At 42.2% G+C, this 71,456-nt stretch overlaps 3 protein-coding genes across 8 annotated transcripts; 2 read left to right on the forward strand and 1 right to left on the reverse strand.

Annotated features, from left to right (window-relative positions):
• Nucleotides 1–9,725: 9,725 nt before the first annotated feature.
• On the forward strand, nucleotides 9,726–10,917 carry LOC148869234 (strigolactone esterase D14-like). Its single transcript, XM_088972934.1, has 2 exons — nucleotides 9,726–10,105; nucleotides 10,196–10,917. Exons 1-2 carry the CDS (start codon nucleotides 9,738–9,740, stop codon nucleotides 10,683–10,685), a joined length of 858 nt encoding a protein of 285 aa, XP_088829060.1. The 5' UTR covers nucleotides 9,726–9,737; the 3' UTR covers nucleotides 10,686–10,917.
• An 8,275-nt stretch (nucleotides 10,918–19,192) lies between these two features.
• LOC148869235 (uncharacterized) lies at nucleotides 19,193–41,163 on the forward strand. 4 transcript variants are annotated; one of them, XM_088970646.1, is made up of 7 exons: nucleotides 19,193–19,298; nucleotides 19,365–19,485; nucleotides 19,574–19,651; nucleotides 20,028–21,183; nucleotides 24,035–24,933; nucleotides 38,980–39,036; nucleotides 40,467–41,163. In XM_088970646.1, the coding sequence occupies exons 4-7, from the start codon at nucleotides 20,172–20,174 to the stop codon at nucleotides 40,710–40,712; spliced, it is 2,214 nt and encodes a 737-aa protein (XP_088826772.1). In that variant the 5' UTR covers nucleotides 19,193–19,298; nucleotides 19,365–19,485; nucleotides 19,574–19,651; nucleotides 20,028–20,171; the 3' UTR covers nucleotides 40,713–41,163. The 4 variants fall into 4 exon arrangements, with proteins under 4 accessions (XP_088826772.1, XP_088826774.1, XP_088826773.1 ...); XM_088970648.1 differs by lacking the exon at nucleotides 19,193–19,298 and having other exon boundaries at nucleotides 19,359–19,485; nucleotides 24,059–24,933; XM_088970647.1 differs by lacking the exons at nucleotides 19,193–19,298; nucleotides 19,574–19,651 and having other exon boundaries at nucleotides 19,359–19,485.
• A 188-nt stretch (nucleotides 41,164–41,351) lies between these two features.
• LOC148869236 (uncharacterized) lies at nucleotides 41,352–56,816 on the reverse strand. Of its 3 annotated transcripts, none has more exons than XM_088970645.1 (5): nucleotides 56,621–56,816; nucleotides 53,908–56,464; nucleotides 51,756–53,573; nucleotides 42,479–42,728; nucleotides 41,352–42,381 (listed from the first exon to the last, which is right to left on the reverse strand). In XM_088970645.1, exons 2-5 carry the CDS (start codon nucleotides 56,368–56,370, stop codon nucleotides 41,810–41,812), a joined length of 5,103 nt encoding a protein of 1,700 aa, XP_088826771.1. In that variant the 5' UTR covers nucleotides 56,371–56,464; nucleotides 56,621–56,816; the 3' UTR covers nucleotides 41,352–41,809. The 3 variants fall into 3 exon arrangements, with proteins under 3 accessions (XP_088826771.1, XP_088826768.1, XP_088826769.1); XM_088970642.1 differs by having other exon boundaries at nucleotides 41,352–42,384; XM_088970643.1 differs by having other exon boundaries at nucleotides 41,352–42,384; nucleotides 53,908–56,516; nucleotides 56,621–56,809.
• Between the last annotated feature and the right edge of the window lie 14,640 nt (nucleotides 56,817–71,456).

Here is a 71,456-nt window from a genome sequence, read left to right on the forward strand (position 1 = left end):
TTCTTTTCGTTTTTTCTGATGTCGAACTCGTTTCTGCAGGTGTGATGGATGCGGAGAGAACTCGTGGGGGCGTTTGTTCCAAGGTATGAAGAGGAGGAAGTGGGTCGCCAAGCGAACTCGTACCGAGCTACCCCTGGATGAGGAGCCCCAAGTTCCAGACCATACGCCGGAGGATCTGCCCAGGGAGCCCGAAGTGACTCCACCGATGCACGAAACTGCCGGGGTGCCTTACGTCGAGACCACTCATACGAGCGCTCCTGCATACTCAAGTGCTCCTGCTCACTCCGGGTCCGCTCATACGCAGGCTGGGCCCTCGGGCTCGGGAGCTCAAGGGGAGTTTAGGAGCGTGTTGACGCCGAACTACGCTCTTCAGAAGAGTAGGGACGCTACTTTCCCTGAGGAGGTCGCGGCGTGGACCGATCTTCCCTTGAATCAGGTCGCTTGCCGCGCCGTAACACATGCCATGGTGGTAAATTAGATTCCGTCTTCCTTTTTTATTCTGTTGCTTCTGCTGTTATTGCTCACTTGATTCTTTTAGTAGGTGAATTCTTCAATTCATGCCTTAGCGGCCCAAGTGGAGAGGAGCTCGCGACAGGCGCGAGCTGCTGAGGCTGCCGCTCATGCTGCTGAAGAAGCTTTCCGTGCTGCAGAGGCAAATACCCGGGCTGCTGAGGCGGCTGCTTACGTTGCTGAAGAGGCTGCTCGCGTCGCGATGGCCAGGCAGGCAAGGTCTTAGCGTGACACTGAGGCCATGGGGGTAGTTGTTAAGCATATGGCGGACTTGAAGTTGGATTTGCAGCATCATGTCGAATATCTTCAGGAGGACATCCAGGAGAGAACATAGATTTTTTCCCAAGGCATTGAAGACGCCAAGAAGAAGGCAGTTGAGGACTACATTGCCTCTCCGCGTTTTGACGATCTGATGGTGGATTCTTACAGGAGGGGGTTCAAGTTGAGCTGGTGGATGATCCGGAATACGTACCCCGACCTCGATGTAAGTGCCATATCCACTTCGCGTATAACTCAGGAGATGGCCAATGCTGCCGATGGCGTACCGGACTCTGAAGGAGAGGCAGGGCCTTCAGGTGTTGTTGAAGTGCCTTCTGATGGCGAAGAGGTGGCTCCGGGCATGTAATTTTTTTTTTTGTAAGTCCTTTTTGATGGCCAATGTACTCCTGTTTCTTGCAATGGAATGGGCGGTCTTTTTGCCCGTGTTCTTTTCCCCCAAACTGATTCTTTGTCGGCCACTTTGTCCGGGTTATTATACTTCCGCGACCTGTTCTGCCGCGAATTGGTTTTTTGCCGAGCTGATAATATGCTCTTCCTTGCGTGTTTACGCCGAGGTTTCTCTTGGCTTGCATCGTGGCACATAGGACCTGATTTCGTCCACTTCGCTTGGTGGTTTATAAGTAGTATCGCCTTAAGTTCACGATGTTCCACGCTCGAAGTACTTGTTTGCCTTCCAAGGTTTCGAGTTCGTATGCCCCCCCCCCCCGAGCGCTCTTTTTACTTTATAGGGCCCTTCCCAGTTAGGTCCGAGCTTGCCCACGCCGGGTTCGGGCGCCATAATCTTACGAAGGACAAGGTCGCCGACTCGGAAGCTTCGTTGCTTTACTCTGCTATTGTAGTAGCGAGCTACCTGCTGCTGGTATGCTGCTGTTCAGATGTGCACGAGGTCCCTTACCTCGTCCAATAGGTCGAGGTTGGTACGTAACTCGTCTCCGTTCGTCTGATCGTCGTATGTTTCTTATTGCAATGTTGGTACTTCGATTTCCGCCGGGATCATTGCTTCAGTGCCGTAGGTGAGGTTGAAGGGGGTTTCTCCCGTGGCGGTTTTTTCGGTAGTTCGGTGAGCCCACAAGACACTTGGTAGCTCTTCGGCCCACAATCCCTTAGCTCGATCCAGACGTGCTTTCAGTCCGCACAGGATGGCTCTGTTCATTACTTTCGTCTGACCGTTTACCTGCGGGTGCGCGACTGACGTGAAGTTTTGCCGAATCCCCATGTTCTGGCACCACTCTTGGAACTTGATATCCTCGAACTGCTTTCCGTTGTCGGAGATTTGTACCCGAGGTAACCCGAATCGACATACTATGTTCTTCCAAAAGAAGTTCTATATGTTTCGAGCCGTAACAATTGCCAGAGGTTCAGCTTCTATCCACTTCGTAAAGTAATCTACTACAACAACTAGGAATTTTCTTCCACCTGTTGCTGGTGGGAATGGCCCTAGGAGGTCGATGCCCCATTGTGCAAAGGGCCATGGGCTAGCGAGGTATTTGAGGTCGGAGGCAGGTTGATGGTGGATGTTGGCGTGCTTCTGACACTTGTCGCATTTTTTGACGAGCTCGACAGCTTCTACCTTCATCGATGGCCAGTAGTATCCTTGTCGAAGTGCTTTTTGGGCGAGTGCTCTGCCCCCCAAGTGTCCGCCGCACAGGCCTTCATGAGTGTCGCGGAGTACGAACTCGGCTTCGATAGGTCGCAGGCAACGCAAGTAGGGGAGCGTGTAGGACCGTCGGTATAACCGTTCGTCTATTATGACGTATTTGGCTGCTTGGCGCTGCACCCTCTTGGCCGCATTGCGTTATGCAGGGAGGGTTCCGTCTATCAAGAAGCTCGCGAGTGGGTCGATCCAGCTTGGCTCTGCCTCCAAGACGGGAGCGACCTCCTCTGTCCCCCCGAGAATACTAGGCCGAGGTAAGTCCTCTATGTAAACAGTTCTCATGTTGTTGTGACTTGTACTGGCTAACCGGGACAGGGCGTCGGCCTCAGTGTTCTCTGACCTCGGGATTTGCCTGATGAAGTGTGACTGGAAGTTGAGCAGGGCTTCTTTTACTTTGGCTAAATATGCGATCATGGAGAGCTCGCGTGCTTCGTACTCGCCTGTAACTTGGTTGATCACGAGCTGAGAATCGCTGTAGATGACCAAGTGTTTTGGCTTTACCTTTCGCGTTAGGTCCAGCCCGGCGATCAGTGCTTCGTACTCTGCCTCGTTGTTGGATGCCGCGAACTCAAAGCGTAGTGCGTATTCTAATTTTGTGCCGCCCGGGCCGCACAAGACTATTCCAGCTCCGCTGCCTTGCCGGTTCGAGGAACCATCCACGTGAAGGATCCAGGGCTCCTCATCCCAGTTCACGCTTCGCCTGACCAGGAGAGATGCCACATTGGCTGCTACTTCACGGGGTTTGGACCTATGGGCTCGGGATCACCGGGTTCGCCCGAACTGGGGACCTCGGGCTCGACCTGTGGAGCTTCGTGGCTGAAAGTGCACTCGGCGATAAAATCTTCCAAAGCTTGGGCCTTAATAGCGGTTCTTGGTTTGTATTGGAGGTCGTACTCACTGAGTTCGATGGCCCATTTCGTCAGTCGACCGAAAACCTCGGGTTTGAGTAAAACTTGTCCCAGAGCTTTGTCAGTCAGGACGATGACGGTGTGAGCCTGGAAGTATGGGCGGAGTTTTCGAGCTGCTGTCACTAGTGCGTATGCTAGTTTTTCTATCTGCGGGTACCTTGCCTCTGCTCCCTACAAAATTTTACTAACATAATAGATGGGTCGCTAGACCCGGTCTGTTTCTTTTATTAGTACTGAACTGACCACCTCGTCGCTTGCCGAGAGGTACAGTTCTAAGACCTCGCCCACCTCGGGCCGGGCTAAGGTTGGCACACTAGCGATGTAACCTTTTAGCTCGTCGAACGCGAGCTGGCAGTCCTGGGTCCAATCGAACCCTTTGCCTTTGATTGCTTTGAAGAAAGGTAGGCAGCGGTCTACTGATTTGGACATGAAGCGACTTAGAGCGGCTATGCGGCCGTTTAGCCTCTGAACTTCTTTTACTTTCCGAGGTGGTCTCATATCTAGAATGGCTTTTATTTTGTCCGAGTTGGCCTCAATACCGCACCGATTGACAATGTATCCTAGGAAGTTGCCCGAGGTGATGCCGAAGACACATTTATTGGGGTTCAATTTCATGCTAAACTAACGCAGGATTTGGAAGACAGAGTCTAAGTCTTGTATTAATTCTTGTGAAAACTGAGTCTTGACGACCATGTTGTCTACATAGAACTCTATCTTCGTGCCAATTAGGGGCCAAAATAACCTATTTGCAAGTCTTTGGAAAGTCGCCCCGACATTTTTTAGTCCGAAGGGCATGACCTTGTAGCAATACAGGCCGAACTCGGTTATGAATCTGGTTTTTTTCTCATCTGATGGGTCCATCTTGACTTGGTTGTAGCCCGAGTAGGCATCCAGGAAGCTTAGCAACTTGTTTCCCGAGGTCACGTCCACTAGGCGGTCAATTCTAGGGAGGGGGAAGCAATCTTTCGGGCAAGCTCGGTTCAGGTCGGTGTAGTCGACGCACATGCGCCACTTGGCGTTTGCCTTTTTTACCAACACCGGGTTGGCCACCCAGCTCGGGTAATGGCCTTCCCTTATGAAGTTTGCTACGAGGAGCTTCTCGACCTCCTCGTCGACCGCCCTCCAGCGTTCCGGGGCTAAGTTGCGTTTCTTCTGTCTAACGGGTCTGACTACAAGGTCAGTATTAAGTTTGTGAGTTATCAGTCCAGGGCTAATGCCGGGCATGTCGGCCGCGGACCAGGCAAAAATATCTAAATTTTGAAGTAAAAAACTCACCAGTTCGGTTCGTAGGGGATCCTCGATGGAAGCTCCGATCTGAAGTGTGCGAGCTGGGTCTGTAGCCGAAGTTGGGATTGCGACCGTTTCCTCCGTGGGCGAAGCTCATTCCTCACCTTGCTCCGCAGGCCGCTCCAGTTCGAGGTCGTCGACCGCCTTGGTGTTTCCCTTCAGGGCGGAAACATAACACTTGCGGGACTTGAGCTGGTCGCCCCGCGCTACCCCTACACCGAAATCCGTAGGGAACTTCATGGCCAAATAGTAGGTGGAGACCGCCGCCTGTAGGATATGCGTGATCGGCCGCCCTATTATGGCATTGTATGGGGAGGGGGTCGCGACTACCAGGAAATCATGGTTGAGTCTGATTGCACAAGGCCATGTGCCGACTTCCACAGGGACGATTATTTTTCCGAGGGGCCTGACTTCCTCTCCGCTGAAACCCACCAGGGGAGTGTTCACGGGCTTCAGCTCGCTCCTCTGTAACTGCAGCTAGTCAAATGGTGATTTGAAGAGGATGTCCGCTGAGCTACCCGAATCTACGAGTACGCGCCTGACCTCGAAGTCGTTGATCCTTAGTTTAATGACAAGCGCGTCATCATGGGGGTAGTGGACCCCTCGCGCGTCGTCCTCCGTGAAGAAGATTGGTTCTTCGGTCTTTGGTCTCTTTGGGGGGTTCCGTTCTTCGAGGGCCGCTTCACGGACTAAAGTCCGGGCTGCTGCCGAGGTACACCCCGCTACCACCGAACCTCCCACTATTACATGGATGGTTCCCCGAATTGGCCTCTCTTCCGAAGGCTGCTTCTGCAACGGTTCGGCAGGTCTGTTGCTAGACTCGGGGGCATCCTTTTCGTGCTCCCCTTGCCGACCTGCCTTATTGTTATTATTGTTGTGTTGTACAAAGTTTCTCAAGTATCCGCGATGGATGAGACCCTCTATCTCGTCCCGGAGGTTATTACACTGCTCGGTACTATGACCATGGTCTCTATGGAAACTACAATACAAATTCTTTTTTCTCTCGTTCGGATTTCCCTTTAGGCGAGGTGGCCACTTAACGTATGGGGCATCTTTGATCGTCATTAAGATCTCCGTCCGCCTCGTGTTTAATGGCGTGTAGTCCGTCCAAACTGCTATGGGGGCCCAGAACGACTGGTTCGGCTTCGGCTCCCGGGTCGGGTTTTTTCTGTCCACCGGGTTGGAGAGCTCGCCTTCTCTCTTTCTTTTCTCGTTCCCGCCTTCGGTTCGTTGGTTGATTTCTTCCTCTGTCCTCATGAACTTATCCGTGAGCTTGAGGAATTCGGCCACGGTTGCGGGCTGGTTGGCCACCATGTGCCATTTGAATTCTTTGTGCGTCACCACTCTTTTGGCCGTCGCGAGCTACACTGCGGGGTCCAACCGCGGTATCTGCAAGCATGCTTCGTTGAATCGCTTGATGTAGCCCCGGATGGATTCTCCTTCTCTTTGGACTACTCCTAAGATGCTTTCCTTTGTTCTGGGGCACCGTTGGCTGGTGACGAAGTGTACAGTGAAGACCTGCACGAACTGGGCCCAGCACTTTATCGACCCGGGGGCCAGGTTCCTGTACCAAGTGCGGGCTACCCGCCTGAGGGTGGTGGTAAAGGCCACGCACATGCACGATTTGCTGGCCCTGGCGAGGTGCATTTGGGACTGAAAGGCGTCAACGTGGTCGTTGGGGTCGAAGGACCCGTTGTACTTGTCCAGAGGTGGGAGCTTGAAGTCTCTGGGTAAGGGGACCGCCAGGAGTTCTGATGCGAGGGGGGAAGGAACCGAGAGAATCGGGGCAGCCCCTACCTCGTCCGAGCTCGTGTCTTTGCCTCTGAATTCCGACAAGGCACGGGTGGCGGTTCGGCGACTTCGCCGACGCCTTCGCTGCTGAGCGGGAGCTCGGGCTTGGAGCGTCGGGGCGTCGGCCTCGCGGGCGAGGTTTCCGACCCGCCTGCGGGTTGCGAGGCGGGGATGACATTTTTCTCTCTTCGGCCTGGGTACGAGGCCTAACTGTTAGGGGGGTTCTGGGGCCGGGAGGCCTTCGCCTGGTGGGGGTGTCCATCCTGCGGGGAGGCCTTGACCGGCCTCGGAGCGGGGTGGCGAGGTGGAAGTAGTGGTTGGTTCAATGGCAGTTGGGGGAACTGCTATTGATAGTGATACTGGGAGATGTTGTGCAGTACTTGGTGCTGGTGAAGCTGGTGCTGCTGGAACTGTTGCATTTGGGATTGCATTGCCCGCATGCACTGCATCAGGTCGTCCAACCGGTTTTGGCTGGCTGCCAGGGGGACGACAGTCGGTTCAGTGAAGGTCGTCTCAAAGGGGAGAGGAAAGGGGATGCTTGTGGTAGGAGGGTTTACGGGTGCCACTGCTTGTGGCGCGTTCAATCTGGGGATCCCATCCACCGAAAGGGGGATGGTGAACTGTCCAACGCACACCACGGGGACTTGAAGTTGTTTCCCGGTGGCGTTTGTCTCCGTGCCACGTCCGGTGTTGCTGGAGGAGGCCATGAGTGTTGGGTTTTTTGAAGAAAAGGGGTTATCGAAGTTTGGAGGGAGGCTTTTTGAAACGTTTTCCCACAAACGACGCCAATTGATGGAGCGCGATCCGGCCGGTCTTAGCTGTCCGCGGCCTTGCTTCTGAACGGGGTAGCAGGGAACCTGAAACGGAGGAGATGAGGAAGCTCCGGGGGGAACCCAGTGTAGAGGCTCCGAAGCTCAAGTTAGAATCCTTCAAAAGCAAGGTAATACCAGATAGCACAAAGTTTGCATACCTCCTTTGTCGGGGGGCAGGGGGCTCTTATAATTACTTTGTGCACTCGCCCCGAGGCCCTTGTCAGGTCGGGCATGATTACCCTTGTGCTTGTCAATTCGGCCGTCGTCCTTTCTGCTGAGACAGAACCGTCACTACCTAACCGTCTTTCTAACTGGAGATGGCAGTGTCAGTGGCGGTGGCAGGTGGCCGTTTAGAATGCTGCCGCCAAACGTCAGATCCCAAGTCAGTCAGGCGCGGCGCCCTCGGGCACGAACTTCCTTAGTGTTAGGCATGGTACGACTTGTTTGGTTTTGGTGTCCAGAAGGTGATGCGAAGTGCTGAGCGAGGCGAAGTGCTGAGCGAGGCGAAGTGCTGAGCGAGGCGAAGTCTTGAGCTCGGAGGTATCTATAGGGCAGGTCAATTCGGCGAGGTGTATCCCGAACTGTTACAAAGCGGATCGGTTCGGCGAAGTGTATCCCGAGCTGTTACAAAGTGGGTCAGTTCGGCAAAGTGTATCCCGAGCTGTTACAAAGTTGCCAGTTCGGCGAGGTGTATCCCGAGCTGTTATAAAGTTGCCAGTTCGACGAGGTGTATCCCGAGCTATTACAAAGGGTGAATTCGGGCCACCCGTAAAGAGTTCAGCCCGCTGGTGTCCCCTTGTTCCCGCCTAGGCTTGGCCCCTTTTGCCGAGCTGTTGTTTCTGCCACATATCACGTAATAAAGAGGTCGGGCCAAATCTTCCTTCATCAGATGGGTTCAATGTTTATTTATTTATTGGCTTCATACGGAGTAATTCATCTCCCATCCCTTTAACCCCCAACCCTATGGCAACGGGAGTTGATCCCAGGCCTTTGCTATAAAGATCGGGAGATCCTATCAACTAAGGCCTGCAGATTTTAGAGCAAATGAACAGGTCTTAAGTCATCATTAGTAAATTGATTGGTCAGATTAATCGGATTTTTCAGTTCAATTTCCCCTCGATTTTTCGGTTTAGTTTTCTTTTGATTTTTCAGTTTCTGATGAAGGTGGTGATAAAGTTTATTTTCACTCATTTCCAGCAAGCATTCTCCGTTAAATTCACTTTTCCATTAGAGAGTAAATATAACTTTAGTACCCAAACTTCAATATGTGCTACGGCAGTATTTAAACTCCCAAAATACTGTAAATTTAGTATTAACAGTTAGCAATGCATTAGTTATTTGTATCATATACATGATGATATGTATATCTTAAATCTTTTAAAAATATCAAAATTATTCTTTTAAATATTTTTGAGATCATTTTACTTTGATTGCCTTCCCAGCAACAACAAAAATTACTTGTCTTCTTCAGAAACAAACGGTCTAAACCCTCCTTTGTTATGGACTGAATAACTGAAAAAAGGATTACATCGGCAATGATTTAAACCCCTCTTCTCTAATAATGACGCTGTCTTCTCTGGCGAGGTTTTTCCGTGTAGTTTCTAGGAGTTTTTCGATAAAAAATTAAGCGCATAAAGTGATGAGTAGTATGGTTTTCAAAACCGGACCAGACCGGAAGATGGACTGAAAAAACCGGAAACCATCAGGTGACTGGTTCTGTTTTTCCCTAAAATTTGAATTTTGTCAAAAAATGTTGATTTGATCAATAAACTGTTGATTCGAACATTCGAACCATTTAACGATTTTGACCATTTTTTATTTTTGTCATTACGGGCCATCCATTCAGTTCAAAAGATTAGACCGTTCAACTCAGGAACCGGACCCATGACCGATCATAGCGTAAAGAGATTTAAACAATTTTGGCCATAATGGTATTTGTATCCTTTTACATGCCATCAATTAAATGTTTTAAAATTCAGATATTAAATTGAGACTAACCTCAAATTATAGGTACTAATCTGTAATTTACCCAAATTTGTTTCGCTTGTCGAGTTGAATTTTCGGACCATCCAACCTCGTCAAAAGAGTCATGGTTAAATAAGAGGGATGAAAATCAGCGAGGACTCGGTCCAACTCGAATTGATCGAGTTTAGTAAGTTTGATGAGTCATGGTATTCTTCATTTGTTAATTATACGAGTTCAGAGATATTGGGAACTTGAATTTTTTTAACCATTTTGGAAAAGATCAACCGTTGATGCTACTTTTGTACAGGACCCATGCCTTTGATCAAAAATAAAATTCCAACCCTGGGCTTGAATTATTGATATATCAATGTTCCAGTAATGTTCTTTCCCAACACAAAATTGTCTTAAAAAAACATGTTTATTAATTTTACTGTCTACTGAACAGCACTTCTTTTCCCTATATATGGAGACCAAACGATCAGAGAAGTCGTCTCAGTCTTTTTATCTCTTCTTCTTCTTCTTCTTGAGAAGATGACCGTCTCTGCCGCCATGAACGCAAGAATTATGGGTTCTGGCAAAGAAACTGTCATTCTTGCACATGGGTATGGAGGAGATCAGTCTGTATGGGACAAAATCCTTCCATACCTGGCTCAATGTTGCCGTGTCTTAGTCTTCGAATGGTGCTTTTCAGGCTCTGTGGCCCATCTCAACCTCTTCGACCCTGATAAATATTCTTCATTTGATGCTTTTGCCGACGATCTCATTGCTCTGATACAGGAGCTGAACTTGAGCCCCTCTGTATTTATTGGGCACTCTGTGTCAGGTATGATAGGATGCGTTGCGTCCACTAAAAGACCCGATCTATTCAAGAGGTTAATACTGCTTGGAGCTTCTCCCAGGTACAGATCCTCTCTCTCTCTCTCTCTCTCTCTCTCTCTCTCTCTCTCTCTCTCTCAGACGTAAGTTTCTTCTATTTGTGTTGATCTTAGATACTTGAATGCACAAGACTATGAAGGAGGATTCGAGAGATCAGCTGTTGAGCAAATGTTCATGAACATAGAGTCCAACTTCAGCTCATGGGTTCCAAAATTCGCCCGTCTTCTCATAGGTGAAGAACACTCTCTGGCCTTGGAGATGTATAAGAAATGCTTGGGAAGAATGAGACCAGAAATTGCGCTTTCATTGGCTAAAACCATCTTCTTGAGCGATGTACGAGATGTGCTGGAGAGGGTTCAGGTCCCATGCACCATCGTTCAGACTTCCCACGACGCTGTAATTCCGATATCCGTCGCTCGCTACATGCAGAGCAAGATCAAGGGCGAATCGACACTGGAAATCATTGAAAACGATAACCACTACCCGCAGCTGACGGCCCCTCAGTTGCTGCTTGGTGTTGTTGGTAGAGTCATCGGCGTTGGTTTTGATGACAGTACTGAGCTACCATTTCCGGCAGCCGACGGCCCCTCAGTTGCTGATTGATGTTATTGGTAGAGTCATCGGCGTTGGTTTTGGTGACAAGACTGAGCTACCATTTCCGGCAGCTGATGGCACACCGATTAGCATGATTGTGTACTCAGAGGGGATTAAAATACATAAAACTCTACTTAATTAATTTTAGTGTTTGTTTTGGTTAATTGGTTGCTATGGCTTGTTTTTTGCAGATAGTGTGAATGAATTGTTTGTCTAAATGAAGTTCATCTTTGATCCAAAACAGTTTGTATATTGTGAGTGCTCACAAAACAATCCTTACACCAATCTCACAATACATCTCAGTCGCACATCAAGAACATTTTATTATTCATGGAAGATATTTCTAATTCCGGATGTGCTATAAGATTGGTGTGGTGTGCTTTATTTTGACACGTGGAAATAATACAAAGGATCTCTTGTTTGGTCAATGATGAATAGGATGATCTTGTAATGACACGTGGCCATGCAAAGGATGAAGAGGATATAAGTTCTCTTTCCATTCACACAATGTTCCAAATACCATACAAAACCAAAGGGTTGAGACAACATGAAGTGCAACTGCGTGTAATGATGATCTCTGATGTTAAGCTTTAACAAAACCAACATTTGGCTTCCTCATTGACTATGGGCATGAATCATGGGATCGTGGGCTCTGTACACTAATATTTAAGCCCTAATTAACCACCCATTATTGCAACTGAAACGAGCCCAACAGTGATGGTATTTTAGTCTTACGACTTGATTTCTAAACGTCAAATTTTGAATCCAAAAATAAGAAAAAAGAAAAAGAAAAACGGTGTCACATGGGTACGAAATCTTTGCTTGGTAAACCGCTCAATAATAATCCGATGCCCCCTTCTCCCATCTCTAATTGAAAAAGCTCTTAATTTCCTAATCTTGGTTGAGCAAAGATCAGGTTTCTGTGAATAATCATGAAAAAGAATAGTTGCTTATTAGTTGGAAAATCCTGAGAGGATTGTTAAGATTAATTTTAAATGGACTCTACGCTGTGGCATGCATACCATTTTGATAGGGTCCTAAATAAAAAAGTATATTCTATTAGCGTAATATCTATTAACCTTGCCGAAGAATGGGCTGATTAGGAAATCCACAATGTCGTTCTCATCTTTCATGATCTACGAGGGTGATTTCAAGCTCGTCATCGGCTGTTTACTTTATAAGGTGAACCCCCATGAAGATTAAGGAACATCGTTGAGAAGTATCATCATCTGGGTGTGCGAATCACTAAGCTAATCAAGCGCGGATTAATCAACTCATCAAGTAGTTAGTGATCGATATTTATCTATTAATGAGCTTTCGAGAGACTTAGTATTCATTTATTTTTGTGATGCTTGAAAACAAGTGTGAATGCAAATACGTAGAGTGTAAATAGTTCATATAAATTATAAAGTTGAATTGGTTTTGCACTGACAAATTTATTTTCTTATCAAACAGACTTTTGACTGTAATGGATACAGATACAAATTCCAATAAAACATATGCATTTTTTTTTTATCAAAAGTCCACTTGAATGCAAATTTATTTCTTTTTTATTGATGTACATTTACATCTTATTGTCAATATAAATATGCATTAAAATATGTATTTTCTGTCATTTGTCAATGCATAAATATAATGATACCAAATATAGGCAAAAATGAACCAGAGTGCAAATGTAATATTGTCAATGCATAAATGTACTGTTGCCAAACACACTCCATTTGCATTGTTTCCAAACGCATCATCCTAAGTAAAACTCGTGTCTAATAACTCAGTAAAGCTGAATTTATCGACATCCTAAGACAGTTATAAAAAATATATATTAAATTGCCATAGCTTACCGGGTTTTACTTATTCCATATTTCCATTTTAGACAAAATCTTGCATGGTCTAGCCACATCGATACTCTGTAGGCTTTCAGAAAGACAGTAGATCAGGCCCAGTTCTTTTAGCCCAACTAATTTGTTGAAAAAACATGCTGGGCCGAACTCCGATGGGTTTTGATTGATTTGGTTTTCTTCTTATAGGCTATTCCCATCCATCTTATAATGGTTAAAACCATTTATTTCGACCAGTGCCTCCTAGTCCCCTAGTTTTGTTTTTTTTTTTTTTTTGTTTTGTTTTGTTTTGTTTTGTTTTTTTCTGTCCACGTTCAACAGTGTGCTGCCCACAGGCTCTCTAGTCTCTACACATATCACGCTAGTCCATACAACCAGGTATCCAGCACTGTTATTGCTGTTATTGTTGTAAAGAGTTCATTTAGACTTATTCATGCGAGGAGCCCTGTCGATAGCTCAGGCTGTTGAACGCAGATGGCCAATTTTTTTTTTTCTAAACTTTATAGATTTTAAACATTTCAATGTTTTTAGAGGTGAAGGTCAGGCGGACTGGGCCGGATTTAAGATCAACCAGGCCCAAGCCTAAGAATTGGGCCTGAGGCCGTAGCCAGGGCTCAGCGAGGTCAAACCAAAACTATCCAATCTAGGTCTAACTTGCACAAAAATTTGATACACTTACGTTGGTCAATCAACTTGATATAAGCTAAGTAATAGTGGTTCAGTTAGTGAGATATCTATCTCATAGTAGTAGAGACCTGGGATTAAGTCCCACTGTCACTAGGGTTGGGAGGTTAAGGGGATGATGGCTTGGTCCTAACTCCTAAGGGCTAGGACCAAGTCTAATCTAAAAGTAAGAAGCCCAAAATTTTTGACTTAGGCCCAGCCCAAGCACAGAAAATCAAAGCCCAACTATATAAAATTATGGGTTGAATCGGTCCAGGCTTCAGTTGGGGCCGCCCAAATTGCACCCATAATATATACGTCTAGTTGTTCTCAAGCAAGGAAGAGTTTTCATTAAGACCAATATGACATCATATATAAGCTGTCGACATGGTTATTAACTTATACTCACACTAACCGTGTATGATAAGAGAACACACTCTCTTGTGTGGGTTGATTGAAATCACTAATTTTAACTCCGACAATGGTGGGCCCTAATTTTCTCAACCACAAGTCCAGATATGCTTCTCACAGCATGTTCTGACCGCACAATGAGAATATTTTATGTATTTGTATTTATTATTAATGAAGAATTGTTTACATTCCAATTTCTCAACCACCAACCAAATTCCACCCAAATGTGCCTCCAAACTTAGTTGTTTAACCCTAAGTAATGTTACTTTACATAAAGCCTCAATCAATAACACAAGTTTATCAAAAAAAGCAATATTATTAGCCAATCTCTAGCAATCTTGTCTCATTATTGCTTGTGGGGCTAAGGCTCTTACAATAATTGATTTTGATGAATAAAATACTGAGGTATTCCTTCTTTATTAGGTTATATAGCCCATTATAAACATCTTGTTTCTAGTATATCCTGTCCCTTTTCATCTAAGACAAGTTTGGATCTCCTACGCATAAATTCTTTTTACATTCATACCCATACAATACTACAGACGTGCATCGGAAATATCTCCCTTATCATTCATGGGAAGATGTTTCCAATATACACGGTAGTGGTATCTTGTAGGTAGGGATGTGGGAAGAGTGTGTGGGTAGGAGATTGGAGTGATCTAAGACCATATCCGTATCCGTGCCTAGGTGCCTGTTTGGGAGGGTTGAAATGCAACGACTTCTGGCCACACATAAAACCTAAAAACTATGTTTGATGAAAATTCTGGAGAGCTCAAATTGGTTCAGTCATTAATCTGAAGGACCGTCCACTTGAAAATAATAGGTTATCCGAGTGTTTCAAAGCAGCTGAAACCAGTTTAACCATATATCTTCAGCTCAGCCCTCTCAAACACCAAGAAATTAGTTGTTCAAAATGTCAGTATCCTTGCATTGTTTTTGGCTATATGATTTATAGAACAACCTCATTTTTGGATTAAACTATTATTCACCATCCACTCTATCTTATTTAATTGTTAGTAGTCATTCAATCAAATTTCATTATAGAAGTAGTGTTGCTTAATTACTAAGTCATAGTTTTACCGATTAACAAGCTACTTAAATCATTTAAATCGTGAAAATCTTCAATATAGATGATGTTGTTTGATATGAGGTGTTTCAAACCGAGATTGTAATCAGATAATCCTGTCAATTGGACGATACTGAGATGGAAGGACGAAGCCAAGTTTCAAAGTATTGGAAACACCAAGTGTATCATAAAGGCAATTTTAAGATACGTATCGGGATATGCCTTGGATACACATGCATATCAGAGAAAAACTAAGATACACATAGATACTCTTGGAAACATTATAAATACTTTAACAAATCATAAAAATACATCAACAACACTAAATATAAGACATCAATGAGGTGTATATACATTAAATTAAATTAATATATTTTAATGGTTTTATGAAGAAATATATTATATCTAATTATAATTTCATTAAAAAATCCTATGCTTAACTATAATTTATAAATTATAATTCTTAAGTTTTAATGTTTTATGGGATGAAAAAAATCCAACTCTCCTATCCAACCATAAACATGCATTGGCACAAATTCTATGTGAAAATATAATCAATAATTATTATTTATTATTCATTTCCAAAAACTATAAAAAATAAATAAAAATTAATAATATATCCAAAAAAATAGTTATTAAAGAAGAAATTACAATTGTGGATATGATAGATCATTCATAGAATTATAATATATTCATATAATTAATTAATTATTAATTTTTTAATTCTAAAAATTAAAAAAATAATAATTATTAAAGAAGAAATTTCAATTGCTCTATGGATATGATAGATCATCCATAGAATTATAATATGTTCAATTGTTATGATCAGATGATAAAATATAATTATTTATTTTTTATTTTTTTAATTCTAAAAATAATATATATATTAAAGAAGAAATTTTAATTGCTCTATGGATATGATAGATAAATATGTAGATCTAAAACATATTTAGTCTTTATAGGTAGAGAAAAAACTTACATTTTCAAATTTTTTGTTAATTTATATTTTCCCCAAATATCTTCATGAAATTTCCATAAATCTACTAATAACAGAAAAAAAAAATTGTGATTTTGAATGTAAGAAATGTAGATTAACATAAATTTAAACATTCAAGAAAAAAAAAAGAAATCACAAGATATTATAAAAAATTGAAAAAAAATTACCTATTTTTTCAATATATCTTCAAATTTTGAAAAATCTTTAAAAAAAATTAACGATTCACACTTGTTTCTTGCAAAATTTTGCAAATCTAGCACTCTAGGAATGAAGTTTGGAGTTTTAGAGTCATTTGGGGTGAAAGAAGGCTTATTTCAGGGAATAGAAGATTGCTTTCCCCCTTTAATTTTTTTTTTTTAGTTTTTGGCCATATCATTTTCGTTGATATGCTACCAATACACCTCAATACGCCCCAATACACCTTCGGTACGCATGAAAAAAGATGAAACATCTGATTTCCATGTGTATCCTATATCGGCTTTTAGAAGATACAATACGATACGCCCCATATCGAGCATATCGCATTGGAATTTTAAACCTTGGACGAAGCCGTACTCCAAGATCTGAAACCAAGAAAGTAGTCAGAGGCCTGAGGAGCTATTCCCTAGGTAAGTACTCCAATGCTCAAATTTTGAAAAATCTTTAAAAAAATTAACGATTCACACTTGTTTCTTGCAAAATTTTGTAAATTTAGCACTCTAGGAATGAAGTTTGGAGTTTTAGAGTCATTTGGGGTGAAAGAAGGCTTATTTCAGGGAAAAAAAGATTGCTTTCCCCCTTTAATTTTTTTTTTTTTTAGTTTTTGGCCATATTATTTTTGTTGATATGCTACCAATTCGCCTCAATACGCCCCAATACACCCCCGGTACGCATGAAAAAAGACGAAACATTTGATTTTCATGTGTATCCTATATCGGTTTTTAGAAGATACAATACGATACGCCCCATATCGAGCATATCGTATTGGAATTTTAAACCTTGGATGAAGCCGTACTCCAAGATCTGAAACCAAGAAAGTAGTCAGAGGCCCGAGGAGTTATTCACTAGGTACGTACTCCAACGCTCAAATTAGTCCAAAATGGTGGGTGGTCGGACGAGCAGTTGAGAGCAATGCTGGTTCGAGTAGTTGAGAGCAGTGCTGGTTCGAGCAGAATAGCAATATGGATGCTAGAGAGTCCAAAGTCCCTTACCTTGGGCAGAGGTTACCTATTTATAACCGAAGATGAGATCACATCTCTGCCCCACAACACATATCGGGAGATGTCCCCAATACACGGCGGGGATGTGTTGTGGGGCATTGTGGGGCGAAGGTGTGAACTCGTCGAAGATCTGTGTCCAATTCAGATGAGGCTTCTGGGATTGTCGGGATGAGGTCATTCGTCAAGGTCTTCAGGATAAGGCCTAATCCCTGGTGGAGCTGTCTTCCTAATCCATACAATGCTCTCCTATCTTAGTAGTGCTTATCCATTTGACGTGATGCTGATGTAGCAAAAGTGATAAGACAACTATAGAGATGACACGGGACACTCGAGGCCAGCTAAACCATAACCCAAACAATCAAAAGCCATAGATCAATATATTGTAATATTTTCTTAGCATACATTTGTCATATATTTATATTTTATTCATACTTACTTGTGTAGTTGGTAGATTCGTAGATACGGTAGGGAATCTTCTGTGGGTTTTTTCGTCAATGCACATGCGCGGTAAGGACAACATAATATAACACTATAACAGAGATATTTTGGTCATTTTCTTTTTTTTTTTGGTAATCAAAGAGAGCTTCTATTCAAACCATTAAATAGTAAAACAGGGGAGGAAGAGTCTAAACTCAGCTCCCACAAAGCACACTTGGCTAGAGTGTCCGCCAAGGAATTACAAAATCTTGGAATATGATGAAAACTAACAGATTCAAAAGATGTTGCAAAGATTTTAATGTCACTCCAGATTGCATTTAGTGGAGAGAAACAGGTTGAAGCAGCTGAGTTAATAAACAATCGGATGTCATTTATCACCTCCAGCGAATCTGCTTCAAAAATCACCTTTATTGGTCCAAACACTGGCCTCCATGCAGCCCAAACGTAAGGCCATGGCTTCTACCATTATACAAGCAATACCAGAGCGACAGCTGCTGGCTGAGAAGCTTACATCTGCATTAACCTTTATCCACCCCCCGGGGGGGGGGGGGGGGGACCATCCTCTTTGCTGTTCAATATTTGGAACTAGGTCTGAAGGAACTGGTCGACTAACAGAGGTCGATCTAAGCTCTGAAATGAAACTCCAACTCTTGATAGCTACCTGACTCGGGTTGGTGATTGTACCATTGAATATCAGCCCATTACGAGCCTTCCAAATCTCCCAGTAGAAAGCTGAAAAGGCCTGTAACCAATCTTGGTTATTTGGCATTTCATGCTGCTAGGCCAGCAATTCAGCAAACCAGTCTGAGAAAGAGTCGTGATCTATCCCCTCTGTACGCATTGCAAGGTTGCTAGCAAACCAAACAGCCTTCGCAAAATGATATTTAAGTAGTACATGGGCAACCGATTCTTTCTCCTCTCCACAACGGGGGCATAGAGTAGAAATCCTCATCCCTTTCTTGGCCAATAGCTGGTGAACTGCAAGAGCATTGGAGATAGCTCGCCACAAAAAAAATAATTTTTTGGGGGGGGATTTAGAATTCCAAACCTTCTTCCAGGCTACAGGCGGCATCTGAGGATAACCACTTTTGACAAAATATTCCCCATCCTTAGAAAATTTCCATATCAATCTGTCCTCCGATTCATGCAAGTCAATAGGAATCTTCTTTATAGCAACAACTTCCTCCGGAGAGAAGAGACAGTGAAGGATTGTGATATTCCACCTTTGCGGGTTTAGGAGAATCAAGTCAGATGCTCTATTAACAGTGCAATCAGCAGCTCAGACGCTCTACCTTCCAAAAAATTTGGGATCCATGCATCATTCCAAATATCAATATTTTTTCCATTGCGAATCCGCCGGATTAACCCTTAGTCAATATATCTCTGCCATCTAACAAACTCCTCCAAGCCTAGGATGGCTTGGAACCTAGAGAAGCCTCAATAAACCTGGTCAATTAAAGGCATAGTGTTTTGTCTCTTTATTTTTTGAGTTTCTCCCTTGGGCCTTGGCCTTTCAATCTATCTTACACTTTAACTCAAGTTTCGAGAGTTCAGGCCTGCGCCCCACGAGGGGTGCCCCACAACGTCTACAGCGCATCCTTGCCTTGAATTGGGAACACCTACGATGATGACATCATCGGGCCTGATAGTATCGTGTGAGACATCATGGGACGCAGATGTGAACTCAGTTTTAGCTTTTTCAGCAGTCACCAGGGCTCCAAACGATTTCGCATCAGCGCCCCCACAACCCATCCTAATACGAAAATACTCCCAAATCCCAATACATGCTGAGATATGGATGTGGGACGCCAGTGGGGCGCCAATCTGACCTTGCAGCAAACCATTTGTCATTTAATCGAAACTCCTAACCGAAGGCTAAAGCCTCCGGATCTCCTGCCCACGGGAATTCTGCCTACGCCTACCCACAATACACTACCCCGTGGGCAGCAGATCCGGAAGCCTAAAAAGCTAAAACCTTATAATACGTGGTAGTTGCACGTGCGAGAAAATGTAGTTATTATGGTTTTTTTTTTTTCATTAATTCAGACAAGAAAATTTATTGTCTTTCTCTTCCAGCCTTCAGGCTAGTGCTCCATGGAGTTGTTTGTATCAATCACTCTGCATCTCCAAGTGCGCACGTTAAGGACCTCTTTCTCCTGCCCTTCACACACAGCTTTATCTCTCTGCCTATAAAGTTGTAAGTACCAGAATAACTACTGAAAACTTTCTGCTCTCTCAGCTGTCAGCCAACTTTATCGTTTTTCTTTTTTCTTCTTTCTACTCAGATTTCGGGACTTTGCTCCGCAACTCCCTTCAGATCTCGATTTCTCATCTTTTAAGTTACAATTTCGTTGAAGATCGAGGTAGATTTTTTCGGTTTAAGCTTCGTGGATCAGATGCTCTTGTTCTTCTTTTCTTTTTCTGTTTGTTTTCTGGAGTAGATTTAAGCTTCAAGTTTGATAACTGGGAACTGTTTCTGAGATCGATCCTTTAAGAAAATTGGTAATTCTCTTGGGGGATCTTCATATTCAGCTGTTTTGCAGTCGAGAATATGAAACATTGTTCGGTTTCTGTTTAATGCAGCTTCCTCTTCAAAAATCTGCTAATGAGCCAGTCAGAAGTAGTACTTCGGATTGATCCTTGTATTTTTTGGTGAACTTTGTTTTTTTATTTGTTTTTTTTCTTTAGTTCTCTGTATTAAAGAAAGTAGAATATTGCGTGATTTCTCGTTTCGTGTAGGTTTTACATTCGAGGAGCTGTAAAGAAGTTATACAGTGTTTGAGTTCATATAGGAAAAATTAGTAATCGGCTGGTTTGGAGAAGAAAACTGCTTCAAAGAATGCTGGTTAAGCGATTTATAGTGAAGTAAGGTGCGAGGAATTAATGGAGGAGAACAACCATAGAGAAGATTTACATAGAAATGTACTTAGGCAGTCATCCTTACGTCCAAGTGGAGGCTTGAAACCCACATTGTCAGGGAGATCAACTCCAAGGGGTTCTCCTTCATTCCGAAGATTGCATTCTAATCGGACTCCACGAAGAGAGGCTCGAATCAGTGGAGGGCGTTTTCTGTGGATCAAGAGCAACCGCTTGGTCTTCTGGCTGATTCTGATTACCCTCTGGGCCTATCTAGGGTTTTATGTTCAGTCCAAATGGGCTCATGGTCATGGTGATAATAAGGACGAGCTCATTGGTTATAGAAGTAGACCTGGTTTTGGAATTTCGGAACCAGAAGTGAATCAGCGATCAACAAGTCAGGATTCTTTTATGGTTAATACTGGTTCAAGTGAGAATCAGGCGGAAGGTAAAAAGCTGTCCATATTGAAGAGAACAAGTGTGACTTTGGCGAAAAAGGGGAAGCGAATTTCATCTTCTCGGGGAGCGTCCTCGAAAAGGAAGAGTAAGAGAACAGGTATGGCACGCAGCTTGCATGGTAATACACGTGAGAAACAGAAGGCTGTGGTAGAAGATCAAAGTAGTGGATTGGAAGAGCAAGAAGAGGAGATTCCTAAAAGGAACACCTCATATGGATTGCTTGTTGGTCCTTTTGGTTCAACAGAGGAGAGAATTCTGGGATGGAGCCCCGAGAAGCGATCAGGTACGTGTGATAGGAAGGGAGAATTCGCGCGTCTTGTTTGGTCTAGAAATTTTGTGCTGATATTCCACGAGCTTTCAATGACGGAAGCCCCCGTTTCAATGATGGAGTTGGCAACTGAACTCTTGAGCTGCGGAGCAACAGTTTCTGCGGTGGTTCTTAGCAGGAAAGGTGGGTTAATGGCAGAGCTTGCTAGAAGAAGAATCAAAGTGCTTGAAGACAAGATGGAGCTCAGCTACAAAACGGCCATGAAAGCGGATCTTGTCATTGCAGGATCTACCGTTTGTGCATCATGGATTGGTGAGTGAGAATCCCTCCATAACATTTCATTCATATAAACAACAGCAGAGGAACAAAGTCTTTACTTGTCATTCCAATAGCAGAAACTTTTTACCTCCAACCACATCTTCAGGATAACCAAATTGCATTAGGATTAGTGCAGGCATTGCCAATCCAGATGGTCCTACCAATTTATGGTCTGGATTATCCACATATGGTATAAAAAACTTTTCTTTATAAACTAATATAACTAACTATATGCACGTCAATAAGATACCAAAAAATAAACAAAAATTTATCTGTATTATCCCTTCAGTTGGTCTCTGGTATCTTCATGACAAAAGCATCTTATTCAAGATACGCCTATTCCTGGGATGATAAGTCTGTCGTGTTATTTTTCCAATACCCATCTTGCATTTTCATTCATCCAACAGCTAGTTTTCATGGAAGGATGTAAGCTTTTGGGGGTTCTTCTGCACAACATGGAACCTTGTATCTTAACATAATCATTATCAATGCAAATATTCCTTCTAGTCTTATGCCAAATTACTCATCAATGATTTATGCCTGTGTATCTATTGTGGCTGAATTGCTAACCCATGTCCTAATTTGGTTCTACTCCGTTCCAATACAGATTTTCAGTCTACTATCCTTCGCAAAAAGTAACTTGCATATTACTTGACAGTATCAAGTTTAAAATGTTGGTTTTGATGAAAGATTAATTATTGAAGGAAACTCCAAAACAGTAGTAGAATGGCTAAAGATGGGAGAGGGGGTCTCTTGGCATCTAAGGAATGCCCTTAGGCGTTTCAAATGGCTTTCTAGGGGCATGTTTATTCAGGTTAATTGGATTAGAAGATCTGCCAATGGTCTGGCAGATGGTCTAGCTAAGCAAGGGGTTCAGAGGCAGTATGTTTTGGGCTTAGCTGTAATATGTTCGGGGGTTTAGACATTTGGTGTCTTATGTATTTTCCACAATGCTTTGTTTTTATGCTTTCTTTTAAAATTAATAAAATCCTTTTATGAGTTACTGATAAAAAAATGTTGATTTTGATGAAATTGTTGATCACTTAAAAACAAAAAATATGTCAGAAATATTGAAATTTTTGTGTATATTTATTGTAAAAGTTTTACAACATTTTAATATTAATTTATTAAAATATATTTTAATATTTATTTCAGAATGGGTTTAAAAAGATCATTATTAAAAAAATATTTGGATGATAGCTATTTTGATGTAAATTGAAAACCTTACATCAACATAATTAACAAAATGAAGCTTGTTGAAATAATATAAAAGATATTGAAGCATTAGAGAACATGTCAAGACATATTCTAATAAATTTCGTGCTGGTACCCATGGTTAGATCTTTATATTCTATCTTACCAAAAAATTATCAATGATTTAAAAGTTACTTAGATATTGTAAGAGTGGATGTCTAAGGTTTTATATTCTTTGATCGAGTTAACTTTGGCTGTTGGGGGCTAAAGCCTATGCCGTTGAGAGCGTTTTTAGGCTGGACACATTCACCAATTCACGCCCATGTCTATGTTTATAGTTAAAAAGAAATAGGGAGCAATTACTACTTTACCCCACTCTAATTTCAAATAATGTTCTCAACAGCAGAGGCTGTTGGCCCCCAACAGCCAAAGTTTTTTCTCTTTGATCTACCTGGAAGGAGAAAATTTCCATTAGTCATTACTAATATGAAAATGGTTTTTCTTCTTGAAATATTGCCTTGCGGGTTTTTTTTTATCAATAGCAGAGATTTCATTAATTGATTAAGTGATAAAAAACATTGAACTGGAGCTAAAGTAACTTAACTCCTTACAAATGCCACTAAAGCCAAAAATACAGAAAAAGTTACAGTTGAGCCCAAAAAACAGAACTCCTATTCACCCCTTCTCTAGCTAACCCATCTGCAAAGGAGTTTGTACTTCTCTTTATCCAAGTGCATCGAACTTCCATATCTTTTGTCAACCAGTTGTATTTCCTCTTTTCATTGCTGTAGCTCCATGGTCTTGAATTTTCTGCTTTTAACCAATTCACTACAGTTTCAGAGTCTCCTTCTAAGATCAGTTTGTTTATGTTCAAATCCTTAGCCCTTTGAATCCCTTCCAGAGCTGCTAATTTTTTTTTTTTTATCAATAACAGAATGCTTTATTAGATTATAAAAATTGTGAAACTTTGAGTACAAGAGAGGGGAGGTAAAATATCTTAACTCCCCCACAACAGAGAACAAGAAGGAAAGCTAAAAAGTGGCCCAAAACAAAGAATCCTTAAGCACCCCTTGCTTGGCTAACGCATCAGCCATGGAATTAGCACTTCTCTTCACCCAACTGTACTTCACCTCAATATCCCTACTCAGCCATGTAAATTTTTTCTTTTCATTTCTGTAGCTCCACAAACCATTGTTGTCTTCCTTCAACCACCTAATTACCACCTCCGAGTCCCTTTCAATGATCAAGCACCGAATGTTTAATTCTCTTGCTCTTTTGATTCCTTCCAGAGCTGCTAAAATCTCAGCCTTCAATGAGTCCCCTATTCCAATTGGGCTGAAAAACATAGCCATAACAATCCGTCTTTCGTCCCTCAAGACTCCCCCTATTCCGGAGGGCCCAGGATTGCCCATGCTGCTGCCATCAAAGTTCAGTTTGGTAAAGGCAATAGGAGGAGAGGTCCAAACAGAATTTGAAACCCTCTTGTCTGGGGCTGAATCTGCAATTTCCTTCCAATTCCTAGACAAATCATCAACTGAGAAGTCAATAAATAAGTCCAATGTTTTCAGCCAATGAACTACCCCTTGCATGAAGTATTGGCTTGCGGTTTATAATTTAACATTTGATAAAACCATACTTTTTTTTGTTTCAGAACAATATCTTGCACATTTTGCAGCTGGATCAAGTCAAATTGTTTGGTGGATCATGGAGAACAGACGGGAGTATTTTGATCGATCAAAGCTGATGCTTAACAGAGTGAAAATGCTTGTTTTTCTTTCAGAATTACAATCTAAACAATGGCTAACCTGGTGTGAAGAAGAAGGCATTAAGCTTAATTCTCAGCCTGCTCTGGTTCCACTTTCTGTTAATGATGAACTGGCGTTTGTAGCAGGTTTTCCTTGTTCCCTAAATACTCCATCATTTAGTGTTGAAACAATGCTTGAGAGAAGACGTTTGTTGCGAGATGCAGTTAGAAAAGAAATGGGACTAACAGAGTATGATATGCTTGTGATGTCTCTTAGTAGTATAAATCCTGGAAAGGGTCACATCTTGCTTCTTGAGTCAGCACACTTGATGGTTGAAGGAAACTTTTCTCTTGAAGATTCTGGAATTAAAAATATGATTCAAGTAGGCCATGATAGTTCCACCTTAACTGGGAAGAAGCATTTCAGAACTTTATTTCAGAATCCGAACCACATTAATGGATTATTATACCCCTCTGATGAATCTAATTCTTCAAATGAAAATAAGAAGAAACATTCAAGGACTCTCAATGTCCCTGACTCCAGTAATGACACAAATGCATGGATCCTTGGCAGTGATCACAAAATAAGGAAAGTATTGTCTGACAAAGAAGAAGCACAGGAACAGACTCTTAAAGTTCTAATTGGTTCTGTTGGATCCAAGAGCAATAAAGTGACTTATGTTAAAAGAATGCTCAAATTTTTGTCTCAACATCCTCACCTTTTAAAGTCTGTGCTATGGACTCCAGCAACTACACATGTTGCCTCACTCTATGCAGCAGCAGATGTTTATGTTATAAATTCCCAGGTGATTGTCCTTTAATCTCCTTTTCACTCAATGTAAATTCACCGTCTATGACATTAAGATAAGAATACCTTCCTCTGCTTGTATATATATTTCCTTTTAAATCATAATGAAATTCCATGTTATTTATCAAAAAAATATAAGAAAACCAACAAAAAAATGGATACAGGAGACAATAATATGACTCCATTTCCTGAAGTCCAGGACATAAGGATACGGGCATCCCGTATACTATGCTTATATCATGCTTTTATATCTAGTTTTTGAAGCTAAGTGTCATTCCTCAAAACTTATGTCTTGCCAAATTTAATTGAAGCACTAACATGTACAGAATTTAGTTGATTGTTAAGGATATCATCGTTCATATTTTAGAAGTGTTAATGCTATGAAGTATATGTAGAAGTGTCCATGCAGTATCTTCTGTTGTGTCAAGTATATGCAGGTATATGGGTATCATGGTTTTTTTTTAATAAATTACAATTTTATTACTAACAAAGGAGGAAGATATTCACTCAAAAACAAGCCAAAATGCATGTTGTTTTTAGGGCATTCTTAGAAACTCAGGTATCATAGGTGCCAATTGGCCAATCCATGTTTTCTTTATGTAGAAAACCAGGACCTTGTTATACTTCTGATTCACTCAGTGGCCTGGCTTTAGAATTTTCTGTTGAATGGTATTTGATTGTAAGGGGTTGCTTAGATAATCTCTGATGTCAGTCCAATGTGGGTTATAGAAATTCAAGGAACTTGTAGCTGGTTAACTTCTGATAGCAAGATGGGATAGTCTCCGTGTGTAATTGTATAAATGTTGTTGAAGGCTTACATGGACATACCATTTGGTATGTCATTATGGTGGGAGGCCTTCAGTGTCATTATTGACATCTAGGTTATCTCCATCTATTGTCAAAGGTTAGCATGGACACCAGAGTGGCATCAAATAAATCCTTATACAGGGAGAAATTTGTCTATTTTGGTCATCTTGGCTTTATTAAGGACACAAAATTAATCAAGGAGAAAATTGTCTAGGTGTTCATCTTCCTGCAATAATGGGAAACCTAAAAAATGGAAGTGGATGTTAAAAATGTGACTATACTTCATAGGAAATAGACAATGATCCCCCATTTGATAGGATAATGATTAGAGTTATTTGACAGTGTAACTAAAACATCAACTGGGCAATCATAAATCAATTAGGCATTTTGGAGGCCTACTGCTTAAGGAAACAAGTAGGCAGGCAACATAGATATTGATGGAGGGTGATTTGGCCCGACCTCGTAGCACAGGTACACGTGGGTGTGACCTTGCTCAAGCGATGACTCAGCATGACAGCACAACGAGCGCAACTGCAACTCAGAGGGAAGGGCCCACCGAGTTCAGCCTGGCAACACGGCGGGATAAACTACTCGCCGAGAGCCGCCTGACCTGCACCTCCTCCCCGAGGCTAAGGCACTCCGAGCTACCTCCGAGCTCGGGGCCCCCTGACCTTTCCTAATGTCCGAGCTCCTCCCAATGGATTTTGGGCCACTCCCAAATAGGAACACCCCGATCCGCATCTAGATACCCCGAGGTAAAGACACCTCGGGCTGGACAGCTCGTGTAGCTTGCCACGGGCAGCTCGCCACTTGCGGGATAGCTCGGCACAGGGTAACTCACGAAAGAGCAGTTCAGCATATCGCAGGAAGATCTCCAGCCCGACCACCGTACCCGAAAAATCTGGGGACAGCAACCATGTCACTCGTCAGACAGTGCCGTGCCTGCCACCTTTAAAGGGTGCCTTACACCTGACAGGCACGTACCCTGCAATGACGGCCCCGCGCGTGCCACCTCAGCCCTGCTTGTAACGGCTATAGCAGGATGACAGTGGCGGTTATACCTGCCCTGTCAGAGGCTAGTGGGCCTGATGCAACCGAATTCTGTTATAAGAAACCCAATCTCAAGGAGCAAAGGTAACTCCTGATACTCGCGCTATCTGCACTCTTAGCCTTCATCCTCTCTTTGCATCTTTCACAGAATTCTAACTTAAGCGTCGGAGTGTTCCCGCCGGGTAAGCCCCTGGGGATTCTTCATCTTCTCCATCTCAGGTACCTTTCAGGAGCCACGCAAGTGCCAGCTAGGAGTGACCGGATTGTGCACCATCATTCGGCGCCGTCTGTGGGAAGCGCTTCTAAAAGCCTTCCTCTAAACCTTCACAGTTCTTTCTTCTTTGAAAACTCAGTGTTCATGGCTTCTTCAAGCAATGTCAGACGTAGCATGGAGATGGATAACACCAGGGAACAACCCCAAGTTCCCACAATCTGCATTGGGCAATTCACCATTCCCCTCTCAGTGGACGGAGTCCCTAGCCTAAACGTGCCGCGAGCAGCGATGCCTGTGGGTGTTCCCCTTCCCCCCTCTATTGAAACGACCTTTGCTGAACCGACTATCGTCCCTCTGGCGACCAGCCAGAACCAGCTCAACGATTTGATGCAGTGCATGCGGGCCATGCAAGACCAAGTGCAGCAGCTCCAGCAACACTAGCTTTACCAGCAGCAAGTACTGCACCACGTCTCCCAGTACCACTATCAGTAGCAATTCCCTCAGTTGCCTCAGCCTCAGCTTCAACCTCAGCTCCCTCCTCGACGCCCAGCCTCACAGCGAGCTAGGTCTCGCCGCCAGGATGCACGCCCTTCTCGCCAAGGAGAAGCTTCCCAAAACCCCCGTAAGAGCCAAGCCTCCTCCCGCGGAAGACAAGAAAGACCGGCCACTCCGGTCTCGCCACGGGCGGTCAGGCCGGGAGGACCCCAGCTTGCCAGGTCTACATCACCTCGGCAATCAAAGTTCGAAACCCCGCTTCTGGAGAACCAGTTTGAGATCCTGGCTGTAGACTCCAAGCAGGATCCCTCTGTCCGCAGCCATCACCAGCGGCCGAAACTGCTTCCTACACAAACCACGGAGGTGAGCAGCACCAATGCGGAGCCCGCCAAGAAGAAAAGACGCCGCCGTCAAGCTCGTCGATCTACCACCCACAACCTGCCCAAGCTCGGAGGCAGGGAAGAGGTAAGCTCGGGTGAAGTTAAAGCTCCCCTTCTTTCTGCTCCTTCCCCCCTGTCTCCCGAGCTCCTGGTTGTTCCAATGCCTAAGGACTTCAAGCTCCCCCCTCTCGACAAGTATGACGGCCAGTGAGTCTTGCATGTGCGTGGCCTTCTCCACCACTTTCAGAGGAGTGGCCCGCACATGGTACTGAAACCTGGCGTCCGGATCGATAAGAAGTTGGGCACAGTTCGCGCAAGCCTTCACGTCCCACTTCGTCACCAGCAAGCGGTGCCCACGAACTGAGGAAAGCCTTCTCAACATAGTCCAGAGAGAGGGAGAGTCCATCCGGGGCTATATCAAGCGGTTCAACGATGCATGCATGCAGATACTGCGCCTGGACCCCGCAGTGCGCCTTGCAACAGCCAAGAAGGGCGTGACGCACAAAGAATTCAAGTGGCGCATGGTAGTCAATCAGCCGGGGACCATAACTGAATTCCTCAAGCTTGCGGACAGGTTCATAGCCACGGAAGAAGATATCAACCAGAAGGGCGAGAGCGCGCCTGAGAAAAGAAAAAGAGAAGGAGAACCTTCCAGCCAAGGAGACAGCCGAAAGAAGAAGGACATAGCTCGGGGGGCAAAGCCGGGTCAGCCATTCCGAGCTCCTATAGCGGACCGAACCGATTACACCCCACTGAATGCGGAGCAGGCCGAAATCCCGATGGCCATCAAGGACGCCCCATACGTGAAGTGGCCGCCCCGCTTGAGGGGGAATCCCAATGAAAGAAATAAGAATTTGTATTGTAGTTTTCATAGAGACCATGGTCATAGTACCGAGAACTGTAAGAACCTACGCGACGAGATAGAGGAGCTCATCCGTCGCGGATATTTAAAGAACTTTGTACAGAATAATAATAATAATAATAATAAGGCAGGTCGACAAGGGGAGCACGGTAAGGATGCTCCCGAGTCCAGCATCAGGCCGGTCGAACAGTCACAGAGGCAGCCTCTAGAAGAGAGGCCGGTTCGGGGCACCATCCACATGATAGTGGGAGGCTCGATCGTTGCAGGTTGTACCTCAGCAGCAGCTCGGACGTCAGTTCGCGAAGTTGCTAGGTAAGAACAAAATCCTCCGAAACGGTCGAAGACAGAAGAACCAATCTTCTTCACGGAGGACGATACGCGAGTGGTCCACTACCCCCACGACGACGCACTTGTCATAAAACTAAGGATCAATGATTTCGAGGTCAGACGCGTCCTCGTTGACTCAGGTAGCTCGGCAGATATCCTCTTCAAAGCCGCGTTCAACCAGCTTCAGTTGCAGGGAAGTGACTTGCGGCCCACGAACACTCCCTTGGTGGGTTTCAGTAGAGAAGAAGCCAGGCCCCTTGGGAAAGTAACAGTACCTGTGGAAGTCGGCACATGGCCTTGCGTAGTCAGACTCAACCATGACTTCCTGGTGGTCATGACCCCCTCCCCATACAATGCCATAATAGGCCAGCCGATCACCCATGTCCTACGAGCGGTGGTCTCCACTTATCATTTGGCAATGAAGTTCCCTACAGACTTCGGTGTGGGGGTAGCGCGGGGCGACCAGCTCGAGTCCCGCAAGTGCTATGTCGTCGCCCTAAAGGAGAAGACCAAGGTGGCCGACGACCTCGAACTGGAGCGGCCTACGGAGCAAGGCGAGGAACGAGCTACACCCACGGAAGAAACAGTCGTTCCGACTTAAACAGCAAACCCAACTCGGACACTTCAGATCGGTGCTTCCGTTCAAGAACCCCTACGATTCGAATTGGTAAGTTTCTTACTTCAAAACTTAGATCTTTTTGCATGGTCCACGGCAGAGATGCTCGGTATAAACCCTAATCTTATAACTCACAAGCTTAATATTGATCTTGTAGTTAGGCTCGTTAGACAGAAGAAACGCAACCTAGCCCCGGAGCGATGGAAAGCAGTCGACAACAAGGTCGCGAAGCTCCTCGCAGCCGACTTCATTAGAGAAGTCCATTACCCGAGCTGGGTAGCCAACCCCGTGTTGGTAAAGAAGGCTAACGGCAAGTGGCGCATGTGCGTCGACTACACCGACCTAAACCGAACATACCCAAAAGACTGCTTCCCACTCCCCAGAATCGACTGCCTGGTGGACGCGACCTCAGGTAATGAGTTGTTGAGTTTCTTAGACGCCTATTCGGGCTATAACCAGATCAGGATGGACCCGACCGACGAAGAAAAGACTGCCTTCATCACAAAGTTCGGTCTATATTGTTACAAGGTTATGCCCTTCGGGTTGAAAAACGATGGGGCAACCTTTCAAAGGCTTGTAAATAAATTGTTTGAGCCATTAACTGGTAGAAAAATAGTGTTATGTAGACGACATGGTCGTCAAAACTCAATTCTCACACGAATTAATACAAGACTTACATTCTGTCTTCCAAATTCTAAGACGATTTAACATGAAATTGAATCCAAACAAGTGTGTCTTCGGTGTTACCTCAGGCAAATTCCTAGGATACATCGTTAACCGGCGCGGCATTGAGGCCAACCCGGATAAGATTAAGGCCATCTTAGATATGAAACCACCCCGGAAGTTGAAGGAGGTTCAGAGGTTGAATGGCCACATAGCCGTCCTGAGCCGCTTTATGTCCAAGTCGGCAGACCGCTGTCTGCCTTTCTTCAAAGCAATTAAAAGCAAAGGGTTCGAATGGACCCAAGACTGCCAGTGTGCCAATCTTAACCCGACCCGAAGAGGGCAATATTCTAGAGTTGTACCTCTCGGCAAGTGACGAAGTGGTCAGGGCGGTACTAATAAAGGAAGTAGATCGGGTCCAACGACCCATCTATTATGTTAGTAAAGTATTGCAGGGAGCAGAGACGAGATATCCAGAGATAGAGAAGCTAGCCTATGCAATGGTCATCGCAGCTCGGAAGCTCCGTCTGTACTTCCAGGCTCATATTGTTATCGTCCTCACCGACAAACCTCTAAGGCAAGTCTTACTTAAGCTCGAGGTCTTTGGTCGACTGACGAAATGGGTCGTTGAGCTCAGCGAGTACGACCTTCAATATAAGCCGCGAACTGCTATTAAGGCCCAAGCCTTAGCAGATTTCATTGCCGAGTGAACTTTCAGCTCCGAAGTCCCCAGGCCGGTTGAGCACGAGGCCCCTAGTTCAAGCGAGCCCGAAGCTCTTAGGCCAGTTGAGTCCGGGCCCCGTGAAGTATCTACTAGTGTGGCACCTCTCCTAGTTAGGCCAAGCGTGAACTGGGATGAGGAGCGCTGGATCCTTCACGTAGATGGCTCCTAAAACCAACAGGGCAGCAGAGCCGGAATAGTCCTGCACGGCCCAAGCGGCACGAAGTTGGAGTACGCACTACGCTTTGAGTTCGCGGCATCCAACAATGAAGCGGAATACGAAGTGTTGATAGCTGGACTAGCTTTAGCCAGGGAAGTAAAAGCCAAGCACATCGTCATCTGCAGCGACTCCCAGCTCGTACTCAACCAAGTCACAAGAGATTACGAAGCTCGCGAACCAACCATGGTTGCTTACTTAGCCAAAGTAAGAGAGGCCCTGCTCAACTTCCAATCACACTTCATCAGGCAAATCCCAAGGTCGGAGAACGCTGAGGTCGATGCCCTGTCCCGGTTAGCCAGCACCAGCGATATCACTATGAGAACAGTGTACATAGAGGACCTACCTCGGCCTAGCATTCTTGAGGGGGCAAAGGAGGTCGCTCCCGTCGTTCAAGCAGAGCCAAGCTGGATTGACCCGCTCGCGAGTTTCTTGCTACACGGGACCCTCCCCGCAGATCGCAATGCGGCCAGAGGGTAGAGCGCCAGGCAGCCAAATACGTCATAATAGACGAACGGCTGTACCGGAGATCGTACACGCTCCCCTACCTGCGATGCTTGCGACCTATCGAAGTCGAGCTCGTACTCCGCGACACTCATGAGGGTCTGTGCGGCGGACACTTAGGGGGCAGAGCTCTTGCCCAAAAAGCACTACGACAGGGGTATTATTGGCCAACAATGAAGGCAGATGCCATCGAGCTCGTCAAAAAATGTGACAAATGCCAAAAGCATGCCAATATCCACCACCAACCTGCTATCGACCTCAAGTATCTCACCTGCCCGTGGCCTTTTGCACAATGGGGCATCGACATACTTGGACCATTCCCGCCAGCAACAGGCCAGAGGAAATTCTTAGTAGTAGCAGTGGATTACTTCACCAAGTGGGTAGAAGTTGAACCTCTTGTAACGATTACAGCCCGGAACGTCCAAAACTTCTTTTGGAAGAACATTGTGTACCGCTTTGGGTTACCTCGGTTACTAATTTCTAACAACGGCAAACAGTTCGAGGACGTCAAATTCCAGAACTGGTGCCAAGACATGGGAATCCAACAGAATTTCACTTTAGTCGCACACCCTCAAGCAAACGGTCAGGCAGAAGTCACAACAGAGCCATCCTCCGTGGACTGAAAGCACGCTTGGACCAAGCTAAAGGGTTGTGGGCAGAAGAGCTACCCAGTGTTCTATGGGCTTATCGAACGACGAAGAAAACCGCCACAGGAGAGACTCCCTTCAACCTCACCTACGGCACCGAAGCAGTTATCCCGGCAGAAATCAAAGTACCTACATTGCGACTGGAAGCATCAATGATAAGACGAATGAGGATGAGCTGCGTACCAACCTTGATCTACTCGACGAAGTAAGGGACCTCGCGTACATCAGGACTGCAGCTTACCAGCAAAGAGTAGCTCGGTACTATAACGCCAAGGTCAAGAAGCAGAACCTCCGCATCGGTGACCTGGTCCTTCGTAAAGTTATGGTACCTGAGCCCGGCGCTAGCAAGCTCGGATCCAACTAGGAAGGACCTTACCGAGTGAAACGAGTGCTCGGGGAAGGAACATATGAGCTTGAAACCCTCGAAGGGAGACAGGTACCTCAGGCATGGAATATTGTCAACTTAAGACAGTATTACCTGTAACAACTGAGTGGACTACGAGTCACTCTCAGAGCCTAAGGGCCAAAAATGCCGAGCTAACATGATCTCGGCGCTATAAGACCCTGTCGCTTCTTCGGCACGGGTGAACTCCAGGAGAGCGGACTATAAGCCGCCACCCCAGCCTAAGGGCTAAAACCTAGTTGCCTCATCGGCACAGGCTAAGTACTTGTAATGCCTAAGGCGCAGGTAGCTCGGGTACGAACCTTGTGATGCATAGCCTGCCCCAACATGCAACAGGTTGAACCCATTAAGGACAACCGATGTCAACTCAAACCGGGCGCAGACAGGTTGGGCATATACCCTACTATGTTACTTGGCTCGGAGTACATAAGGTTACCCCTACTAAGTACCGGAAGACGATTCGGGGTAACGATAGTTGAGAAACCCTCACTTCGGGTGTTTAGTTTAATAGCTTAACGGTTCAGGATAAAATAATCACTTCAACAAGTAAAGAGAGTAAATTGCACAACATGTAGCAAAGTGTATTTTCATTACAAATATTTCATTACAAGAAGTTTGTTACAAAAAGAAAAAAGATCAAGCTCGCAAGTACAAGGACCGAGCTACTTGGGAGGCTCGCTGCCTTCACCAGGGACCTCCTTAGGGGCAGTAACCGGACCAGTGGCCTCTGCTTCATCATCGACGCCTTCGTCCTCAGAGTCCGGATCATCCGCTAACTGACGCACTATGTCATCAGTGATCCGTGAAGTAGTGACGACGCTTGTATCAAGACCGGGGTAGAGATGTCTAATCAACCACCGGCTGAGCTTGAAGCCCTTGCGGTAGGCCTCGGTCATCACATCATCAAATCTTGAAGACTGGACGTAGTCGATAACTGCTTGAACCTTAGTCTCCTTGAGGGCATCCTCGAAGATCTCAATCTTCTCTTTGAGGTCGGCTCGGAGGTACTCCACCTCGTGCTCCAACTTCCCTTTTGCTTCCTTGAGGCCCTGCACCTCGAGCTTCAGGGCGTCCCGGTCTGCCTTGAGACTGTCAACCTCAAGCCTCAAGGCTTCTTGGCCGACCTTAAACCCGTTCACTTCGGCCCTCAGTCTGTCCTTGTCTCGGGCCAGCTCGCTCTTCTCCGCCAACAACACCTCAATGAAGCTCTTCTGAGCTGAGGCATCGTTCTACAGGCGGTGGATCTGACCGCGAGCTGCCCTCAGTTCGGTATGGGCTGCGCGGGATGACTTCTCAGCTTACAAAGCCCATTTCAGATGCCGATCAGATTGAAAGGTCAAGGCACACACGGCTGAGTTCACCTACAAGGAGACCAGTCAAAAAAAAAAGAGAAGAGAAAGAAAGAAAGAGAATCTTTCACAGGGAACTCGCCACCATGGTATGAGAAGCAACCCAGGCACCGAGCTGACCAGGAGTGAGATCAACCCATTCTGTGACCTCCTCCGGGTACATAGCCTCCTTGCTCTTCTAGAGACTACACCGAGGGTTCAGGACACTTTTTCCCCCCTGACTCTCCGAGCTAGACACCGTCATCTCTATCGCATGGGCGGACTCTTCAGAAGCCTTGGCAGCGGCACCAACAGGGCAGGCTCTGACTGTAGCCTTGCAGGGCGTGCCTCAGAGGCGGCTTCTGTAGCACCCCTTGCAGCAGTCTCAGCAGGCTCAGTGGTGGGCTTTGCCGCTGTCTTAGGCCCCTGAGGCGCCATGTCCCCCTCCAGATTGATGATGGGCTGAACGCCAGGGAAATTGGGCTCCAAAACCGGGGCCTGTGAAGGCTGAGGCTCGGTGGAGGCCTGCGGAGACTCAATGCGCGCCTTCTTGGCTACGCGCTTCTTTCTCTTCATCTGGCGAAAGAGCCTCTGATCGTCTATCTTGTCCGCCTCCATAGGACCTGCAGTGAAGCTCGGCGTTAGTAACCCCGAAGTAAGCATGCAGACAAAAAAGTCAGAGTAAAGAAAAACCTACCCGGGCTCAAGCCGGCTTGGATGAGCTTCACCTCGGCTGTGAAGTCCTTGTAATTCAACCCGAGCTGATCCCACGACTGAAGTGACTTCTTGGTCTTCCCATCGAGGATAACACCGGGGTCTTGAACAGCCACCCTCCAGTCAGTTGGGAAGGGCCACCCCGTGCTGCTCTGAACTACAAAGTAGTCCCGCTTCCAGGCCGGGACTTTACCCGGGAGCTTATGCATTAATTTAAAACCCGGACGGGGAGACAGATAATAAGCCCGCCTGTGCCCGGGGAGAGTGCCCGAAGCGCTCTTCTTTATTGCCAAGATAGTACTAAGGATATCTAGGTCAATGGGGAGGGAGCGATCGAAGCAAAGGGAAATGGTCCCAACCACATTCCGTATGGAATTCGGGTGAAGTTGGTCCAAGGTAATCTTAAAGTGCACCAGCACCTCAACAATCAAGGGGTGAAGAGGAAGTCGGAGTTCGGCGACCAGTTGCTCCCTAAAGACCACGATCTCATCGGGACCGTGCTCCCATGGAAAGTTGCCGATGGGGAGACTGTAAGAGTACTCCCCAAGAAGGTTGAACCTCTGTATGAGGTCCTGGAGTCTCTCCAGAGTCATGGTGGAAGGGCCGAACTGATCTGGCACCCGACCTCGGTGGGAGGTGGATGCCAGATGACCCGAAGCCACCCGTATATCGGACGGCTGGGTGGCAGAAGAGCCACCCTGAGCTGAGGTACCCACCTTGGGCTCGTCGATGAGGCTATCTACACTAGACGACATCACAACGCGGAAAGGAAAGAATATTCGGAAAAGTAAAGGAAGCTCGGGGACTCACCGCAAGAAACACGAACTGAACTAAGGGGAATAACCGAGCTAGAAGACCCGAGCTGGGGACCTCAAACGCGAGCTCAACACTGACGCTGAAGACTTTGTGGCGAAGAAATGACCAAGGGTCCCCCACTATTTATAGCCGTTGCACCCGAGCATTAACGATCAAGATGGAAATGATCCAACGGCTCTAAAAAAACGGCTACGGGTTCCTCAAGGTGAAATTAGTTTAGCGCATTTTTTGGCGTCCGCAAAGTCCGAATCACGTGACATCCACGCGTAAACCGAACGCGACCTGGGTTCCTTTTGACTGAGCCGAGAACTAGACCGGTCCAGCTAGGCAAGTCGCGTGACGAAGCAGCATGAGTACCGAAGCCAAGAGCAGTTCGGCATATCACAGGAAGATCTCCTACCCGACCACCGTACCCGACAAATCTGGGGACAGCAGCCATGTCCCTCGTCAGACAGTGTCGTGCCTGCCACCTTTAGAGGGTGCCTTACACCTGATAGGCACGTACCCTGCAATGACGGCCCTGCGCGTTCCACCTCAGCCTTGCCTGTAACGGCTGCGACAGGATGACAGTGGCGGTTATACCTGCCCTGTCAGAGGCTAGTGGGCCTGATGCAACCGAATTCTGTTATAAGAAACCCAATCTCAAGGAACAGAGGTAACTCCTGATACTCGCGCTATCTGCACTCTTAGCCTTCATCCTCTCTTTGCATCTTTCACAGAATTCTAACTTAAGCGTCGGAGTGTTCCCGCCGGGCAAGCCCTCGTGGATTCTTCATCTTCTCCATCTCAGGTACCTTTCAGGAGCCACGCAAGTGCCAGCTAGGAGTGACTGGATTGCGCACCATCAGATATAAACATTTTAATAAGGCAGGCAATTATGCCCCCCTAATACATTGATGGTTTATATGTAACCCATTTCAAGTCAATGGGCACGCTAAGCTAAAAGTTCACTCTTAAAACCTGTTGTGTGTGTGTGTGTGTGTGGTGGGGGGAGGCATATGTGCTTTACTTATAGGGATTGTTTATTTACTTTTTGTTGCCTAAGCAGAAAAACCTTGGCCATTGCCTGGCCACCATAACAACATTGGAAATCATCCATTAATTCTGATGCCATATCACCAAAAAGATTTGACTTCAGATGACAAGAGAAACATGATCTAATGGTACTATTTTCTTTCGCCCTTACATACAATTCAAATTCCATAAACCATCAGGGGAATTTCTTTTAGATTTGACCGTTCTACAAATCCTTGCAGACCCTCTATGAACTTTCGTTTCTTCTTTCCAAGATGTCCAGAGTTTTTTTTTTTTTTCAATTTACTTCTCTGGAAGGCATAAAATTTTCAGCATAGTTATTACTAAAACATGTCATACTTCACTCAACTTTTGATTGGCCAAGTCCAAGTGAGGTTCCTAAGTCAAAAATACACTATGTTCTCTGTCTAATCTACATTCCTGGCTCCTCAGGTTGTCAACATTGTTGCCTGACACCACATGTTTATCTCATGTACTGGCATTATATGTGATGCACATATTACTACCAAAAGGAGAGTAGTCATTGAAACCAATTACACAAGCAATTAGGTCATGTAAACTTATCCTTCACAACCTAAAAGTTTCTATTACGTATTCTATGTAAGCTATAGGCTTGATCCTTAGGGTTATTTTAGTCTGAAACAGTACATGCATCACCCACCAGGGGAGGAGTTTATCAAGCTGAACTTCAATGGAAGTAGCCGAGGAAATCCAGGACCTTCAGGCATAGGAGGAGTGCTGAGAAACAAAGATAGTAGCATTATATCTTTGTATTCAGGTCCTGCGGGTGTGGGAGACTCTTTAAGGGCCGAATTACTTGCTGCTGTACAAGGAATCCAGCTTGCAAATCAGCTAGGCATAGAGCGTCTGATTATTGAAGGGGATTCCCAGGTAATTGTGGGTTGGCTGAAGGATCCGATCACTGTGATTTGGGGTTTTAGAGATCTTCTCAGAAAGGTTAAATGGTTAACATGGAATATGACAATCAGAGTTCAGTGGGTAGGCAGATCAGCAAACTCAATGGCTGATTCACTTGCAAAACAAGGGGTTCTCCGGGATACTTTATTTTGGGCTTCTGTGTAATTTCTTTTGTACTTATAATTCTGTAAGTAGCTTTAAAGGAAAGGTTGCATCTCATGCCTTTCCATGGGTTGCATGTAACTCTTATTTGCTGGTTTAATAAAATTTTACTCATTTATCAAAAAAAAAGTACATGTACTGACACTATCTCAAATATGCATTTTATGCATGTGATAATATTGATAAGAGAGAAAGAAACTAGTTCCAGAAGATGCTTGGGGGAGTTAGGTCATGAAGCTGTAAGATTATAGAGAGAAATTATGAAAAAAGATGTTCCTCTTTTCTTTCTTTAATATTTTTCTCATCTTTCACAGTGCCCTCTGTCAGAGTGTGTCGTCAGTCTCCTAAATCTAAAGAAAGTGGAAAATTTTCTTCGGTTGTCATACATCATTGTGTAGTAACATAACCCATAATCTAAAATTAATGGATTCATAACCTGTTACTCTTTTGTTTATATTGTCAGTGTTCTTCCTTTTCTTTCTTTCCTTATTCCTTTTCTTAGTACATAATGGAAGACCACCTTTTACTTTTCTATATTTTCTTCTTTTCTCTTCTTTTCTTTACCAATTTCTAGAGAGATAGATTATGAAAAAAGTAATTATTAGGGATGCACACCCTTCATAAACACATGTGGAGCTCTCTTTTATTAGTTAAAATTTCATATCACATTCTGAACCACAGAATAGAATTATTTCATTTTGGTTTTCTAGGGATACAAGCATATAATCTTAACTGACAGAGTCATCCAGCAATGCTATTGCAAAATAGAAGTAGCATTTTAGGATTTCAATAAATTTTGGTTCCATCAATTAACTGTTCCAGTTTAATTTTTACAGCCAATCTATGCTTTTTATTGCTGAAGAAAGAAATTATGTTAATTGACATGGTTTATGAAGCCCCCTTTGTAAATGTATGCACTTTTGTTTTCTCAAGGCAAGATGAATTGCGCATAACTCTTATATGATCCTATTTTGACATCTATTTCTTTTAGTAGTTCCATGTGTTTGTGTGTGCCTGTATGTTAATAAGGAGAACCAGGTTGTTTATGTCAGCAAAAATATTAGCTTCTAATCATTTTTTCTTACCTATTGTTAATTATCCATCAATATCTCCTGATTTAGATTAATTTATGTGTTGAAAATATCTAACAATGATTGGTGCACAGGGACTTGGAGAAACATTTGGGAGAGTGACAATTGAAGCTATGGCTTTTGGTCTTCCGGTATTACAATCATCTAAACCTCTCTCTTTTTTGTTATCATGAAGAAGTAGCTTTGTTCTGAACTGACATGCTTTAGTGGTTCAGTAGTCTCACTAAAATTACAAATTCAAGCATAAGTATGATGGAAATTTTTTGTTTTCCACCAACCACCATGGTATTCATTGGCATGAATCTTCTTCTCGAAAATGGCCTATTCCCAGTAAACAACCATTGGGTAATTATTAATTGCAATCATTTGTAGTGCATATTTTATTGCTTTGGAAGCCAATGTATCACAAATATGCTTGAACTTCACATGATTTAATTAATAGTTTATTGGTGATTCTTTTTCAAGTGAATCAAAAACTTTTCATTAAAAATAAAAGTACAATATCAATTAGGGTAATGAGTTAGCACCCCAATTATTGATGATTCTGCACAATGCACCTCGTCTTAAATCGCCTTAAGGGCATAAATATGCATCTCTTCCATGATATCTTTATTTGCTTGACAAGTGCATTACATCTAAATATTGGCAATTCCTATGATGCCAGAAGAGTAGGATACTGGAATAGCTTCGACTGAGAACCCCCCATGAGTTTTGACGAATACTTATGATACCGGTTTTTTAGTGATCAGTTTTCCAGTATCATGCCTTTTTGGTATCATAGTTGGAGTCTTGAGTATGATATAACATTTCGCTTGTCTTGCTCTCCAAGAAGGTCAATGTTGCTTGAGACTTTTTGGAGGACTTTATTGTAGAGCAAAAAAAGTTCATACTAGTCTATGAAAAATAGAAACAAATTTAGAGAAGTTAATACCAAGAAATAGATACCTTGGAATATGGCAATGCAAATATCATCAGCATATACATATACTAGAAAAAACAACACTTCTTAAGTCAACAAGAATTTTTTGAAGAACCATGTAACCCAAGCATACGTCTTTTTTGTATTTGGAATCAATTACACCGGATTGATTACACTTTATTTATTTTGCATTTTGCTAGTGAGGTAAAAGTTTGTCATAGTCAACCTGCTTAACTGTTCATCTTACTTCTATTTCATCTTTACTCTGTCTATTAGCACAGGTATTTTGCATTTTGCTAGTGAGGTAAAAGTTTGTCATAGTCAATTCACCAACGTAATTGGTCTGTTAGATAAACAATAATATAAATTTTTTCCTCAGATCACATATACAAATGCCATTCCACTCTGAGGTATTCTCTAACATTAGTGTGAGAAAATTTTCACTAGAGAATTGTTCTGAAAACATACACTATTGGTGAATCTTGCTTTTTGGTGACTCTGCTAGGGCATGCCCATTATTTAATCCTTGTATGAATCCAACAGCCATGTCCTCTAATCTAAAAGGACATTCTATAATAATATGCAGTGAAGTCACCAAATACAAACAAGTAGGCTTTGACAACAAATTTTTCTGCGGTGCAGGTGCTTGGAACAGATGCTGGAGGCACACGGGAAATTGTTAATCACAATGTAACAGGTCTTCTTCATCCTCTTGGGCGTTCAGGAACTCAAGCTCTTGCCCAAAATCTCCATTATATGCTTAAGAATCCATCAGAGAGGGTACAGATGGGAATCAGAGGAAGGAAAAAAGTAGAGAAGATGTACTTAAAGCGTCACATGTACAAGAGATTTGCAGAGGTCCTCTTCAAGTGCATGAGAATCAAGTAAGAGCTACAGTGGGTTTCCTTCATCATTCTTGGGAAATCTGATGCAACTTCGCATAAACGCCAGGACTCTTGAGGTTGTTGCCAGTTACAAATTTGAATACTCCGAGTCTCGACTGTTCTCATTGATTACTGGTCATTGCATTCCCGGGAAATGAAAGGTTGTTCGATTGGTGAGAACTGAGAAGATACTTGCCTAATCCGATCCAGATTGAGATAGAAATAATTTTTTTATTGCTGTGAAGGTATTGATTTTGATTGGGATTTTCAAAAAGATTACCTCGTTCTCAAACTTCAGAAGTTTGTCTACTTAGCGTGCCACTTTGTGAGGTTCTAGCTATAATAATACGAGTTGAAAAGAAAGGGCAAATTCCTTGGCAGAAATTAGAACAGCATAATGTAACTTTGTGGATTGTAGTTACGTGATTAGTAATTTAATATCGCTTTCTCCTCTCCCCACTTTGTATCATGCATTCATGCGGACAGACCTTCCAAAATTGTTGTACAGATAGATAATACTCAGAAATTTAGTTTTCCTTTCTGAATTTTCTTTTTCTCTTGGGCAACCGGTCATACCCCCATTGCAACTTATAGAAGTAAATCCCCACAGACCAACATCCACTCCCAATCAGAGTCCAAAATATCAAGGCAAATGGATATTTTTGTTTGATTCCAGAGGGTATACTGTATTATTTTGGTCAATTGCACTATCATTGCCAAATATTTGACCAGAACAAAGAAAAAAAATTATGTACAAGGATAAGCAACAAAAATTCTACACACCCTTTTCCTTCCGCCTCCAGGGTCATTAGTACCCTCCCCATCTAATAAGAAATACTATACGACATTGGAAATGTTTCTGGGGGGAGGCTTTGAAACTGTGCAACAAAACTGCCTCACCTCCTGACTCATTGCTCGCATGCACCTTGTCAAGAGTTCACTTGGAATGGTCCCCCATGTTAAAACTCCGCGTCCAGCAGCAAACGTAAGGCTGCCTCACTCAAGCAAAAGCACAGATTCCTATCTGGCAACCAAAGTAGTTGCCATTGCCTGAGATGACTTACTGGAATTATGTCCACGTCGTGTTAGATTCATATGGACCTACCCATCATCAGTGGATTCCTTCTCAGATGATGCTTTTAATGCCTCAGCTGTCATAAGTGCAAGCACAGCCTTGTGGATTGCAAGATCTGCCCTGTAAAGTAACCGCTGAGCTTTTTCTCGCTTGAGCTTGGCCATGTTGAACGCATGCTGAGCTGCACCTGATGCATCCCGCAACCTGAATTCATCAAGATCAGAGGCAGACAGCTGTTCAACTCTACGTCTCTGGGATGCTTCTGGTTGGTATTGCTTCTGGCTAGGCCACTCAGGGAAACCCATGCTCCATCGGCTTACCCCATTTCTTTTATCAGTAATTCTCTGATCATATGACTTCATTTGTGAATCACCAGGAACCAGAAACGTCCCTGCCCTCTTTGACTTGTTTCTGTGAAGTTTAGGGTGATGATTCCTCTCAGAAATATCACTGCTCATTGACGAATAACTAATGCTAACTGCATCTCGGGGTGATAACACTCTTGTCTGCATCCATGGGGAAGAATCTGAAGATTCATGGTTCTGGCCAATAACAACCACCCTCTCCTCTCCAAAGGAAAACCCATTTAATTTTCTACCTGCTACAACACAAGAAAATTTACAAAGCAACTGTCATAATTCCAGGACAATAATGTTAACCGACATGAAGTTGATGGTGAATAGGGAATAAATTACCTAAAACTTGGAGGCCATCATGATCTTTGGAGAAGGCATTGTTGTGCCCACCAACTGGGACCTTCCTTTGAGACCTTTGTTTTGAACCTTTATTTGGCACTTCCAAACCTCGTGGTCTCATACAGAAAGCAAACATAGGTGGCTTCTCAATTATTGCAGCCTTCTCTTTCCCTCCATTAGGGAGGTGTATTTTATTTATTGCCAATTCCCATTCTTTAACTTCCTTTTGGTACTTTTCCCATAAAGGAGGCTGGATCAAACAAAAGGGAAGAAACTTAGAAGTTGTACTTCACAAAGCAATACCTCAAAAAGTATGAGAAAATTCCCAATTAGTACCCTGTACTTTGGGCCTAGTGCCACTTTGGTCCCCGAACTTTAAAATGCGACAATTCAGTACCCGAACTTTCAAAACGTGTCAATCCAGTACTTGCTGTTAACCCGTTAAGTGGCATTTGAAAAGACAAATACCCTTTGAATGTCATCTAATTCTCTTTACCAACCATCCAAACCTTGACAAAAAAAATCAACAGTCCTAAATCCTTGCCTCTTCTACTCAAGAAAGTTGAGGTCACATCTCAGTGGGCATTCTGGTGAACCCAACTTTCTTGAATAGAAGAGGCAAGGATTTGGGACTGTTCGTTTTTTATGAGCACTTGGATGGTTGATAAAGAAAATTAGATGACACTGGAAGGGCATGTGTCTTTTCAAATGCCACTTAACGGTTGGTTAGCGGTAGGTACTAAATTGGCATGTTTTGAAATTTTGGGTACTAAACTGTCGTTTCAAAATTCAGGGGCCAAAGTGGCACTAGGCCCAAAGTACAGGGTACTAATAAGGAATTTTCCCAAAAAATATATTGATCATTCACAAAAACCAGAAGAAAAAACAAACAGATAAATGAAATAGCAGGGAATTTAATAAGCAGCTACAAACAACAATAATATTTTTGCAATGTATTATCAGCCCATATAGCCACCGATACATTGCTTTTAAGGTTGTTTTTAGAAGTTATTCCCACCCCTATCCCAAAATTTGGGGAAAAAAAAAGACTCACGAAAAAAAGTAGAGCGTTATGTCCAAAGTACCACCGATATATCCCTTCCACCGTATAGGGGTGTATCGATATTTTGAACCTTGGCTACAAAAAAGTTCTTACAGTAAAATGGATCTAACCATTTAAATTGAATCAAACCAACCTGGGGTTCAGCCTTTCAGAACAAGTGGTAAAAAAATAAGATTTTACTCGATAAATTAAGTTCTCAAAGCTCCAATTGTCAATGTGAAATGTACGGAAATTTCTTCAGGCTGAAATATTTGGCCATATTTTCACTCTTTTATAGCAAAAACTTTATTTTCTTGCCGTTCTTTTCTAAAAGGGTGAAAATAATAGCTGAAGTATTTTTTACTTTGAAAAAATATGTTTGTTACACAAAGAAATAAATGCAGCCTAAAGGAAAGTAAATCCTTCAAATCAATACTGTGGAGCCCTGAAATCAGTATTTCAGTATTGTGGTACAGATCAACCTTTGAACCAGTGCCATCTATACAAGGATAGAAAAGATGGGGAATTGAAAAATGGAGCCTGGAGAATCACTGTTGGTTTTACCTTTTGCAAACCCTACACCAGAAGATATTAGAGACAGGTCATCAAAAATCCCCTGGCTCTATTCTGATAGAGGTTTGCTTAAATACCTGGAGGATCTATTCACTGTTCTTCATTAGTCATTCCAGTTCCTGATTAGGTGAGGGTGATGGATGCCAAGCTCTTTTGTTATGAACCCCCCCTCCACCCTCTTTTTTCTTCATCAGTCAGGTAGGAAGTTTCACCAACTCAAGCCAAGTACAGGAAACAGAAGGGATAGAATCTGAAGAAACAGATTGACAATGTGAGAAGGATCGAAGACCAGAATGTGAACTAAGAAACTCTGTAAAGGAGTGGTGCCAATTAAGAAACCAAAAGACTTTTTACTTGGTGTCGGTGCTAGAGTTCAAGAATATCTCTCAACACTTGAAGAAAGGGAGCACCAAGAGAAAGGGAACATTAGGACCAATCTTAAGTAGCTAGCTATCCCAGATCAATGATTTAAGATAACAGCATTTGAAAGTTTTGTAAGCAAAGAAGAGGGTGATGAAGCCATGCTTGCTATGATGCTACAGGACATTTTGCAAGAATCAATAGCCAGAGAGGTTTGCCGTTGGTTTTACACACAAATACACAGAAAAAAAGATGCTTCACCAAATACAAAGAGAAGATAATAGGGAATAAAAGATATTGCAAGGTGCCAACCAGCTGGTTGGTAAGGTATCCTGCTGGTTGTAGCAGAGACTAGGGATCGAATCCCACGATTCCCGCCTGCACATGGGTCAGGGGGTTATGGACTACCCCCCCCCCTGTTGTGTAGACCTCCAAAAGGAATTAAAAAAAGAAAAAAAAGAAAGAAAGAAAAAACTAGTATTTTTCATCACTAAAACAAATACTACTCATTCAAACCCATTTTAGCAAGATTACAGCAACTAAAAGTGGACGTTTTGATAAAACTGAATATATGAGTAATATAGCAAAGAATGAGAATAAAACAAAATGATGTTGGAGTTTGATTATAGCTCACCTTTCCAATGACCTAGATGGTGAGATGGCTGTCTTAAAGACTTAAACATGATCAATGCACTGCGTCTCTGCCCTCTAGGATCTTTTTTATTGGACCCTCTTGGAATATTTTGCATGACATAAAAAATGGGAGAAGCCACTTGAACCAAACAATGCTCACGCAAAAAGTACTCATAATGTTCCACCCACCAAAATGGAACAAAAGATAGAAGCAATGTGAATCTTCACATTTAGGCAACAAACTTGCAAATGCATGAGCATGGCCAATGTTTTAAAAAATGAAGGTGTGACGCAAGGTGTTCCACTACCTGGAGGTGTGAGGCTGTTGAATTACTGCTCACACAGGAGTCGGCTTCAAGGAGAACTCAACCTCATAAGAAGTAGAAGAAGATAGAAGAATAGTGGGAAATTTCCCATGCCAATTCCATTGCTTTGGTGATACTTACAGGCTTTACATGTGAAGCCATGTGCAATCCTTAACTCATCTAGGAGCTCATCTATAACCGAAATGGGAAACCGGTCCTTGATGGTTATGTGGTTGAGGGCCCGGTAATCCACACAAAACCGCCAAGTCCCATCCTTCTTCTTCTTGACTAGTAGGGCTAGTGATGAATGGACTGGTGCTGGGTTGAATTATTTTGCTGTCCAACATCTCCTAAACAATCTTCTTTATTTCAGTCTTCTAAAAGTGGGGACACCGGTAGTGCCTCACATTAGCTGGTGGGGACCCGGATTGTACGGGAACGAAATGGTCTTGGGCTCAGGTCGAGGGAAGCTCCTTGGGCTGCTCAAAAACATCCTTAAACTGTTGTAACAATTGGTCCAGATCTATTTTTTTGTTTCCATCAGTTGCAGGAAAGATTGGGTCTGTCATGATGAGGCCCAATTGCACAAGAACAAGCTATTGGACCCTGGCAGCATTTCAGGTCAGCTTCTTGGTTTCCTAACGGCACCATTCCCGGTTTAATCCCCTATAACAGATGATCCACCCCATTCAACTAAAGCTCCATGGTGAGGTGGTTCCAGTCACACACCACGTGACCCGGTAGTCACAACCATTGCACCCCTAACACTATGTCTGTCCCGCTGAAATCTAGGGTATATAGGTCGGTTGTCAACCGTTTCCCTTGGATTTTCAACTTCACCCCCTTACACAGGCCATCACAAGTCAGCTTATGGTCATTAGCCACCTGGACTGAGAATTGCTCGGTGGAGTGTATAACAAGGCCCATTTGTTTTGCCGGCCCAATGTTAATGAAATTTAAAGTCACACTATCAATCAAGATTATAACAGCCTGGCCCATGCCTTTCTACCTTCATGGTCCAGGTTGAATTTCGGCCCATGAGAGCCTGAAGAGAGATTTCTGGGGTCTCCAACCCACCAAGGCCCATCTCATCAAGTTTAGTGGACATACCTTCCTCAATGTGGTCCATTTCCTCAGAAGCCCAGCCCATTCCTTTCTACCTTCATGATCCAGGTTGAATTTCGGCCCATGAGAGCCTGAAGAGAAATTCCTGGGGTCTCCAACCCATTAAGGGCCCATCTCATCAAGTTTAGTGGACATACCTTCCTCAATGTGGTCCGTGTTAACCGTTTGAAGGGCATGCTACTTGGGCCTTGCAGTTGTAGCATAATCCCTTCTCACATTGAGCCTACATCTTGGCCCATGTTAACCGTTTGAAGGGCATGCTACTTGGGCCTACAGTCCCACTATTCTTCACCATTGTGGGTTCCACCCAAACCGGCGGGGTCTTCAAGAGCAGGCCAGAATTCTGATTCACCTTCTTAAGTCAGTCCAGCTTCTCCTCTTGAATACGAGCTAGAACAGCTTCCGCAGACAGTCATGGGACGCCAAGTTCTGACTCCCAAGCAGATGTCTTCCCAGAGGCCTCCCACAAAGCTTCCAGCCAAGGCCTCCATCTAGCCAGTGACACGGATTGATAGCTTCTCAAACTCCACAGATACTCATGAACAATGGGTGGTCTGCTTCAGTTTCGACAGAGCTTCATCATAATCGATGTAGGTTGATAACCCAAATCGCATGCACAACTCCGTGAAATCAGACCAGGTAACATGGGGGTGAGAATTTTGTACCATTGAAACCATGATATTGCCTCACCTCTTCTTTTATCAGTAACGGAAAATTTATTAATAAAACAGAGAGAAATACAGCTTCTAGGTGGCCTCGGCTACCCCCACACAAACTCAATCAAAGGACATCAGTTACTTTTCACTTTACAAATTAGCCCAAAAGCACTTTTTCCTTATTTACCCCTTGCTTTGCTAACTGATCTGCTAAACCACTGGTTGATATTGGGGTCCATTGAAGAACCAGCTGCACCTTCCAGGTGGATGGAGGCAATGATGACCCTGTGGTATGCCAGCATCTCATGAACTAAAACTAACCTTGAAGATCCAAGACATCAGATCCTCGCCAAAAAAGTTGGGAAGCGCAGCCACATAGCTTTCTTTGAGCACTCACCATTTTTCGATTGTTGCTGCCGGTGGACGCTTTGTTATCTGGATCTCTTCCCCCATCAGTGCTGGTCCTGTTTTGCTGAGACATCATCACCAATAGGGCCTCTTGATATCTCCCAGATCGCCTTCAAATTTGTGTAAGCTAACCTCAATCCTATCTACATTGTCTTCCATTGAGACCGGTCTGGTGTTGGGCATGGATCGGTGCTCTAATACCAATTGTTGAGTTACTGTTCACACAAGAGTCGCCATTGAGGGTGACTCAACCTCTTAAGAAGTATAAGACAGGAGAATAGTGGGAAATTTCTCATGCCAATTCCATTGCCCTGCTAACACTTAAAGCTTTACATGTGAAACCATGAGCAGTTAGTTATCCCCAGTAGCCTAATGTGGCTTTCTAAGGTATCTATCAAAAAAAAAAAATGTGGCCTTCTAAGGTAAACATACCAAATGATAGGCTTAGTTGGCGAGGTCAAGCGTGGTGGTGGGGTACCAAGGCTGTTCCTAGGTTTGTCTGGACTCGGATCTGGAGCACACCCAGCAGGTGGAGTGGGCTGGGTTCTATTCAAAGGCATAGTTCAAAATTCAAGAGGCATAAACCTCCTGAGCATAAGGAGGCATAAGCCTCTTCAAGAGGACGGGCGGACGGACAGACAGATGGAGGGGGAATTCTTTTTTTTTATGAAAGACGTTTTGTATCAAGAAGAACACAAAACATGAACACCTCAGAGGCATTTGAGGCATATGCCTCAATCCTCATGCACTTGAGATGTAAGCCTCAGAGGCATCAACGCTTCCAGCATGTGCCTCAGGGTATTTTGAGGTGCCCTGCGGCTCCACCTTGAAGCATGCCTCCAGGTGTAGGCCTCATACACCTCTTAAAATATTGCGCATGACCAATCAAACCAAGGACAAAATTGGCCAAATTGTCTAGAAATGACACATATAAAATGAGAAGATCAAATATTTTTATTATAGCAAACTCAATTGATGGGTTTTGTAAGCATGGTTCTGTAATAAAATACATGTCCAAATTGTATAAAACTATAAATATTCACTTAATTCTCTAATATTTTGAAAGTGTGGTTCTATATGCACATCTCAGTTAAAATGAGGGAATTTTCGGATAAAAAGAGGGAAAATTGGAACACTCAACCTTAACCTATGACTATGGGCTTTGACCACAAAATAAGTAGCTCCATTGTGTCTTCTCATGAAGCATGATGCACATGGATACTTGGAAGATTTAGAGCCGTTTGGGAGGGCTTCTGTATTGGAGGCGAGGTCTGGTGATTCAGCCTTGGTGGTTGAGCACCCATGTTCAGGAGTAGCTTCCTATTTCAGCTGTGTTTCTGGCGTCTAGAACAAAGTGATCAGCTTTCCAGATTTTCACCAAACACAGCTTCTGGTGTTCCTGTGAGGAACCCAGCTTGGAATGCCAGAAGCTGTCCCCCGAAAGCCCTCCCAAACAGGCACTTATGAATGTAACAAGGGGCAAGCACACATTGAAGCAAAAACACAACCTGGTATTCACGGTCAGACAAACAATAAACCCATTAGATGGCATTCCATGTCTCAAGAAGGGAAGAAAAACTTCAGGGATTTATTTGGGAATTTCTTATTCCCACAAGAGTGGAAGTTTTATGTCGATAGTGGCTATAGGAAACAAGCTTAAATTCAAAAGAAATAAAAAATAAATAAATAAGGCCCCTATGGGGATACAAGCACACCAAACATAAAAAAAAAAAGGCAACAAGGGTTTAGATAAACAAAGTGGGACACAGGAGGAAGACTGGATTTACTTTTTCTTGGGGGTGGAGGGATCCATAAAATGATCAGACAGACTTTTTAATGAACTTTATCAATAATATTTACTAATGGTTAATAAAAAGAAAATCAAACAAGGAAAAGATACACCATAAGTGGGCCTCAAATAGGGGAAGATAATAGCACTGACTACATAGCAATGCAATCCATCCATCCGGGGCTTAAAGTAATAGGTAACTTATCCGGCAAGTTGAGGAATACTGCAATGAGCTGGTTCGAGGGAGCTCAACCTCCTGAAATGGATCAGAACGGAAAAGAGAAGAGGAAGAAGAGAGTGAGAGAAAGAGAGAAGAGAAGGAGGAAATAGGATTTCTCATTCATATCTTTTCCAAGCTTATTACAAGATGTTTATACTTCACGTAGCTAAGGATAGTGACCGCTAACAGAATCATGTTTAGCTCTCCTGACGTGGACAGTATGTGTAAACAAATTTCAGAGGTGGTATTGAACGGTTGATTTGAGGAATACCCTGGACTGGGTCTCGGGCATGATGGGCCTGGGCTGTGTCAGCTCTAACATAAAGTTTAAAGCCCCCGATACAGTTGTGCTCTCCCACCCATTTTCTCTAGGCAAGACATGTTCCATAGAGTTTGCTGATCTTGGGATCCATCTGAAGTCTGAACAAGCTACACAGACTTGATAGCAGGGGTCTTCTCTAATCAGGTGACACAGTCCACTTGTGAACAAAAGCATCCAACCAACAACAACATGTGAGTCTCCTTTGACAAACAATCTGCCAAGACCAAGAGAGAAACCAACTTTCACACCTTGCACTACAGAGACATGGACTCACTTGATCATTGATTGACAGGTTTCAAGGGATTTCTTTTTATTGCTAGTTTTAAGGGATGCTTTGGGATTTCTTTCTTCTCACCTTCAAAGTTGATTGGAAGCTTCTCAACGATATCAGCATATATGTTTTGAGAAAGAAAGGCTCGAGCATATGGAGGATCGCCCTTGTGCCATTTTTGAAGAAAAACATAGGTTTTGAAGATGGCAAGGGAGCAAGGAGCAAGTTTTATAAGGTACGTACCAAGATCAGCCAATAGCAGAGATGATAATTTAACAAGACGATGAGTAGGGAGAAATCAATTGTATTAGTATCAGGGTTTTATTTCCCCCTCCCCCAGCCAAGAGTATTGAATCCCCTTTTACTTCTAGACAAGAGATGACTTTGGATTAGGTTGGGATCGATTGGGCTCAGATTAGGCTCGAATTAGCCCAATTCCTTCACTTCTATTTGCTTTAAAAAAGTGTTCTCACTTCTTAAGCTTTCTTAAACTTAGGATTGTTCAATTAGGTTAACGACATATATGTAGGTACAAAGTTATGGTACTTCAGGAGTACCACTCTTATGCTATACTAAAAAATCTTTGCCTTCAAATTTAAAATTATTGATACAAATACATGTATACATGCATGGATGTATGAATACATGCACATGCACATGCATAGACATATTTATACAATGCAAACATAAAGACATGTCAGAGCTCAGGTTGGGTCACATTGCCCAAAGCATCAACCATAAACTACCCTACTTTTTGGGTTGGTTCGGGTTAACCTGAACCATGTTGCTCCCCGCCCCCTAATGACAAGTAGTCACAAGATGAAAAAACTCCCCAGCAGCACAACCCCTTCATTAAACATCTCCAAGCCCCACAAAGGGTCAAAAAGATGGGTAAGAAAAAGAAAATACATCAAACGTATCTACCCCCCAAAGGCCCAAATGCAAACACATCATGAAAGAGAAATATCATTGTCCAGTTCCTTAACCCTACTATGCTCTGTACTGTTTCTGTTTTTGTTTTTCTTCATGCTTTCTGTATCTATAACATTCCATGCTTTTTTATCCTCTAATAGCAGGGGTTTCTTTCTACTATTAAAGGGAGAGAGAGAGAGAGATAAAGAGAGAAGAGGAAATAAGGTGGAAGCATGCAACAAGAATGAGGTTAAATTTGGAGACTCCAGCAACACGATAAAGTGGCTTGGGGAGAAGGAAGGAGGACCTTGGAGAATGGCTCACTATTTGAACAAAGAGATTTGTTAAAATCCTTATCTGTAAACATTTGCTGGATTCCTAGGGAATTAAACTCTGTAGCTGATAGCTTGGCTAAATCTGGTATATGCAGGGATAACTTGTACAGTGATAGAAATATGCCTTTGTAACCTGTGTGTAGCCTGACTTGTACATCATCTCATGTACTCTCTTTTCTTTCTATATCAAGTTAATTTTTCTCTCAAAAGAATGAGGTTAAATTCCATGAAAGGTTTTTTATCACTAACAAGATTCCACGAGGAAATATGCAATCCAAAACATGAAAAGCATGATTAATTATTATGGGTGACTCAAGTGCTTTTACCTGGAATTGCCGGATCAGAGGCATTCCTTTCCTCTGCCTCTTCTGCTGCCAATGCTTATAAATGGCTTTAATAACATCAACAGGCCCCACTCCAACCATGAGCTCCTCTATTTCCTCAGATGAAAAGCTATCACACTTCTGAGCATATGCAATTTTCTCAAACATGTCCATTATTTTTTCAAATGTCTCATCAGAAATCTCAGGCAGGTTACTCCCATCAACATCCAAAGAACTTTGTTGTTTTGAAATCCAGTCCTCATCATCACTTTCCATATCATACAAAACATGTGATGGATTCATAGCCATGTCAACTTCAGTCTCAACTTGCCGAAAATACTTGGATGAACTTCGAATAAATGGTACCTCTATTGCATTATCATCACCATCTTCAATCAGGCGAACCCCAGGAATGGGGATATTCTTAACGGAGGCAGCACGAATATTTCGATTGTAGCACTCTTCATGCATCTCCCTGAAAAGGGCCCACTGACCCCTCTCAGAAAATTCCAAGATCCAATCCTTCCCTCCTTTCCACATCATAGCATGAGTATAGCGGTTTGTTGTCCCAGGCTGCAGAAACTGGTGAGCCTTATATGAATACCGTGTAGCCCCTGAAAGTTTAACCAGAAGCCTCCAGTCCTTATGATCAACAAACTCTAACACAACCTGTGCCCCACATTCTCTCCACCCCCTGTCCCCAACAGTAATCAAAACATTCGCATCACAAGATAACAATTCTGGGTGTCTTTCTGGACTTCTAGACCCACCAGACATCCTCTTCTCATTGTCAGTCTTAATCCTTTTATGTGGGCGCCCTTTGCGGTGATGGCTTCTTGGCTTTGAGCCAAATTCATGACCTCTGAACGGCAATAAACATGAGAATTGAGTTCTTGGCTTCCTAGAACCATTCCCAAAGCCATTCAGGACAAAGTCTGCCTTTCCATCAGGCCACACTTTTGAATGATAGCCAAGTGATGGAGAACCAATGCTATGTCTGTTCCGATTCCATACACTTCGAGGTGCAGTGGGGTTTGGACTCCGAATGCCAAAGTCATTCATAATCCATGTTGAACCAGAAGTACACTGCTGATTATTCTGCATTCCCCCATCAAAAGGATGACTTTCAACTTGCCCAGTATATGGAATTTGAATATCAACACCATCCAAAGAAGAGAAGCACCTGCTTTCAGTCTTATCTGGAGAAGAATGATCTTCCATAACTGAAGGCCATGATCTTTCAGCAAGCAGTTCTGATCCTGCATGATGACACAGATGACCTTGCATTCCAATAGTGCCATCAATCTCATTCTTCCCTGAACCCTTGGGACCTACAGAAGTTCCAGTAACATTAAGCTCACCATTTAAGCATATCTGTGAAGACTCTATCCAATCACCATCATTTCTTATGGAGAGAGCATCAGTCTCTACCTTCAATTTAGTAGAAGACAACTGTCTACACCTAGCAGCTGGATTCAAGGTACTCCCACTGTTATTCTCAATAGCAATTTTGGGCACTTGGTTAGGGATATCCTCAACACCAGAGCTATCGTCACATGCCAAATTGCCACAGTCTACGCTCCCCAGTAAGGCCATTGAATTGAGGTTCTGGAAGCTCATAGATGCAACATTATTTTCCATAAGCAGCTTGAGATGCAGGCTAAGGAAAAAAGTAGGTGCAGCAGCAAAAGAAAGAACAAAAGAAGGAAGTCGCCAATGCTTCCCATTGGAATTCGAATCTGAACAGCTTAAGTCAATACGAGCTAATTCTTTGGAGATGCCCATTTGCAAAATAGCATGCCTAGATCTCTTCCTTACACCCTGGTTGGTAGCCAAAAGAATATGAAGTTAACACCAAACTATAATGATTCTTTAGATAAAGCAAACAGATAGCATTGTTAAAACATTTGGAATGGCAAAACAGGATTTATGTAGCTCAGTAGCTCACCTCATATAGATGAGAAAGGATTAAATTATGATGATTTTTTAAACATTTAGTGAACTATTTTTGTACTCAGCAGAAAATATAAGTGGATTAGAAAAAATAAATAAAAGGGATTTTATAACAAAGAAAGGGGGAATGGAAACAAGGCACAAACCAAGCAGATCATATGCAACTAAGTTGGGGAAAAGAAAATTAATAAAAAACAGTTACCTCATGAGAGATGGGTCCCTCACAAATGGAAGGAACTCGCAACCAAGCACTGCCATTTTGAAGGACCTTAATATTATCATATGTGCATTCAGGAAGAGGAAGCTGCTTGCTGATCAAACAGTATTTCTTCAGTTTAGAGTCCAGGTACAGCCACTTCGAAACTTCTACCTCCAAGAAGTTGTAGACAACAAACACAAAGTGTCTTCCAAGATCCTGAAAGCCTGAAAGCTTAAACCTGATTGAAGTTGCTGGCAACTGAAGATCTACACAGTTCCCATACTCATTGGATTGGTGAAATACAGTCAGGACCAAACATATAAAAGATACTGCCTGCATCAAGCAGCCTTCAAATAATATAAACCTCAACCCAACAACATTATCAACAAAAAGCATTTCCAAATTAACCATTGGCCATAAAGTCATTATTGTACCATAATGAAGCAGCATTACAGTGCGAAACAGCCAATTTTTTTCTGCTTCAAATGAAAGAATGTGGATCCATCGAGGGAAGAAGCTTAGCCTCAATTTCACTTGTTTCAATTTCAGCAACAGATCAGTCAATTTCAACAACCCAACATTTTCACCAGACCATAATATGCTATCATAACCCAGAGGTCTCAAATCTTTAAGACCAGTGACTTGGAGAGCAACATCATGTTTATCCAAAGCCCCTACCCTGTCAACAACAGAAGCAAGAGAGCTAACAGAACCACCAGCACTTCTGTATCCAGAAGTCTCTTCAGACTGACAGCCCAATCCCTGTCCTTTCTTGTGAAACCGCCTCCTGAAATAAACAAAGGGTAACCTTCTCTCATTGGAGAATGTGGTACTACATGTTGTTTTTGCAGCCAATTCTCCATGAAATAATCTATCTGGCAATACAGAATTTCTAAACAACTCATTTCTATATGGTGGAGGACCAGCAGAATCATTAGCAATAGGTAGCACTTGCTTTTCAGATGGACAAGATGTTCTCTGCCTCTTCAGAACTCCAAGTGGGGAAGATTTGACACGGCGAGTTGATCGAGCCAGCCATGAGATGATGGGCTCCGAATCCATATAGCTTCCTATACAATTGTCATTCTCTGGATTCACATCTTCTTCATGCACACATTTATCTCTCTGCACTGATTTTTGTGGACCAGATTTACCAGGAATTTCACTGGAGAGTAGCAGGAGTTTGAATCTCTCTTTTTGGAGATCAATCCATTCTTCATCACGGTCATCATATTTAACATGATGCAGCTTCCTTTCTGGATCATATTTATCAACAATGCCAAAATACCAACTCTTATCCAAAGGCCAAAAAACTTTGATCCTCCGGTTTAAAACCCAGTATGCATCTAAGTCCCCAAAAAATATTTCATAGAAATGTCGCCTCTTCCTTGTAATGCCCTTCTCTTTGTGTTGTTTCCTAGGACGCAACACCCTGCCTGCAGCATCAGCAGAGGTGGATTCAGACCCACCGGAATGATTTGCCCCACAACTATCAAAACCTTGATGATCTGATGGCACAAATGATAACCCATCCATAGATTGTAACGCAGACAAAGCTTTGCTATCCCCAGAAAATCCAGTACATCTAGGATCAAACCGAGAAGACAACATTCTTGCAGCATTCTGCTCAAGGTTCTCCTCATCATCTTCTTGCAAATCTTCACTGATCTTGTCAGAGTTATCAGCTATATGGTTTTGCTTCTCTGGTGCTGATTCCCACCTCCTTCCTTGATACTTGTGAACCCTTTTGGGGGATGGATTGCCATTGTATCTAAGAGCACTGATATCATCTAGCTTCACAAACCGAGCTGGATTTGCCCTACTGGAGGTATTTTCCTTTAAATCACCTAAAGCTTTCTTCAGTCTTCCTTCACAGGAAGGAATTATCTTGACAGACTTGCCATTTAACTCAAATTTCTGTGCATCAAAGCTGACTGTACTACTTGATACACCCACCTGGTCCAAGTCATGATTGTTTTGGAATTTCTTACGCCTTAATAAACCTCGAGGTCGTTTTGGGATATTATCATCCAATTTATGTGAAATATTGCCTAAACTACTCAAAGTCTGAATATCTCCGTTCCCCAGAAGTTGAGTATTTTTCTTCTTTGCTTGATTCTTCGGGCCCAAAAGTAGCTTCCTTAACTTCGAATTGGAATTGTTTGAATCTGGGGATCCATAATTCAAACAATTGCCCTGTACTGAATCTAAAACCTTTCTGTTCTTATTAAAGGGCTCAAAACTACTGAGTGAAACCTCTTTCCGGCTCTTCCTTTTCTTCTTCCCCTGCCCAGTATCTAACTCGTTATCTACCAACTCCTGTCTTTTCCCCTTCAACACTCCACCTGCGGGTCCTTCCTTACGAACAGAAACCTCAGTTTTATCAACGTAGAGGCTCCGAAGATCCAAAGATCTAGATTTCTTAGAAGTTTCAGAGGCATGAGAGTTGTCTATGCTATTTTCCATCTACAAAACCTCGAACCACATAAGAAAAACCAAAACCCCCAATTTTTCATCTTCTATCATACATGTTTCGCTAATCCAAGCCCTAGTTTCAGATCTGACACCAGAATTTGGAAGCCAATATCAGATAAAACTCCAACAACTGACCCCTAAAGGCATATGCAAATGTAACAAAGCGATCTTCCATCAAGATCCAAACTGTTCGTACAAGTAAAATGAATCGACTACCAAAACAAGGGCAAGAACATCATACCTGGAAATCGCCTGGAGTGAAGCATTTCTACGCTCCGATCGGAAAATTATTTGCAGGAAACATCGATCGTCCGCTTCAAATCCGTCCTTTTTCGCATGCAAACCCACCAATTCGTCGATCTTTCCAGAAATTTCAGTTTTTACCGTCAAAAATGAGGATGAGTTGGGGTTTCATCGGGTCTACAAGCCTAGGGTTTAGAACGAAAAAACACAAAATTAAAAGAAATAAAAATGCAACTGCGTTACACGACGACCTCGATTAATTTCATCCGTCCGATCTATGATCAACCCACCACGTTTTCTTGCCATGATGAAAGCCCTAACAACATTCAATAGACCTCGACTATTTCGGAGTAAAGGATGAGAGATTTAACGGCTGAGATCATTCTCATGGATCAGATCAACGGTCAATATTTGTTGTAACGTTGAAAAGATGTGAGCTAGTTAAGTGACACGGCAGGCTAATATAAATTTGCCAGAGCTTTTCAACTTTTTCCATTTTTTCGCTGAGTTACAAAAGTGACCCTAAAATTTATTGAAATTACAATAACACCACTACTCTTTCCGAAAATTACAGTGCCAAAACGATGTTTTAAGTGGAGGTAAAATTGAAAATGAGGGAAGGACGGGGTTAAAGCCAAAATTAAGAAGAATTAAAAATTTAGGGGTCGCTTTCATCACGCAGACACAGACTCGTGTAAGAAGGGGCATCAGAGATCTCCTGAAAGTTTTGCTTTTTGACTATTTTTATAATATTATATTAAAACCCCTCGTCGAGTGGTTCTTATGACCTTTGCACCCTTAAAGTAAGACTTTAGAATAATAAAATGCTTCGGTCCGATTTTGGAATTGTCAAGCCGTTAGAACGGTTGCTGCCACTTGTATATTTTCCAACTTTCAGGCAATGCGATGAGGGTGGAAGTCCACCCAATTAACTAGCCATAAAGGCATATATGCCCCCGAGTCCGAGAGACCTTTTTTTTGCTAAGTTATGGGTCAGCAAATTGCTTTCCCTACCTGAAAAAGATAAAGAAATATGTCTTTACAAGAGTCTAAAATATCTTTATAAAAAAAGAAAGCATCTTGTGTTCCTCTTGGGTTCTTTGAGGCTAGTGCTTGGATCAGCATCTTATTATCACTTTTGATCACAAAAAGGCCCTTGCCTAGCTTCTTTGCGAGTTTAATGCCTTGGAAGCAAGCAAGGTGACTGAGCTAAAGCAGGTTCAAAACAAAGAGCCTCACAGCATCCTAGATGGTCTATGATAATAACTCCAAAGTCAGCTTTCCCAATTTCCACAAAACTGTCATCTACATTGATCTTCAAAGAGTTTTCATTTGAAGGATTCCACAAAAAAATGGTTCTGTCTTCTCTAGACGTTTGCAAAGAATCTTTCCATTTTTTCTGCAAAATCATCTTCCTCTCCTTCCAAGCCCTATTAAAGGATAGAAGAGATAAATGTGGATTGGGGGTTTCATTTTCAAAAACACAATTATTTTTACATTTCCAGATGGTCCATAACAGAAGGGCCGAGAAGTTAAGCAGCTCTTCCTTTCTATCTTTCAGTTGTTTACACTTTAAAATCCAGTTGTTAAACCAATCTTTGAATTCATTTGGAGCAAAGTCTGAGCTATAGCCAAAATAAAATCCAAACCACATCAATCTAGCATGATCACATTTGAAGAGGGCATGTATTGTTGTTTCTGATTTAAACCCCATATCTCCTTCCATGGCAAACCATTTTGTCTATTGATTCTTGATCTCTCTGTCTCTTGATTTTTAGCTTAGGATTTTGTCATTTCTCTATAAACAAGAAAATAGGTTGACTTTACCAAAAAAGAGCCATTTTTGCTTTCTTTCCAAATTAGTCTATCTTCCCAGTTACCAAAAGCCATAGGGATTTTTAAAATCTACTCTTCTATTTCTTTTGTAAAATGCTCTTTGATGATCTCTAGATTCCAGCATCTTCTTTCTTGGTCAATGACATCCTTAACCCATATAGGCCCATCATTTCTAGGGTTTGGACCCATTCGTCTAAAGTTTGGGGTGTCCTTTAGTCAGGGATCTCCCCAAATTTTAATATTTTCTCCCGAGTTGATATCCCAAACAGCTCCTAATTTTAGAATTTCTCTTTTAGCTAGGATACTTTGCCACCCCCATGATCCTCTCTTCTGAAAATTGTCTGTTAGGAAGTTTTGCCCCTTTATATATTTTGCTTTTATCACTTTGCACCAAAGATTATTTTCTTCTGTACATAGTCTCTAAGCTTGTTTTGCTAGCAGAGCTTTGTTGAAACAAGTTGGATTCCTGAAGCCCAACCAACCATCATTATTATTTCTGCTTATTTTTGCTTATGATATCCCAGCTAACCCAATTCACGTTGGTTTGATTTTCTTAAGAACCCCACCAAAATCTCCTCTGAGATTTTTTTTTATTTATTGACAGATGGCTTTGGGAAGTAAAAAAGCAGGACATGGAGTAGTTTGGGATGGCAGCTACTATAGATTTCAGAAGGACTTCTTTCCCTCCATTTGAAAGAAGAAGCTCATTCCATTCAGAAATCTTGGCTTGGATTCTACTTATCAAATGGTTAAATAGGTCTTTCTTTGATCTTGGGTGGTCTACCTTTTTTTATTTTTAGGCTTTTAGCTAAGAGTTTCCGTAATTTTGGGTGAAGGTTTTTTCTGAAAAAAAAATCTCAAATTTGGAAAGATTTACCTATTGGCCAAAAGACTTTTCATAGAATTTGACTACTTCCACCAAATTTTGACTTTCAATTGGGGTTGCCCTTGTGAAGAGATAACTGTCATCTGCAAAAAGCAGGTGGGAGATTACTGGACAATTTCTGTTCAGTTTTACATCTGAATTTTTTTTTTCTACAATACAAGGTGGTGAAGGTGCATGGATAGAGCTTCAGATACAAAAAGAAAAAGGTATGGAGACAAATGATCCCCTTGTATGGTTCTCCTTTGAGGACTAAAAGATCTACTTGGAGCGCTATTTAGCAGGACTTGGTAGGAGACTGAAGAAATACATTCCAAAATCCAAGAAACCCATTTGGTACCAAAACCCAATTTTAACAGAATTCTCTACATAAAACTCCACTCTACTTTGTCATAAGCCTTGCTCATATCCAATTTTAAAGCCATCCAAGCTTTCTTGCCCCTTGCTTTCCTCATAAAGTCTATAATTTTATGAGCAATTAAAATGTTGTCATGGATTTTCCTATTTGGAATGAAAGCACTATGATTTTCACTAACTATTTTGTGTAGAAGAGGTTTGACTCTGTTTACTATAACCTTTGCTATTACCTTGTAGATGGTATTTCGAAGACTGATGGGTCTGAAGTGAGTAGCCTCTGTGGGGTGTTTGACGTTGGGAATTAGTGCTATAAAAGTCTTGTTGATCTCCCTATTTAAATGAGATGTGTTAAAAAGTCCAAAACAGCTCTAAAAATATTTTGAAATCATCTAGCTCCGGAGCTTTCAAGGGGGCCATTTGGAATAGAGCTTCATTGATTTCTTCCTCTTCTATAGTTCTTACCAGCCAGCCACTCTCTTCATCAGATATTTTCTTACTCATGCTCCTTACAATCTCCTTAGGATCATGCACATTAGTTGCCTGAAATATACTCTCAAAATGTTGGAGTTAGTGTTTCTTTTATTTCAGCTTGGTTGTCAATCCAAACTCTAGTTCTTTTTCAAGGCTAAGGAACTTGATCATGTTCCTTCTTTTCATTGTTTGTGCATGAAAAAATTTGGTGTTTTTGTCCCCATGATTGAGCCAATTTATCCTTGACTTATGCGCCCACATTTTGTTATTCTCTCACAATCCATAGTTCCAACTCTACTTCCAATGTTTTGATTCTGGATTCATCCTTTAAAGTGCCCTTATTCAATTCTAATTCTAAATATTTCTTCAAATTTCCAATCTTGTGATGGACATTTCCAAAAACTTCATTGTTCCATAGATTAAGGTTTTCCTGTAGTTTAACCAATTTGCTTTCAAAATTGTCTTGTGCTGACCCATTTTGTTGTTCTGTCCAACTGGCTTCGACTATTTTCTTAAAATTTTCATGGGCTAACCACATTTGCTCCATTCTGAAAGGTCTCCTCCTACCTCTCATGTCCCCTTCTGTGCTCACTAGGATTGGATAGTGGTCAGATCCTAAGCACTGGAGCTTTGGTATGAGCTTCTGTAAACATATTCTTTTAGATTTGGTTACTTACAACCCTATCTAATTTTGCTTCTATCTTTTCTTTTCCTGCCCTTTTGTTTGACCAAGCGAATTTGATTCCATGACTTTTAATTTCAGTTAAACCATGACCATTTAGGAACATTTTACTTGAATTTATTGTGATCAAGTTACAAGGTCTCCCTCCTTCTTTTTCTTTTTTATTGAAAATCATATTAAGATCTCCACAGCACAGCCAAGCTCCCCTAACAAAATTAGCTAGAGTACCCCACTTCTTTAGAAAAAATTTCCTCTTATGTCTTTTCGGCTCTCCATATATAAAGGAGCAATACCATTTCTTGTTTCCTTCCTTGCATATTTCAGAGTGGATAAAATGATTGTCAGCATATAGGATTTTTTGGATAACCACTTCCCTAAAAAAAAAAGGCTAAACCCCGTTTTAGCCCCACTGCATCACTAACCCTAGCAATTCCAGGACTTTAGGAAACCAAGTTTTTTCCTACAATTTAAAAGAGAGTGCTTGGTCTCCATTAGGAAAATGATGTCTGGATTTGTTCTTCTAGTGGTCTCCTTTAGAGCTTGAATTGTCAGTGGAGACCCAATTCCTTGACAATTCCAACTTAATATTCTCATTTGGCCCTAGGGTCTATTCCCGGACAAACCCCCCAACCCACTTATTTTTTGATAACCACCTCCTTAGAGTACTATTTTATTGCTTATAGTGGATGGTGACCAACATCTTCTTCGGGTTTGTTGAGCTTTTTCCTATAATTTGGGCAAACTTATTTTTTATTAGCCTGGCAGAACTTTTCCACCCTGAATTATTTATAATTTTTTTCCTGACAAAACTCTTCCACCCTGAATTATTTAGAATTTTTTTGTACAAATCTTATTTTTGAAAAAGTATTTTATCAGGGGGATTTCACAAGTTTCTAGCTGCCTTTTTTTTTTCTTTTACCTCACATTTTGGTTTGAACTCCTTTTGTGATAGGATGGACCTGAAACTTGGAGTTTCTTTCTACTATTCCAGTGTTGACAGACATATATTTTTCCTCATTGAAAAAGCATTGCTATGAAACCAAGCATTAGAAATATTGCTACATATAACAGATGTAGTAAGTAATTCAATCTGAAGGCAAATTGGAATAGAATTTAGTGAGAAAGGTACATCTTCTTCCTGTGATGTTGTGGTATTTTCAATCATAGCTTCCACATCTCATTAAGCTTCTTCCTCCTCAAGGTCCATTCTTTCAGATTGACTTCCCTTGTCCTATTCCGCTTCCATGTTTGTCATTTCTCCTGTTTGGTCGCCTTACTCATGTTTAAGAATGCTCTATAGGCTCACTCGATTATGGGTTAGATTGAATTCCGGTAGGGGGCTCAGGGTCTATTTGAAGAAAAAATGGTCTTCTTGGATCCGTGTTGTTTTCTCCACTAACCCCATTTCCTCCCTATTCGTCGGGTCTTCATTTTGGATCTCTCTAATAATAATACCCGATGGTTTTTGCTTCTTTCCCAGGACTAATTCAAATGCACGTCAGTTATCTCTGAGTTGTAAATTATATTCTTCCCTTTTTTCAACCATTGCATCTCTCAAAATCTTCTTTCATCCATGTTATCTTGTATGATTCTCGTATCTATACTGATTTAATTCCATCGCCGCCACCATCCCACCTACTGCCATCAGTCTTGAACATGTCTTTCCCAGCTAACGTCAGCCTCCATAACTTCTTCTCCGATGTTCAATTGCCAATGTTCCTTTTCGGCCGGTGAGACGGTAGCATGGAATGCCAGATTCCTATTTGGTTCCATTCCTTGTCTATCTTGAAAAAGTTTCCTTCACACTGCAAGGTTGCTTGGGTGGGGGCCTTGCCTGCTCGCTACTCTCTCTAATGATATCTCCAACTTGTGTTCTTGCACATTTAGTGTGCCATCTCCTTCTACGATTGTTGTTGGAACTTGTTTCTCCATTGGATCTTTGCGGTTTATCCTACCTATTCCTTCTTCCTTGTTGATGTATTTGAACTCATCCTTGTCAAGGCTTGCCCGTAGCCAGTCCCCAAATGATCCTCTACCTTCCTAAAACTCGAAGGACTGTTCATTCATTCTTCCGATTATCTATTCCATAACTTGCTCCTCTGAAACATTTGTACAGCTGGTTTCACGATGTCCGATTATCCCATAGCGATTGTAGAAAATGGGTAACCTTTTTGTACTAGAAGTGGAACCATTTTGCTGCCCCTTCATCGTCTTTGTCCTAGTTCCCCAGAGCCAGGGGTTTCCTTATATCCAACAAAACTCGTATTTTGAAAGTCTTCTCCCACTATGGTTCTTCTTCTTCAACGGTTGTATCCCTGTTCTCCTCTGGTAATGGTAATACTGCATTACTCACCATTTTTGCTCCCCACGACCAAAACCTTTTTTCCATTGGCGCATCAACTATTCAGATGAATATTTTAAGCTTCGAGAAAGATAGCAATCTTGGAATAGCATTTTGTTCCCATTGTTGTAATATTAGTGGGTATCCCTGTATTAGCCAAGGTTTCTACAACAAGAAAGACTCCATATCCGATTTTTTCTTGAAAGAGATCCACAATATCTCTTCTTTTAGCCATCTGATTTCATACTTACAGTTTGGCCAGGAGTTTTTAACCTTTTGTAGGACTCCGAATTCATTGATTTGTTTATCCACAATAACCTTTCCATAGATGGCCTTCTTGCATTTCTACTCAATCTTCCGTTGGCTTTCTCTAATTCTTCCTTCATCTGGGATTCCTCTCTGTGGAAAATCCATTTTCCTTTGCTTCCTGTTGACTTGTGTTTTGGGTTTGGGGATTTAGGGGAGGTTTGATGGTATTCGGTCACTTGGTTTGAAGGTGTTTGCTCTATCAAGCACTTAGCGAGTGAAAAACGTAGAGAGCGTAGATCGTTTGATACTTGATCCAACGACTGTAAAAGCCACCCTTTTGAGTTGTTTTTCGTTACTCCGCAATGCGAATAATTAAGCACTAGCAAAAGGGCCCTGCTTCGTAGGGACTGGAATGGAACTGTTGACCTGTTGACCCATTGATCCAGTCCCTAGCCAAAAATCATTGAACCAGTCAACAACCCATTAACCCGAGTGGTCGAACCATTGACCTGTTGACCTATAAAATGGTTTTTGGCCATTTTTTTAATCGGGAACCATCCGTTCGAACCAAATAGTCAAACCTTCAACCCGAAAACCAGTGGCTAGAACGATTCCATTTTTAGGTCGTATGAGTCACACGCTCGAATGACATAACACGTATGGTACTACTTAATGGACCTCACACACTCAATTTTTTGTTGTTAGAATGGGTCATTCGTTTTATTTTTTATTTTTTATAATTGGGAACCGTCCAGACAACCAGTTTCGTTTTACCCCAATCCCAATCCTTGGCAAAAAACCATTGAATCAATCAATGACCCATTGACCTGAGTGGTTGAACTGTCAACCCATTGACATGTTCAATGGTTTTTGGCCGCTTTTTTATTTTTTAATTTTTGTTGTTAGAATGGGTTGTCCGTTCGAACTAGACGATCAACCGTCGACCCGAAAACCGGTGGCCATAACAGTTCCATTTTCGTGTTGTATGTCACACACTCGAATGACATAACATCATGTTTTTAAAATCCACTCGGAAACCGAACAAGTTAGGGGTCCGGTTACCGGGTCAAACGGTCTGACTGTTAATGACAAAAAGAATAAAATTTAAAAAAAAATTAAAAAAATAAAAAATGGTCAAAACCGTTCGAACAGTTCGATATTTAGTTATTAACAATATTTATAATAATTATTATATATTTATATAATTAGATAATTATAATAACAATATATATATAATTATATATCATAACTATTATATATTTATCTAACAATATTTATATAATTAATAGGAAATGGGTTGCTCTCATGTGGGAATCTACCCGCACGAGTAGATTCCATTTAACCGGACGGTCGAACCATTGACCCGCTCAATGGTTTTTGGTCTTTTTTTTATTTTTTAACTTTTGTTGTCAGAACGGGCCATCTGTTCGAACCAAACAGTCAAACTGGGCCCGACCATCGGGCCTACAACTTGGGCCCGAGCCCGGCCCTCATAAAAAGCCCGAAGCCTGAGCCTGGGCCCGGGCCCAAAATTTAGCCTATACTATTATTATTATTATTAATGTTGAAGCAGCTGAATAGAGAGAGAGAGAGATTGAAATTATAAAGAAAATAATATATATATATATATATATATTAAATTATAAATATATATATTTTTAATAAATAGTATATTATTTATATTTTATATAATATATAAATACATATTACATATTGTATAGAATATATAATACTGAGTCGGGCCGGGCTTTTTTGACAAATCCCGAGCCCGGCCCGAAACACAGTCGGGCTTACTGTGTTAAGCCCAAGGTCAGGCCCGCGGGCCTAATTATATGACCAAGCCCGACCGGGGTGCGGGCCAGGCCGGGCCAGGCCGTCGGGCTACTTGGCCCATGAACAGGTCTATATACAAGGCGGGGCTTGTACATTACGTCCCCACAATCACTGAAACAAATAAACCTCAAATCCCTTCGTATCCCCTCAACAAAGACACATTGTCTAGAAAACATGCATTACAAGCAAACCAATCAACAGCTTGATTTTCCTCAAAAATGATGACGGAAACAAATTCGAGCAGAGAAGAGAGAGCTGACATGAAGACACTCCTTGATTATATTCTTCAACCTTTATGGCAGTCGATGACGAGCTTTGACTCTCCTTCAATCGAAATTGGGTGATCCCTGATGTTGGTGGCAATGTTTAACGCTTCCCAAGCAGCCCACGCTTAGGCAACATTGATATTGGTTATTCCAATGCAATACACTTTGAATTGAAGAACTGCAGCCCCGATAGTCTTTGGCAATAAGCTATAGTGCAACTTCCCATCCAAAGTTGATATTGATGACCCCAAAATTAGGTGCTTTCCACATGATAGGCCATTCCTAAGAGATATTCTGGTGCTAACATCACGAGAAAAAGACTAGAGTTAAATTCATAAAGTAGATGGAGCGCATTTTCAAGAAGGATCGAAGGAGGTGTGGTTTTATTTTTAAAATAGTGTTATTCCTATTTTTCCACAAAAAAGACAACAAGTTTTTCCTTAGTTTGAGGGTCAACACATTAATAGTTTAGCTTAAAGATCTTCTCCCACAGTTGCAAACAGAGGAGTCCCCATTGGTTCGCACAGGAAGGTTAAAGCATACACTCATCCAAACTTGCTTAGCATAACTACAACTCAAGAAAATATGCTCCAAATCCTCATCCTCACCATATAAACTACATCCACCCTCAATATTGAACCCTCTACAAATAAGTTTTTGCTTTGTATGGAGCTTGCCACTAAGGGCAAGATACATGAAGACTTTGAGTTTTGGAGGGAGGTTTATTCTCCAAATATTATTCAACATTTTGTTAGTGAATCCCATGATATCATTAGCCTTACATTCTTCATTGTATGCAGTTTTGACTGAAAATTTACTCGAGGAAGTAAGTCTCCACACAAGACTATCCTCCTCATATCACTTGAGGGGATTAGGATGCTAGGGACAATCATCTCCTCTTTCCATATATTTTTGTCTTTATCAATTATGTTGGATACAAGCAGGTCACAGTTTTCAATGTTATTTTACTTGAAATGCCTAAGTGTCATTTCCAAAAGTTGATGCTTTCTCCATTTCCGGCATTCCACTCCATCCCCCTCTTGATCATGAGATCCCTAGTAGAAAGAATGCCCCTCCAAGCCTAAGAAATACCTTTTTTTTAGTTTGATTGCTAGAAACGTTTCACGCTTTAAGTATTTACTTGAAATAACCTTAACCCATAAATTCTCTTTTTGTATTAAGATATTCCAACCAAGTTTCGCTAAGTAGGCTTTACTAATCCATTTGAGATTTTTAAGGCCAAACCCACCCCAAGCCTTAGAAGTGCAAACTCCATTCCAATATATAAGGTGCAATGGCTTTTTGCCACTATTGTTAGCCCAAACGAATTCCCTTTGCATCATAACAATGTTCTCAATAACATTATTCGGAATTCTAGAGGACCTCATGACAAATGGATTAGTAAGTTTCTCAGCAAGAGAGAGAAAGCCTTTCTTCCACCCTACAAGCTTTCTCATGACCCTTTCATTGAGTGGCTTAAGAAGATCATTGGTAACTCTCCCATCAATCAATGGGACCCCTAAAGAATTCCTATTTTTTGCTTTGAGGGGAAATCTAAGGATCCTAGCCAAATTTTCTTTACATCAAATGTGAATGTTTCTTGAAAAGCATATAGTTGACTTGGTATAATTCGGGATTTGGCCTAAGGCGAGGGCAAAATTGTCTAAGATTTCCTTGATTTTAAAACACACATTTGTTGAAGTGTTCCATGGCCACTTTACAACCAATAAGTCTGCCCCCACACAAGTCCAACTTACAAGACAAAGCTTTCGCACATAATACAAAAATATAAGGAGAGAGAGGGCCCCCTTGTCTGATATGCCTAGAGGCTTTAATTAATCTAGAAGGAGATCCATTAATTGGGATACCAAAGGACACCGTTCTAATGCATTCCACCATCCAATCAACCCATTGCCTATGAAGCCCAAACTTGAGAAAGACACCATCAATAAAATATCATTCCAATCTATCATAATCATTCTTCATGTAAATTTTATATGCCATGAGCCCAGTTTTACCCTTTTCCCCTTATGGAGTGCATAGGCTCATGTGCTATAAGGATATTATCATTGATCTGTTCATTAGGCACAAATGCACTCTGGTAATGAGAGATAATTTCATCAAAGTGCAATTTCAATTTGTTAACCAAGATTTAAAAAAGATCTTGTAAATCACATTGCATGGACTAATGGGCCTATACTTATTAGCTAATTCAGGGTTATCTAATTTGGGGATTAGAGTAATAAAAGTATTGTTTACCACTCTATTCATTTTCCCCCCGCACACCGAGTCACCAATCACATCCTATAACTTTTTGAAAAATAAGGCATTAAGACCATCCGGTCCAGGAGCTTTCATATCTTTGATTGATAGGAGGGTATTGTAAATTTCCTCATTAATCACCTCCATGATAAGTCTCTGATTCATTTCCTCAAGAACACAATGATTTATTTCACTATTGAAATCTGCCACACCACTCACAACGCAATTGATGGGAGGAAGAACGCTCCTTCCACCTCTCTTATTTTCTTTGTACCTGAGGGCGTCAAAATCCTCCATTAATCACCACACACCATATGTGCTACCAGCAATAGATTTAATATAGTTCCATACCGGTATTTGATCAGCATTACGAAGCAGGGCATACACAAAAGTGTTAAACCAAGATTTGTTCGATTCAAGGTTTGTAATAAGGGAATGAATTAACCTTTCATTCGATAAAATAATGTCCACATTACATAAACTAGAATCCCAAAGAACCCAGAGACCCCAGCAAACCCAATCGACTTAACAATATGAAACTTATCAAAAGGAAAGGAACGCACAATAGTCCTTTGGGTTTTTAGTTGATTCTGGTTAGTGGCCTTGTAAGGGCCATTGTTTCTCTTCTTAAACTCCCCAAATAAGTCTGGATTTCTGGATTTCCTTTGACAAAGATATTACCATTGTTTTTTTTTTTTTTCTTCTATTAACAGTGGTCCATCTATCATCAATATAATTCTTACTATAGGTCGAACAATTAAAGACAAGCAGTGCATAAATCATGCATATTCTCATAAAACACCTGATTGGAATCCGAATCCTCCTGGTTTTCAAAGGTAAGAGGGATCTCAAGAATGAAGGGGTTTAGGAGATTAACTTAACTTTCACAATACCATTAGGAAACACTCCATCAACCATTTTTTGGAATAAAGAAATCCATCCAGAGTATCTCTTGGAACCTTCTTGGATAGGAGCCATTCGCTTGAGAAAGGAGGAGCCGAAACCAAGATGATCAGCTGCACACTTCCACATCCAACCGAGAGAAAACTCTTGGCTGTTGTACAACAGATCCCATCCCTGCTATTAGCACGGCATTTTAAATCCTTATCCCTTAATCTTATTTTCAAACTGGCTTCCTTGGCTAAGACTTGTTAATTATGATGGGAATTCATTTTGCTCTAGCAGGAACAATAGAGCCTTGGCCATGTATCCTAGGATTACATAAAGACGGAGGGCCATTTCCCGTCCAAATTCTCGAAGCTTTAGCTTCAAAAAGATTAAAACTTTTGACACTCAAACGTGAATAATTAGAGACAAGAAATTGGTCATTATCAGTTCTCTTCGGCTCCTTTGAGTTAGATTCAATCAGAAGGCATCTCATTTTTCTTTCTATTACCCCTTAATGCCCATGACCACGCAAGACTCGGGAAAGAAATGCCCCACTTCAGCTGAGAGGAAGACTCTCTCTAAGATCTGAAACGAAATCTGTGAATGCTTCAGTCTGCAACATGTACACCAAAAAACAACTACGAACCAAACCTATATACACAACAACAACAAGAAAAGATAAAAGACAACGAGCACCAAGAAACATAAGGAACACATTGGAGAAAGGTCAGGGAAGAAACTTCCTTGTATTGACATTGTAACTTCTTCTACCATCTCCAAAGATCATCTTCAAGCTCCATCCAAAGGTCTGCCTTCAAGCTCCATTGTCGGTTGCCTCAACTCTCCCACGTGAAGAAAGATGGGTTGGTGAATTCAGTGTAGGGTTGTTCATAAATGGTTTTGAAAATTTTAGATCCTATCCATCTCCCTAAATCTCCTAACCACTATTCTCTCCAAACCCTATAGTGGGTTAGATTGTTAGAATCCAAATCCTTCAAGTACATGAAAATGCAAAACCCTCACTTACCTTACTACCCTTTTTACATTTTCGAATGGGTAGGTTAGGTCCAAAAACCCATATCTAATTTCCTAATATTTCATGTTATATATAAGCAATAAATAAGGAAAATAACATGAACAAGCATCAAAAATTTCAATTACGTAATCACGTAGAAAACACAAACTATCAATTATACTTCATAAAAGTTCAAAATGTTATTACATTCAACACCTAATACGTGTATATACATATATCCCTTCCAACAATGTGGGGATTGGGAAGGGTTCGGTTTAGTCTATTACCTGCCCTACCCATATAGGTTGTAAAATCCCAAAACCCATCCCCATCCTAAAATCCATTTTTCAAACAAAAAAAAGTCTCCATCAAGACCATTTCCCGCCAAGTCAAGTAGAAATTGTCATCCCCAATTCAATTGTATATTTTTCTATTCAGTATTTTTTTCCTTTTTCTTTGGTAAGAATATTCAATCTATGATCAATAGGGGTACAAATCAAGCAGGTTGGGTTGGGTTTTAGCTCAACCCAGGCCCAACCCTAAAATTTGGGCCTAAAACTTGAGTTTGAGATCAAGCCCAAACTATCTAACCCAAGCCCAACCCATACTAAAATTTGATGCGCTTGGGTTGGGCCTGAGTCAAGGCCAAGCTCGAGTTTGTCAATTAGCCCATACTAAAAGTTAATATACATGCATGTATATATGCATACACGTATGGCTTATTAAAAAAATTATGTATATATACATGTATGCATGCAAATATATGTTTATATATGCATATATCCATGTATATAATTGGGCCAAGCTTAGATTGAGATAAGATTTGGGTTGGGCTTGAGCTACTTGAGGGCTACAGTTGAATCCAACCCAAAAAAATTAAAAACCTGAACTTTTGGGCCTAGGCCTAGCCCAAGGACCAGAAATCCAAGCCCAACTTGTTTAAAGTTACGAGTTAAGTCGGTTGAAGCTCAAGTTGGACTTGCCCAACAAAAACAAATTAGTAATATTTTTCCTCAAACATATTGGGTTTATCAATATAAATTACTAATTTTATCTGAAATATATTTTTTATTTTTTAGTTAAAGAACATCTTCATTGGATTACAAACAAAAGGAAAAGAAAAACAAGTGGTATAGGAACAACAAAAGAATTAAAAAAAATGCCAGCTTAATGTTATTAAGCAAAACAAAATAAAACAACAAAGGAAGACAGTCCTAGGGGTGCTCACAGTTCGATTAATCGAACCAGTATTGCCGATTTCTAGAAAACCGGTAATCGAAACTAAACCGTAGCCGATCGGGTAACCGTTAGTTTGGTTCATTGGCTTTTTGTTTTTTATATTTACAATATATTATAAAAATATCAATATATAATAAAAAACTATAAATATATATAAAATAATATATTTTAAATAATATATTATATATTTAATAATTTATAATATATAATATACATAAAATATATAAAAATATATGTATATTGGTCAGTTCAGTTAACCGTCGGTTATCTATATCAATTAACCAAAACTGAACCGACTTATTTGGTTAACTGGATTTTTTATTTGGTTTTAGTCGGCTTTTTGTTTCGGTTCAGTTTTTTTTTCAATTTTCTTGCTCACCCCTAGATAGTCCTCCAATTCATATAAAGCTTCAAAATCAATCACCGCCAAACTGTGAGCTGCTCTATTAGCGTCATAGGGAGGAATTTATTCCTGCATCAATGTCCTCACAATTATATCTTTGTCCCATTTT

Source organism: Nelumbo lutea, chromosome 2, assembly GCF_056320005.1.
Source record: "Nelumbo lutea isolate HS-2025 chromosome 2, American lotus-T2T, whole genome shotgun sequence".
NCBI classification, from domain to species: Eukaryota; Viridiplantae; Streptophyta; class Magnoliopsida; order Proteales; family Nelumbonaceae; genus Nelumbo; species Nelumbo lutea.

What these genes read in the sequence shown, in the direction of transcription:
- LOC148869236 (XM_088970642.1), bottom strand. Translation starts at nt 56,370, where the DNA reads ATGGAAAATAGCATAGACAACTCTCATGCCTCTGAAACTTCTAAGAAA. An exon ending in AGGGACCCATCTCTCATGAG is followed by an intron (nt 53,574 to 53,907) that starts GTAACTGTTTTT and finishes GCTACCAACCAG; the next exon opens with GGTGTAAGGAAGAGATCTAG. An exon ending in CTCTGATCCGGCAATTCCAG is followed by an intron (nt 42,729 to 51,755) that starts GTAAAAGCACTT and finishes TGTTTGATCCAG; the next exon opens with CCTCCTTTATGGGAAAAGTA.
- LOC148869234 (XM_088972934.1), top strand. Translation starts at nt 9,738, where the DNA reads ATGACCGTCTCTGCCGCCATGAACGCAAGAATTATGGGTTCTGGCAAA. An exon ending in CTGCTTGGAGCTTCTCCCAG is followed by an intron (nt 10,106 to 10,195) that starts GTACAGATCCTC and finishes TGTTGATCTTAG; the next exon opens with ATACTTGAATGCACAAGACT.
- LOC148869235 (XM_088970646.1), top strand. Translation starts at nt 20,172, where the DNA reads ATGGAGGAGAACAACCATAGAGAAGATTTACATAGAAATGTACTTAGG. An exon ending in CGTTTGTGCATCATGGATTG is followed by an intron (nt 21,184 to 24,034) that starts GTGAGTGAGAAT and finishes TTTTTGTTTCAG; the next exon opens with AACAATATCTTGCACATTTT. An exon ending in CTATGGCTTTTGGTCTTCCG is followed by an intron (nt 39,037 to 40,466) that starts GTATTACAATCA and finishes TCTGCGGTGCAG; the next exon opens with GTGCTTGGAACAGATGCTGG.